The sequence below is a fragment of the Arachis duranensis genome, chromosome 2, assembly GCF_000817695.3.
Source record: "Arachis duranensis cultivar V14167 chromosome 2, aradu.V14167.gnm2.J7QH, whole genome shotgun sequence".
NCBI classification, from domain to species: Eukaryota; Viridiplantae; Streptophyta; class Magnoliopsida; order Fabales; family Fabaceae; genus Arachis; species Arachis duranensis.
Window position 1 is genome coordinate 86,493,255 of NC_029773.3, and position 62,774 is coordinate 86,556,028.

General features: G+C 33.1%; 3 protein-coding genes and 1 long non-coding RNA gene across 5 annotated transcripts; 1 reads left to right on the top strand and 3 right to left on the bottom strand.

Moving 5' to 3' along the window:
• Nucleotides 1-15,342: 15,342 nt before the first annotated feature.
• LOC107475530 (cytochrome P450 76T24-like) lies at nt 15,343-17,972 on the top strand. Its single transcript, XM_016095182.3, has 2 exons — nt 15,343-16,280; nt 17,138-17,972. Exons 1-2 carry the CDS (start codon nt 15,360-15,362, stop codon nt 17,756-17,758), a joined length of 1,542 nt encoding a protein of 513 aa, XP_015950668.1. The 5' UTR covers nt 15,343-15,359; the 3' UTR covers nt 17,759-17,972.
• A 19,600-nt stretch (nt 17,973-37,572) lies between these two features.
• LOC107475656 (uncharacterized) lies at nt 37,573-38,088 on the bottom strand. The gene has a single exon (XM_016095315.1). It carries the CDS (start codon nt 38,086-38,088, stop codon nt 37,573-37,575), a length of 516 nt encoding a protein of 171 aa, XP_015950801.1.
• Nucleotides 38,089-42,389: 4,301 nt separating this feature from the next.
• LOC107475531 (putative disease resistance RPP13-like protein 1) lies at nt 42,390-46,034 on the bottom strand. 2 transcript variants are annotated; one of them, XM_016095184.3, is made up of 2 exons: nt 43,226-46,034; nt 42,390-42,605 (listed from the first exon to the last, which is right to left on the bottom strand). In XM_016095184.3, the coding sequence occupies exon 1, from the start codon at nt 45,790-45,792 to the stop codon at nt 43,264-43,266; it is 2,529 nt and encodes an 842-aa protein (XP_015950670.1). In that variant the 5' UTR covers nt 45,793-46,034; the 3' UTR covers nt 42,390-42,605; nt 43,226-43,263. The 2 variants fall into 2 exon arrangements, with proteins under 2 accessions (XP_015950670.1, XP_015950669.1); XM_016095183.3 differs by having other exon boundaries at nt 42,390-42,611.
• A 10,226-nt stretch (nt 46,035-56,260) lies between these two features.
• On the bottom strand, nt 56,261-60,625 carry LOC127744832 (uncharacterized). Its single transcript, XR_008005981.1, has 2 exons — nt 59,837-60,625; nt 56,261-56,866 (listed from the first exon to the last, which is right to left on the bottom strand). It is a non-coding gene; the product is annotated as an uncharacterized LOC127744832 (long non-coding RNA).
• Nucleotides 60,626-62,774: the final 2,149 nt, after the last annotated feature.

Here is a 62,774-nt window from a genome sequence, read left to right on the forward strand (position 1 = left end):
GTCATTAGAATTCTTGATAAATAGAGTTGTGTCGGTGGTACCTCTTTGAAAACTATTTTTCAAAAGAAAAGAGCTAAGTCTCTCATACCAAGCTCTAGGAGCTTGTCTTAAACCATAGAGAGCTTTAGATAATTTAAAAACATGATTAGAATGCTCTTTATTTTCAAAATCAGGAGGCTGCTCCACATATACTTCTCTATCTATCACACTATTCAAAAATGCACATTTCACATCCATTTGGTATAATTTAAAACCACAAAATGCAGCATAGGCTAAGAGAAGTCTTATGGCTTCCATTCGGGCAACAGGGGCAAAGGATTCATCAAAGTCTATTCCTTCTTCTTGGTCATATCCTTGTGCCACTAGCCTTGCCTTGTTTCTTGCAATGCTACCATCTTCTCCTAACTTGTTCCGGAATATCCACTTGGTGCCGATCACTTTCTTTCCACTTGGCCTTGGAACCAACGTCCACACTTGGTTCTTTTCAAACTCAAGAAGCTCATCCTCCATAGCCTTAATCCAAGAGGGGTCACTAAGGGCTTCCTTGACGTTTTGAGGCTCTATTTGTGAAAGAAGGGCAATGTTTGAACCTTCATTTGCCTTTCTAGTGGAAGACCTAGTTTGCACTCCATGAGAGACGTCCCCAATGACAAATTCCTCAGGATAATTCTTCAAGAATCTCCATTCACGAGGTCTGGTAGACTTGGAGGCAGATTAAGTTACCAAGGGATTCTGGGCGCTGCTGGCTGTAGGAGTTCCTTCAGATTCATGAGACAAAATGGAATCGTCTCTTGAATTTTTAGCATTTGCAGTTTTTGGTTCAGCTTGTCCCGAATTTTCTTTTCCATCATTCTGAGCAGTTCCATCCTCCTTTTGAGCTTGATTTCCTGCATCACCATCTTCTAAAATGCTTTGCACCAAATTAATGTCACAGAATGTAACATGTATGGACTCTTCAATAATTCTAGCATCTTGATGATAAACCCTATAAGCTTTACTAGTTGTGGAATATCCTACAAACAAACACTCATAAGCCTTTGGATAAAATTTTCCCAAATTTTCTTTGTTATTTAAAACAAAACATTTACATCCAAAAATGTGCAAGTAATCTAAGTTTGGTGGGTAGCCTTTCCAAAGTTCATAAGGGGTTTTCTTCAAAAATTTCCTTATGATTGTTCTATTTAAAATGTGGCAAGCTGTGTTAACCGCTTCAGCCCAAAGGAATTTAGGAACATTACTCTCACAAAGCATGGCTCTTGTCATCTCTTGTATGCTTTTATTTCTTCTTTCCACAACACCATTTTGTTGTAGTGTTCTTGGACAAGAGAAGTTGTGAGATATTCCAAATTCCTCACAAAAGGATTCAAACAAATTATTTTCAAATTCAGTTCCATGATCGCTTCTTATAGAAGAGATTTTCAAATCCTTTTTATTTTGAATTTTCTTGCAAAAAGGTTCAAAGGCCGAAAAGGCTTCATTTTTGTGAGCAAGAAATAAAACCCAACCAAACCTAGTATAGTCATCCACAATTACTAAACCATAATGTTTACCACCTAGGCTTTGAGTTCTTGTTGGACCAAATAAATCAATGTATAGCAACTTAAGTGGTCTTTTAGTAGAGATGTCTTCCTTTGGTTTAAAAGAACTTTTTGTTTGTTTTCCCATTTGGCAAGCATCACAAGTGATGTCTTTGTCAAACTTAACCAAAGGAAGACCTCTTACTAACTCTTTCTTTACAAGTTTGTTTATTTGAAACATACTTGCATGGCCCAATCTCTTGTGCCATAACCACTTTTCAGAATCTTTAGAGTGGAGACAAGCTACATTTTGATCTTTTAGTTCATCAAGAGTAAGTCCATACATATTATTGAAACGCTTGGCAACAAACATCACTTCATTTGTTTTTTCATTAACAACGCAGCATTCAAGTCTTTTGAAAATAACTAAATATCCTAAATCACACAGCTGACTTATACTTAAAAGAGTGTGCTTTAAACCACAAACCAAAAGTACGTCATCAATGAAAGTAGATTGCTTATTACCTACTTTTCCAACAGCAATGATTTTACCTTTACCATCATCTCCAAAGGTCACAAAACCTCCATCATACTTATTTAGTTTGATGAAGTAGGTTGACCTTCCAGTCATGTGCCTTGAACATCCACTGTCCATGTACCACATGTCCCTTTTGTTCTTAGATGCTAGGCAAATCTGCATGATGAGTTTCAAGTAGCCTTAGGTATCCAAATTAATTTGGATCCTTTGAAGTTAATCCATCTTGGCTGCCCAAGTGCATTGAAATCACAAACAACATTGTAGACTTTGTTTCCTACAATTCTCTTTTCAATGAAGCATTGTGCATATGAGTGACCAAATTTTTTGCAATTTACACAATGATTTTCTGGTGTGTGTTGTTGAAACTGATATGAGTTATATTGCTTGAAATGATTAAAGTTTTGAAATTTTCTGGTTTTTAGAGGAGATGTATTTCTTTTGGCAAACTGATTTTTATTAGAGTTATTCCTCTTTGTGAAAGCATTTTCATCAGAATTTCTTTGAACATTTTTACCTTTCGAAAATGAGGTTTTGTTGTAAAAAATTGGTTTCTTGAAAGCAGCCTCATTTTTCGAAATGTAACCCAAACCTGGCCGGTTTGAGCTTGGACCAGTTCTTGGTGAGGGCTCAGCTTCATTTGTGTATTCTTCATCAGATTTTTCACATGTTGAATCATATCCGATACCTGATTTGTTTGGTATGGATTGGTATTTGATAAAGAGGCCACAAATTTTATAGAGGAAGTGTTAGAAATTATATCTTCCTTGGCTATGTAGCCTAAACCAGATTTTTCAAACAATGGCCTTTGACTTGCAAGTAATTTATCCAAGTTGCTAGACCCTTGAGCAAATTTTGCTAAGTCACCATTCAGCCTTTTGATCATTTCATTTAGTCTTTCATTTTCAGCAATTAACTCATGAGAAGGATCCACAATGTGCTTTCTTTTTAATTTTTCAAGTTCAGATTTTAGAAATCTGTTTTCTTCAATAATATCCAAAGCACATTCAGTTTCCTTCACTTTTTCTTTTAAAAATTCATTTTCAACTCTTAACACATCTCTTTCGGATCTACACTCATTATATTTGTCAAGCAGTTTTGATGTATTTAAAGTGAGATCATCAATAATAGCATGCAAGTCTTCAATGGTTAAATCATAATAGTTTACCTCATCAAGATTGTTGTTTCCAACCATGAAACAATCCTTGTCATCTCCTTCAGATTCTTCTTCTTCATTTGAGTCATTCTCAAGATCCTCCCAAGCTGCCATGAGTACTCTCTTTCTTTCCTTCTTTCCTTTGTCCTCTTTTTTGAGCTTTGGACAGTTTGACTTGAAGTGCCCAGCCTCCTTGCAATGATGACACGTCACCTTGCTCAAGTCTATCTTTTGCTCCTTTGAACTTGAACCCTTGTATTTGCCCTTGCTTTTTATCATTCTTCTAAATCTCCTAGCAAAAAACAAAAGCTCGTCATCTGAAATACCATCACTAGACTCACTCTCTTTCGGTTCTATTTGTGACTTGAGGGCTATTCCCTTTTTCTTTGAGTCAGTGTTTGTGTGTGTGGTTTCATAGGCAAGGAGTTTTCCTCTCAGCTCATCATAGGTTTGGTTATGGGGCTTATGTTGTTACTCTCGGTTAGGACAGTGGCAGTGTTTTCCCACTCTTTTGTGAGGCTTCTAAGGAGTTTTCTCACCAAGGTTTGTTCTGCATAGTTTGTACCTATAGCATCAAGGTTGTTGATTATGATTGAGAATCTCTCAAACTCTTCATCAATGCTTTCTCCATCCTTCATGCTAAACATCTCGTACTCTTTTCGCAGCATATCAATCCTCATTTCTTTGACTTGTTTGGTGCCTTCATGTGTAACTTGGAGTTTTTTCCAGATTTCTTTGGCTGTCTTGCATCTAGACACCTTCCGGTATTCTTCAAAGCTGATAGCACAGTAAAGAAGGTTGATTGCTTTAGCGTTCAGCTCTATCTTCTTCTTGTCATCTTCATTCCATTCGGCTTCTTCTTTCGGAGTCACCACTCCATCAACACTTGTTTTTGTTGGGATCTTGGGACCACTCACAACGATCTTCCATAGGTTGTAGTCAATGGATTGGATGAAGATCCTTATCCTTTCTTTCCAGTAGGAATAGTTCTTTCCGTTAAAGAAAGGTGGCCGGTTGTTTGACTAGCCTTCAGTGAGGGTGTAGGCAACTGTGGTTGTGCCTAGGTTGTTCGCCATTAGATCTTTGCTCCAAGCGGTTAAGCTTGATTCTTGAGACCTTAGCTCTTGATACCAATTGAAGGTTGTGGTAGGCTTAGAGAAGGGGGTTGAATCTATGCCTTCCTTTGATTTGCTGTTATTACCCTTTTGAAATACCTTTGCTATTTTGTTTCTGTTCGATCTGAGCAGCGAAAATTTATGAGACAATTTATTTTTGTCTCATGAAAATCAGAAAACAGAACACAGCAGAGAAAAGAAAAGCTAACACCAGCAAGTATCCTGGTTCAGTTGCCTTGTGCTATGCAACCTACATCCAGTCTCCTCCACAACTATGGAAGAATTTCACTATAGTTAACAATATTACATACACCAATAACACAGGATTGACCCAATCCTTTCACACTCAAGTTCTAACCTAACTTGACATTGGCTATGATAATACCTAACTATACCTCTTAGTGCTAACCCAACTAAGAAAGGGATACCTTACAGGTACAAGATACAAGACATAAACATACCTAAAGAAATCAGAAAATAACTCTAGGCTTTTCTCTCATGTGTATCTCTAAGCCTTTTTCTACTCATGGCTTTTTCTTAAGCTTTCTCACAATGCCTTTTCTCACAAGAAATTACAGAGAGATAAACTTAGAAAAGTACATTACAATCAGTAAAACATGAAGGAGATTGACTTCATCAGCAGCCTCTTAGCTATGTGCAAAACCAGATTCGCAAACCTCAGATGCAGTTCTTCAGTATTGGCCGAATGCTTTTTTGAAAGAAAGCATTATCCAAGTAGATGAACTTCTTAACAGAACACTGTTCTCACTCTCTGGTTTTCTCTCCTTACTTCTGAATAAACAGCAAGCTACTTCTTATCTCCTTGCATGTTGCTTGGTTCTTCTTCCAAGGTCAACACCTTGAGCCTTGAGCTTCACCAACCCACAGATTCACTTTTTCACCTTAATCCTTAGAAAAGAAACTTTCATTATGACTTCCTAACCTTGACCGAAACCCATAAAACAGCAACCATAATAGTTTTCCAATGGTCAACTTGATCTGAACTATAGAGATGCAACTTGGTCCCCAAGAATCTCTTGTGACCGTGGATTTGTAGCAGTGAAGAACAGAGATCAACTTTTCCCTTGAATACCATTTTCGGATAGAGCAGAGAGTTAGAAAGAAATGATGAAGATCTGATGCATGCAAGATGAGATGGATTACCTTTCTTAAGCTTGATTTAGCTTGGAATTTCTGTTTTAGCTTCTGTGCTTCAAGCTTTAACTCTCTCTCTCTTGCTTCTTTGGTTACTAGCTTATGAAGGAAGCTTTTTCTCTCTTTCTCTTTCTTACTTTTCTGAAGTCTTGATGTGACTTGATTAGAGAGGAGAGGAACATTGCTTTGGTTGGAGCAAGATGGTGGGAAATTGAAAAACAATTTCGAGCTTGGATCGGGTTCTTCTTTACTTCAGCCCGTGGTGCCTTGCTATGCTTCTTTGATGAATTTTGTTTGAGATGAATGACTTGGGCTTGTCTTTACTTACTATTCAGCCCATTAGCCTTGTTTTACTTTTCATTCAAATTGAGCTGCTTAAATTGAATTATGGCCTGCAGCATAACATAAATAATTAGCAATGTATACTTTTTAATTAAATAACTCTAATTATTTATTTTGCCAAAAATAATGTTTGTCATCACTAATAAATTTAGTTAATTTCTTAACTCAACAGTTATAATTTCTTGTTTCTAGTGAACGAGCTTTTGGGATGCAGAATCACGGGATATGATTCCAGGTGGATGTTACAATACTCCCCTTGTGTTTGGAGTTTTGAAACTCCTTTAGATTATCAATATTGTAATGTGTGTTGGCACAATTTTCTAATAAATATTCTATTAATGGAAATTTTATTATATATTGATAACATCATCAAACAATTAATGCCAATAAATTATATTTTTTTAAAAAATTAATATTTAAAAAATTAACACTAACATAAAATTATATTTTAAATAAAAACCATAAAATAATCATAAAATATATCTTTACCTATTAAGCAACGTTTTTTTTTAATTAGTGTTTTATTAGTGTTAAATTTTTTATTGAAATAAAATAAAAAATTATTGTTTTTCATAACAATTTTTTTATTTTTATCTTTAAGATTTATTTTGTTTTAGAATTTCATAAACTTATTACAGTACAATCAAAATCATACTGATATATTTTTATTTTTTAAGATTTATTTTTATGTTTTAATTAATTAATAATTTTAAATTTTATTTATTTTAATTATTTATTTAATATTATAATTTAAATAGAATAGTGTTAAATTATCGTCAGATTTGTAACTAGAGTTGTTGCTTCTGATCTTTAACTCATGAAGTTAGGGTGTAAATATGTTTTTGTAATTAAACATGAACCGATCATATCAGTTTGCATTGATTTGAATATCAAATTAGAATTAGATTTCTTTAAAAAGACGGAAAAAAATTTGCAAAGAAAAAAATAAGAATAAAAAATGTGAATGATGGTTAAAGTTTGATCAAGGTTAGGTAAAAATTATATAAATTTATATTTTTATTTTTAATATATAGGATAATTAGTTTAGGTCGAATCCCAAACTCTAAAAAAAATATTTTGTGAAATTTAAAGTTTTTTATTTTTTCAATAAGGTTAATAATAATTCCTAGATTTCTTTTTAAAAAGATATTTTTGTCTCAATTTTGTATTTTGTCCTCTTTAAAAAATATTAGAGAGTTAAGTCTATTTAATTAAATTATACATATAAATTATTTAAATTATATTAATTTTTTTAATTTCAATAATAAGTTTAAGAATATTTTTTGAGTGTAATGGAATGAACTAAATATAAATAATTAAAATTAAAATACAAAATGTTTAAGATAATTAATTTTTAAAATTAGAAAGAAGAACAATAATTAAATTCATTCTCTTATACGAAGTATTTATTTTACGTTATATAATATACATATAAATTTAAATTTTTAAAATTAAAGTTAAATTCATAAATATTTTTAAGTAATTAATGGCATAGAATTTTTTTCCCTTTTAACATGCTTACACAAAATAAATATTATTTTGGTCTTTTTTTAATATATTTAAATAATATTAATACTAAAAGAATATTTTGTCTTTTTAATTAAATAAATTTTAAATTAAAATTAAATCATTTTAATTTTAAAGGATATTTTTTTAGTCTTTTAAAATTAATACTAAAAATATGTTTTGATTTTTAAATTTTTTATTTTTTTTTCAATTATAATATTATAATAATTTTTTTAAATGTTATAATAATTTAATATGAGTAATATTAATAAAAAAGTATAATAGTCACCAAAAAAATAATAAAAAAGTATAATAAATCCAACCTGATGATAAGTCCAAACGGATCTAATATAAAATTTAATGCTAGCCCAAACAAATTTTAAATAAAAAAATAAAAAATAATTATAAATGTTAACGTTCTTTCTAACTTTTTAAAAGGAGTTTTAGTACTCCAAAGCTTCAAGGAATTTTTAAAAGGAGTTTTAATGCACCGTTAAACTGTCCACTGTTAATACGGTTATCTTGGATTGACTCTTAATAGGAATCATCCAACTAATCAATCCATCTAACCTTATCCCAGACAGAACTCAATGGAGATGGATTGATTGGTTGGATGATTCCTATTAAGAGTCAATCTAAGCTAATCGTCTTAATAGTGGGCAATTTAACGGTGCACCTATATGCTTTTAGAGTAAACGTGATAAATGGACCGTTTATCTTCTCTACTATTTAAAATGGATAGTTTATCTTTCCTATTATTTGAAATATTATTCCATTGGTAAGAGTTTGTTCAAATTAAAAGTATTAATATTTTTTATTATTTTTAAAAATTATATTTAATTATTTACACTACAAAAAAAAGAGCTATTTTAATATTTAATTTTTTAACACCATAATTAAATGTCAAAAATAATATATATTTTTAATAAATATCACAAATGTCAAATTCTCTATGTTTTTTTATGAATAATTTGACCGTAGAAACTTACTTCTCAATTTTGACGCTCATTTGTTTTCAATTTACTCCATTATTTTTTTCTCTGGGCTCAATTTTGACATCACACTACTCTCATTCTTTATCTTCAAAATCTCAATTTATTCTTCTTAAAATTTTTGTTGAGAATATTTTATGGTCAATAAGTATCAAAATAAATAGTATTTTTGACTGTTAATAAGTATCACAGAAAATATATTCTCAAATTTTTTTAACAAATTATTTTTGACCGCCAATATTTATCAAAATAAGATTTAAATTTTTTTTCACAATTACTTATATGTTAAAAATATTATTTTTGACAAAATTTTTATTAATATATTTTCATAGTTAGAATAGTGTCAAAATTTATTTTTTTGACAAATTTTAATTCTTTTCTTACACATATAACCCTAAAAAATAATCTATATTATTGTAGTGTTATAAATACATATATTTTATTTATATTATAAATGAGATAATATCTATCTCGTTTATACGATAAACGAGATATACGAAAATTGAAAAATTACATATATCTCGTTTTTTGTTTACACGGTAAACAAGATAAGACATGGATATTTATTACGATAAACATTTTTTAAATTATTTATTTCAAAAATATTATATTTAATTTATTTATTAAAATAAAAAATCCCTATAAGAATACTTAAACCTCTTTCTAGCAATGTGTCACCAATTAAATTACCGTTGAATCCTTAAAATATACGCATTATTTTTTAAAATAATAAAAAAAATTAATTTGGTTGGTGTTTGCATGCTTACATCTACGTTAGCTGCTATGCAATTCACCCACTATCTCTTCACTCTTCAACTGCCACAATTATTTTAATTTAATTATATATTTCACACTCCCATTTCATTTTGTCCTTTTAGGAAGTTATCATATTTTATATTGCCTGTGCGACACACGGGGATTAAAAAAACACATTAAATCATTGATAACAATTAACAGATAAAATTATTAGATTCCACAAGCTTGTCATGTATGTTAACCCTATTATATGTGATCATAAACTTTTGGCAATGAACGATAAAGAGTAGCACTCAATTTGTCCCCCAAATAATGTCAGATTGGATACTTTAGAACCTCCAACAAATTTTTATTTTTTAAAAAAATTTGAAAATTATTTTTCTCAAATAAATTAATTTTTTTATTGTGTTTAATTAAATTTGTAACCACTCACAGAAAAAGAGCTTAAAGTAGCTAAGTCAAACCCTTTTAAGGTCCACATGAGGTTAAAGGCATTCCTACTTTATTTTATGATAAAATAAGTTGAGTCCTTGCAAAGTAATTTACGATTTGCTCCATGCAAGAATTTTCTTATAGTTTTGGTCCAAAAATTACAGAAGTAAAATTCATTCTACTATCATTCAACATTCAGATAGATCAAGCGTAATACCCATTCATAATCCTCTTCCAGACTTCCACAAGCACCGCTCTCACTTACGAAAATTTTTAGACCAAAACCATTTAAAAAATTACAGAGATCAAAACCATAAAATTTGATAATTTTATAGGGAGTATTATGAAATCACTTTTTACAAAAGTTTAAGCTAATAAAAAGAAGGTGAATGCTATGGTGCCTAAAATGTGGTGCCTATTTACTAAAAAGAGTTAAAAATCAATATTTAATTTAAAAGATATAAAAATAAATAATTTTTAAAAATTCAAAACTTACTACAAAAAGAAAGTTAGGCAAAATTTAGGTACCAAATCATAGGCACCATAGAATTGGCCTTCTCATTTTCTCAAAGGCTATCACATAGCTGGGCAATGGGCAGCTAATAATGTGATTGAAAAATATTAAAAATTTAATTTAAAAAAAATAAAATTAATTTTTAAAAAAAATATTAATAACTCTAAACAAACAAACAAAAAAGGTGAATAATAAAAAATAAGTAATAAAAAAAATAAATATCACTTATTTATTAAAAAATAAAAATTTTTACATAACATTTTTATATTATAATTACCTTTTAACTACCCAGCATATATTTGGTTTTATGTTTTGCATGCAATTTGCTTATGCAAATTATTCTCCCTGAATGAATTTCTTCCTAGTCTACTTTAGTTGGTGGCATGTCTTTTCTCTATTGACCAGGCAGGGACCTACGCTCGGTAATGGGGGACACTTGCCCCATTCTCAATTTATTTTTTGAAATATATATAAAATATCTTATTTTAAAATTTAAATAATTTCACTATAAATAAATTAAACCTAATTATTAAAAATTTTAAATTTACTTTATTTTTTTATTATATTGACTATTAGTTAACCTAATTAAATTTAATCTTCTTTTATTTTTAAATTTTAGCCGTCACTCATTTATTCTTTTAAATTCTTTTCTTAGTTTCATATTTTAACATTATTTTTTTATTTCTTGTCTAGTAGTTATCTTCTCTTCATCAAAAGGTAAATTTTAAATTCTCTATTTTGTTTTATATAGCTCTCTATGACTCTGTATCTTTCAATTTCATTATTTCTCTTTTTTATATTTTCAATTACAAATTTTATTTTATTCTCAATTTAGTGATCTTATTATTTATTTGTTTATCTTTCGTTCTATTCTATTATATATAATTATGTTGCATATAAATTTTTAAAGTGAATTGATCAATTTACTAATTTAGAATATATATTTTTATATTTTTAGAAATAATAATAAAAAAATATTTCAAAAAAAAAATTACCCTTACAATCTAAAGTCACTCTATTAAATTTGAAACGAAGAAATTTAGTAGTTAATGTATTATTTTTACCCTTAGCTTCAACATCAATTTTTTGGGTTCATCACTATTATTGAGGCTGCTATTTTAAGATTATATTTAACTTATGAAATGGTGAGTTCTAGTAGATAGAATTTAGCTAACGTATTTTAAAAATACATGATAAATTTATTATTATTAATAAACATATTTAAATTTTTTAAAATAAATATATTAATATTTTAAATTTTTATTTTTTAATAATTTTTAATTTAAAATATTAATATATATTTTTAAAACACATGATAACTAAACTCTTATTATTAATATTAAAATCTATTATTAGTTAATGCTTAATAGAAAAGAAGTGTTGGATGACACAATAAATACATTGAAAATTTAAATTTCTAATTTTTTTTCTATAAAAGTTTGTAATTGTTATACTCTAGAGAAACCAACAATGAATAAATTGAACAAAATTTTACATTCAAATAAATTAAGGTGTTGCAAAATATATTAAACAAAATACAATTGTTGCAGATCTGCTCTTCAGTCTTCTCCCCCATCATAAAATGGGACAACATACTTGAACGCACTATTATATTTTACTCGGTGGTAGGTCTCTTTTCTTAATTATTGATACTATTTTAAGATGGATTTTAGCTATCTCGTATCTTTAATATATATGTTAAGATTATAAATTTTAAAAATATTTATTAAAAATATAAAAAAATTAATTTTAATATATTTATTTTATATTTATTAAATAATATTTAAAATATTTCACTTCAATATTAATGTTAACAATTATCTTAAAAATACATATTAATTAAACCCTAATTATTATTAATATTGAAATTCTATTATTGGTTGATGCTTAATCGAAAAAATATATGTTGGGTGACCAAATTAATTTTGTAATTAAATCTAATTAAATATTTTTAGATATTTTTTTGTTTATCTTATATTTAGGTATTCAACTTTTAAGTAACATTTTCTTTTTCTCTGATCTTATTCTTTTCTTTTTTTTCTCTCTTTTTTAATTCTCTTTCATTCTTCTACATTTTTTTAGTTTATTTATTTGATTATTTTTTACGTATTTTTTAAAATCTTATATATTGAAATAGAAGAAGAAAAAAAAGGAAAAAAAACGCATAAACTATAGAAATTCTTTGCCTAAAACCAAAAATTTTACCACGGTAAACATATAAGTTTTTAAGGTAAATTTAACTTTTAGGAGAAAAATAAAAGAAAAAAATATAAAAATTTATTGAAGAAGAACACAAATTTTACGACGACAAACGCGTAATAAATAATTGTTTGAAGGTAAACACACAATCTTTTGAAAAGAAAGCAAAGAAAAAAATATATAGAAATTTATTGATAATATACGTAAATTGTGATATTTAACTAAATTTCATGTTTTATACTTTTGTACCATTCAATTTTAACCAAAATGCTGAAAAAACTTGTTATAGTTTTCACACATGTGAAAAATGATCCTTTAAAACAAGAAGATTAGTATAGTGAAAAAGTAAAAGTTACTATTTATTTATTATTATTTGTAGAAATTGAAAATATAATAACTTTTCAGAAATATCATTATAAAACTTCTGCAATTATATAGAAGATTAAAGTATAAAATTACTGGTACGGTCTAAAAAACTAAAAGAATCACACTACTCTTACCTTGCATATAACTCTCAACTAGGGCTATATATATATATATTAGCTCCATAGAGATAGATTAGACACATACACATACGAGAACCGATGACGATAATCATGGAGTGTCTAGCACTATAGCTACTTCTTATAGTTTCTTTTGAGTTCATAAGCATTATTGTTCATCACATTCTCAAATCCAAATTAGCCATGAGAACACTTAAATCAACCAAATTCCCACTAGGACCTAATATTGAACTAAATCCAATACGTATTTTTTTAAATTCTATATATTTCGTTTGTAAATAAAATAAAATTAAATAAAATAATGTCTTATCTCGTTTATAATATAAACGAAATATAAATAATCTTAATTCATTTAAAATATATAAAAAAAATAAAAATTGATAATATACTATAAATTACTTATATTTATAAATAAAATATTTAAATTATTTATTTTAAAAAAAAATTTCTTATTCTACTTATTTAAGAACTCTCTAGAAAAACTAACAATAAATAAATTAAACAAAATTTCATATTCAAATAATACATTATGGTGTTGGAAAATATCTTTAACAAAATATAATTGCACCGTCACATAAGACACATTCTCTTCTCCATCCATCATAAAATCCGACAACATAATTGAACACAACTATTTTAGTTGGTTTTAGGTATTTTCTCAATTATTAATTGATGCTATTTTAAGATTATATTTGACTTATTGAATTAAAATAGTGGAGTGTTCAAATTAAAGTTACTAGTACTATTATTATTAATATTAAAATCCTATAATTAGTAAATGTTAATCCGAAAGAAATAAATGTTAGGTGACCAAATCAAATTTGTAACTAAATCTAAATAAATATTTTTAAAAACATGTTTTTTATTTATCTTATATTTAGGTGCTCAATTTTCACCATTTTTTTCTCTTATTTTTTTTCCTTTTCCTTCATTTTTTTTTCTTTTTCTACTTCTCTTTTATTTTTCTACATCTTCTTTTTCTTCCTATATATCTTTTTATTTATTTATTTGATTATTTTTTGTATATTTTTAAAATTCGTATGCATAAGAAGAAGAGAGAAAGAAGGAAAATGAAAAATGCATAAAAACCCATAGAAATTCTTTGCACAAAATCAAAAAATTTATGGTGATAAACATAGAAGTTTTTGTGCCCACTTCTAAAAGTGGAAAGACAGAAAGCGTGAAGATGATGCACGATCAATAAAACACAAAAAAAAATAAGATAATCGTTTGCCAATTGTTAGGAGAGGTTGATGGGAATATTGGGAAGAGAATTGATAGTGGGAGATAACGTGACTGTTTCAATTCTCTTCCCACTATCCGTCAACCTCTCCTAAAAATGGTCAAACGGTTATCTCATCTTTTTTTTATTTATCGTGCATCAACTTTACACTTTCCATCTTTCCATTTCAATCTATTCTACCAATTCTTTTATGTAAAAATTACATGCTAAAAATTTGGATTATTGATATTATTAATATTTTTTATTATTTTTAATTTTTTTATTATTGCTAATATATTTTTTTAAATACATGTATTTCGTTTAGCAAAATTATTTCGTTTATAATGCAAACGAGATAAGAGAGAGGTATTTATTTCGATAAATATTTTTTAAATTATTTATTTCGATAATTATTATATTTTATTTAATTTATAAAAATAAAAAACCCTAATAAACACATAAATAATTGTTTGAAGGTAATATATAATTTTTCTATTGGCAATATACATAAATTGTGATAATAATCACATAAATATTTTAAAGGTAAACACAATTTTTTGAATAAAATATGGAAAAAACACAGAAACTTAATTATTGAGAAAAACAGAATTTTTTTTAAAATAAGCATAACTTTTTGAAGAGAGAAAAGGAAGAAAACACAAAAATTTATTGACAATAAATATAGAAACTTTTGAAGGTATAGAGAAAAATACAAAAATTTTATAACAATTTTTATGGTAAACACACGATGTTTTTAAGAGAAACAAAAGACGAAAACACAAGTTTATTAAGGATAAATGTAGAAATTTTATGATAATAAATACTATTTTTTTTTAAGTAAACACAATATTTTGAAATAGAAACAAAGAAACAACATACAAAAAATTATTAAAAAAAATAAAAATTTTATAATGATAAATAATTTTTGTACTGATAAAGACAAAAATACAAAATAATTTGTGTCTTAGTCAAATAATTTTTTTATATTTATATTTTGTATTACAAATACTTTTTGTGTTATTTAACTAAATTTCATGGTTTATTCTTTAATACCGTTCAATTTAACTAAAATGCTGAAAATATGTTATAATTTTCACATATTTAAGTAATCCGGATTTCAAATCATATATATGTGAAAAAATATCCTTTAAAACAAGAAGATTAATATAGTGAAAAAATAAAGGTTATTATTTTTTTTATTATTTATTATTATTTATAGAAGCTGAAAAAATAATAATTTCTCAAAAATATCATTATAAAACGTCTACAATTATATAGATGATTAAAGTGTCAAATTAATAGTACGGTTTAAAAAAATTAAAACAATCACACTACCCTTACCTTGCATATAACTCTCAATTAGGGCTATATATATAAGTTCCATAGAGATTAGCCACATACACATATGAGAATCAATGATGATCATGGAGTATCTAGCACTACTTATAGTTTCTTTTGTGTCCATAAGCATTATTATCCATCACATTTTCATCAAATCCAAATTAGGCGTCAGAACACCTAAATCAACCAAATTCCCACCAGGACCTAAACCTTTACCAATCATAGGAAACATCTTAGAACTTGGTACCCAACCTCACCAAGCACTTGCTAAGCTTTCTCAAACATACGGACCAATAATGACTCTTAAGCTTGGTACCATAACCACCATAGTTATCTCATCTCCTATGTTAGCCAAACAAATTCTCCAAAAATATGACCAAATTTTTTCTTATAGAACAATTCCGGATACCGTTAAAGCACTTGATCACCATTTGTATTCAGTGGGATGGTTGCCACCTTCGACTCAATGGAGGATCCTTAGACGAGTTTGTGCTACGAAAGTGTTCTCTCCACTAAAACTTGATTCCACTGAAGTTCTTCGACAAAAGAAACTGCGAGAATTAATGGATTTTGTGAAAGATAAAAGTGAAAAAGGCGAAATTTTGAATTTCAGTGAGACTTGTTTTAAAATGGTACTTAATTTTATATCTAACGCTTTCTTTTCTATGGATTTAGCTCATTACGACTCTTCTAAGTCTCAAGAATTCAAGGATATAATTTGGGGCATTGGGGAAGAATCAGGAAGGCCTAATGTGGTGGATTTCTTCCCATTCCTTAGATTCCTTGATCCACAAGGTGCACGTGCAAGGATGACCAAGTATACTGAAAAGTTGATATCTTTCGTTGACGGTCTTATAGAAGAAAGATTGAATTTAAAGGCTCTAGAAATGGAAACTACCAATAAAAGAGGCAAAGATGTGTTAGATTCTGTTTTAGAAGTTATGTTGGAAGACAATTCTCAAGTGACTCGTCTCCATGTTGTGCATCTCTTTCTGGTGAGTATCTTGTCCAATCCATCAAATAATCCAATGTTTAGCTTTTGAAATTATTTTTTTTGGGGCTAAAAAGTTGAATACTTAATTACATTCTTTTTGTTAGTATGTTTATATAAAGTTTAATTTTGATATTGTAAAAAATTTTACACAATTATCTAATCAATTTTATACTTTTAAATCACTTTTGAAGTAGTGGATTATTTGAAAATGAAGAAGTATAGGGAGCCAATAAAGTATTTATACAATGTGTACAATAGGGGATAGATATGTTCGATTCAGTAAGATATCAGATGTTTATTATTCCTGGTGTCCGGATGATTATTCTGGATAGTATGAATGTATTGTGTTTGAGAAATTAGTAGTATTTTATCTTGGATGTTCATTTTTTAACTCATATTGAACCAAATAAATAACCTATTATACACATTGTACAAATATTTGATTGACCCCTAACAGGATTCTTTGAAAATTAATTACTTTTGTTAACGTGGTAATGCAATGATTGGTTATGATGAGTACATAATATTAGGATAAATTATTTTGATTTCTTTTAACATTAGATAATATTACATATGACATCTTTCTTTTATAAAAATGTACACAAGTTTTTCTTAAGGTTCATCGAGTTATATATATAATAACCAGTACTATTGTGCATATGTTTTGTAACATTTGACACAGAACTTCTTTAGAAAAATAATATTGAAGGATAATAATTGACATGACAAATTAAAGAATGTCTTGAGTAAAATGCTTCACATAATATTATTACACTCTAATAATTAGCAATTTGTTGCGCAAACACTAACATATTGAATACTATTTCATCTTTTGTATTTTTTTTTCAATTTTGTCAGATTTTATTTATGGCTGGAGTAGACTCAACATCAATCACCATAGAATGGGCAATGACAGAGTTATTACGTAATCCAGAAAAATTGGAAAAACTTAGAAAAGAGCTTCAATGTGTTCTTGGCAAAGGTGAACAAAATCATGAACAAATTGAAGAATCACATATCTCAAAGCTTCCTTTTCTAAGAGCAGTGGTTAAAGAAACTTTGCGCTTGCATCCACCTGCCCCATTATTAGCACCACACAAGGCACATGAAGATGTTGAGATAACTGGATTCATGATTCCTAAGAATGCACAAATTTTGGTTAATGTATGGGCCATGGGAAAAGATTCAAGTATTTGGGAACATCCAAATGAATTCATGCCTGAAAGATTCTTAGATAGTAAAATTGATATTCATGGACATGATTTTGAATTAATTCCATTTGGTGCTGGAAGAAGGATATGCCCTGGATTGCCATTGGGTTATAGAAGTGTGCACATTGCGTTGGCTACTCTTCTAAATGGCTATGATTGGAAGCTAGCAAATGGACAAAAATCAAAAGATTTGGATATGTCTGAGAAATTTGGACTTACTTTGCATAAGGCTCAACCTCTCCAAGCCATTCCCATTAAATCACAATAATGAAGATGATGCTTGTTACAAAAGAGCAATCTTACTCTTCTTAACAAAAATATTTAAAAGACAATAAAAATCAGTTTAAAATCTTCTTATTTTATGCATTTTATAATTATTGTTGAAATAAATTAGTAAATTTAGATGTAATAAGGATATAACTATGTATATAAAATTATAAATCTAAATTAAATAAGATAACTTGAGATTATTGTCTTGCTAATATTATTATTCTTTTTTAATTATCTTTTTTTATTTTGTAGACTTTATGAAGCATTAAATAACAACTACAGTACATCGAATAATTCAAGTTAATTATTGTTTATATATAATTATACATATGAAAAAAAAATGAGAATTTTTTAAATTAAAAAAATTAATTAATGTTAGTTAATTAAAAATTAGTTATCTATACTTTTTTTTTTCTTTTGAAAAATCATGCTTCATTTAGTATTGATAATAATTATTTTTCAATGACAACAGAAATTCAAATTGAATTATTGAAATGAATATATTGAATTCTATCATAGAGAGAAATTGGTATCACATCAAAACTAGTATCCATAAGGGTCAACAATTTTACATTTGACCCATCCCCATCCATCATTTTGGCTTCCTTTATGAAGTCCTGCCTTCCAATATCAAATTGTTGTTTTAAGCCAAGAACCACTCTTTACAAATCATTTCCCATGAACATCCAAGATCCTGCACAGACTTGCCACTCTTGTCTCTTATAAATTGTTCGAGCGGCTGATAACTCTGTCTATACATTTAGATAAGCATTCTGGAAGTATTTGCATCATCTTTCTTAGGAAACTGCTTTCGGTGCAATATCCTTATGGCTTCCAATAAACAAATCTCGAACATGAATGAACGCGTTATTAGTTGAACATAAAGCATAAATGTGATGACCCAAAATGAGTCATAACGGGCGCTTAGGAAAATAATTCTATAGCAAGCCTAACATACTCAAATATAAATCAAATAAGTAAGTTACAAATATTTTACAAGTTCTAAAATAAATAGTTATAAATTTTAAAAAAATTAAAATAATTAAGAACGGTTGTATCCTGCCTGTAACATATGAAGCATATACTTCTAGAAATTTGATAAAAAATAAATACTCATTGCAAACAGTTACTCTTGAATAGAAATTCTCACATAGTCAAATATTTATTCCTAAAAAATATTTTTTTAAAAAAAGGGGTGAGTTTTGCAAATCAGTGACTAGACAATACATCTATAATTGACATGAGACTATACAAACATTATCATCAAAGTAATTTTAATTAGAAAATAATAGTTGATAATAATAAGTGAATCAGTAAAGGAGTTCTCATACAGAAATCAAATCAAAAGTTCACACTTAGACAGCTCCACCTCTATGGGTAGTCCTTTCCTCTAGTGTGTCCGTACGGAATAACAGATCCAACGTGTGACCTACACGTTAGGCTAGCAACACCCCTACTAGCTGAGGTCTGAGCCAGATGCATCTAAGTTAACGTCATAACCGCCGTTAACTACAGTTTTCTAATACGAGCCTCCCAAACCAATTCAAAACATATAATTTCAAATACAACAAATCTTTGATCTTTCAAATATATAAGGTATCGAATCAAATCAAATCAGAAAATAATTTCTCATCCAAATCATATTCAATCATATTTTCTCAATCTTAAGGCATTTCAAACATATTTCACAATTCCAAAATAAGTGAGTACCAACCAAATTTCAATGCTTCGAAAATACATATTCGAGTAAAATCAAATGCTTTAAAATAATATAAAACTTCTTCAAATATACATATAGTCTCATAAAAATATAGTCTCATGTGCATATTAAAATGAGCTTAACAAGGATAAATATTTAGTTCTAATAAAGTAATTATTAAAACAATTTAAAATCCTTTGATAATATTCTTTGTGAGTATAACTAAGTTCAAAACACCGTATATCAAAATAATTATAGACATAAAGCTAAACAATTATAAATGTAAAGCCTACTCACAATATAGTCCCAAGGGACCGAAGATACCAAACTTGGAGTGCCAAATTCAAGATGAGGAGGATTGAAGTAGAATAAAACGAATGAGCGCAGAATTTGGACCGGAATAGCGACAAGATGGAGCGGGCGATAGTCCTAAAAATCTAAAACAGGCGAAACTAAAATCGAATTAAAACAAGGACAAGACAGATTAAATGGTGGCATAATAGGACATGAAAGCTATAGCAGAATCAAGAAAAAAGGTTGGACTGGGATAATGACAGAAACGGTTCAGCTCCGACGGCAACGACGGCTTGGTTCAGGTACATCCAAATGGTGACAGCAATAGCGCAGCAGCAGACGGTCCCTCCTTGGTGTTTCTCTCTCTTCAAAGCTCCAAAGCTGCAACTATGACAACGATAGCAAGGCTGGCTTCAACAGCAGCGGCTAGGCGTTTCTTGGCGGCAGAGGCGTGGCGGCCATGGCAGCAGTAGCAGCCGAGTTCCAACGGCGGCAGAACCTCCCTGCGACCCTTTCTCTCTCAACAGCAACGACCCTTCTCGCAGCGGCTCTGGGTAGAACGACGTGTCTTTCCTCTGTTTGTAAACCTCCATGGACGGCGACGATGAAGACCTCGACGGTGACGACGGCAACGTGGGCTCCACGGGACGGTGATGCCTCCTTCTCTTTGCGCGGCACTCTCTCTCCCTCGGTTCTGGCCTTCCTCGCGACGACACGATGGCGGCGACGGTGGCAGTGATGCCCACCGGCGCCACCTCCCTTCCTTCCTCTTCTTTTGCCTCTCTGGTTCTCCCCCCTTCTCTTTTCCCTTTTTGTTCTTTTGTTCTGCTGTTGGATAAAGGGTAAGGGCAGCTAGGGTTTCGGTGAGTGTGTGTGAGGGAGTGTGTTGTGGCAAAATTAGGGTTAGGATTTTGGTTTGAAAAAAAAAAGAGAAGGATATTTTAGGGATTTTACATTCTACCCTCCGTACAAAAATTTTCGTCCTCAAAAATTGATATAATTTGCAAAACTTTACTTGGTTTTAGCACTTTACCAAACATAAGAAAGAAGTATAACGAGGTGCAAAAGTTACAAGATATGTTTCTGTTAAAACAATGCGATTGGCATTCACCTACTCTCGCTCCCTTAACAACTTAGATATACATAGCACTTTTCACTTAGTTTGTCAGTCTCCTCAAAATACACTTTTACTTCATAATCTCTTGATTCTGTTTACATCTCCTTGGTAGTAACCAAACCCATGTCAAGCCTTAGAATTAAAACTTTCTGAACTCCAACATCGATAAGCTGTGTCCTAATGAACAAACGCATCGTTTGCTATTTGGGAATCACACGTGACACCGAAACAAACACGAGTTTACTCAAAAAGATTCGAAACCTAGAAAGAGAAGAGCAAACATCACAGATGGTGTTCGCACAAATGTAGAAGGATGCATTAAGATTGCAATTTAACAATGATATACAGAATTAATGAATTGTACCGGAAGGAGTCAATTGAATCTTAACGAGAAAATCTGAATCAAGAAATTTTGATAGAAATAATAAAAGAAAAGATAGTGCATTAGATCAAAACAAGTTTAAGTTGAATCAAAGAAGCACAAAGTTCACCAAAAGAAGGTAACCAAAGTCAATGGCAGTTTTTTTCCAGAAAGATTTAAGTGGATGATTAGGGACACGATAAGGCAAGAAAAGAATCAAATCAAAATCTTTTCCAAAGAAGATCTGGAACAAGAATTCAAGGAGAATACTAGAAGATATGATGTATCATGGTAAAGCAAGTTCAGATTACATCAAGGAGTTTCATAATTCACGTAAAGGAATGCAACGTCAACACCTATGTTGTCGAGAATCTATGGGATAGCCAAAAGCACGATAAGATCGAGATATGCATAAGATGTAGGACGTGAAACAAAATAATCAAATTTCATTTCAACAAAAACTAAAACAAGGAACTCCTGATATGAAATATAGCAGAATGAACGATACATCAAATCACGGGGCATGATTATAGTGCATACTTCAACACAAACCATCCCAAGAAGAACACCTAACGTTCCCAAACCTAACGATTACCAATACATAAATAAAAGAAATGAAAGAGTTTAGAAGAACTATTTCTCGCAGGTTATCATTTTTAGCTCTCCGTATGCATCATGCTAAACAATCATTCCACAAGATGTGACAACACTAAATAGAATATAGATTTTTTTTCAACAAAACTAGAAAGTGAACAAAACAAAACAAAGTCCAGCAGAACAATATCATCATAGCATAAGAGACTTTAGGGCATAAGTAAATGTTGAAATCACCAAAAAAGCTTCACCATATTCCTTATTCCATGACCATTCCTCATCAACATCATCATCAAGACTCTAAAAATGCCAAAAATAATGAGAGTATTGCAAATAATTGAGAGAGTAAATTAGGAAAAGGACATAGATGTTACATCCAAAATTAAAAGCTAGCATATATAAAAAATAGTATCACTTGAAATTTCTAGTTCTAAACATCAACAACCATAACAAGATGAAATTTCAAACACAATCAATCAAAGTATACTGATAAAGAAAAGATTCGAAACAAACAAATGCAACATATGATAAAATCCGAAATAAATGAACCAATTAAAAATAGAAAACTCATGAAAAGAAAAAAAATGATAAATTTTACATCTTGAAGATCAAACTGTGATCAATCCATGTCCATTATTTCCTAGATTAACAAGCTATGATGGAACAACTCAAGATCAAACTCAATGACTCAAAAAGAACCCATAGTACAAAAATTTATTCATAAATTTATTTAGAATTTAGACATCCCGAATTTTCATACATTGCAAACAAGAAATTTTTCGATCTCCATCGCCCACAATTTCAGTGCAAGGTGTCAAATGCAGATGGGCTGGCAATTTAAAATGTTTCCGACATAATTCTATAATCATAAAAGAAAACATATGTAACATATAGAAGTTTATGACTCAATACAGTATTTGTTGTACAAGCACATGGTTCTCAAGTGAGCATTACCATACTAATCATATGAATTTAAAAGGAAAAATTCTTCCTTGATATCTTAAAAGTGAAATATCTAAAGAAAATAGCATAAACTAATCGAGAGCCATCACTATATCATAAAGCCAATGACATATAAGTTGAGCAATTAGAACTTAGTTCTTTCACTCTTTGTTCATGGAAGAATAATAACGAAAATAACTGAATAAATAATCGCATAAATATGAAAGTCAAGTTTAAACCATAAACATTTTATGAATAAGATAAGATATGAAAACCTCCTAACTCACTATTAATTTATTTTAGCAAATTTTCAGTCAAGATTCATCAAGTTACAACCACATCAATCATCAATTCAGCAATAATTACATATTATTAAACAACTTTATAGTAGCAACCAATAACCTTATGCATCCCTCAAAAGCAATTAACCTAAATTACTTGTTTGTTATGTTAGTGACTATAATAATCATTAATCATGCAACATATATCAGCAAGCAACTATCTAAATTAGTGGCTAACACTCACATGCAAGGTACAATTTAACACATATTCAAGATAATTGTAATATCCTCACTACCAGAATGTCACACTTCCGGTTGTGCCATTCTGATAGCAAGAAGTATTACAACTACTTTATATACTAAATATTAAAATAGGAGCCTGTGACTCGACACCGTATCGCTGATTTCTTTGAAAACTGGAAATAAATACTTTATCTTAAGAAAAATATAAGCAAGCATAGATTCATATACAAGACTTCTTACATAATATCTCATAATATAATATACATATAAAACATACAACTCATATCCCTCTAACAAACTTGTAATAACAAAGACGAGGGAAGAAAATAATCTAATTAATACTACAACATATAAACCAAATGCAGTATAACTTTTCATAATGCTTCATCCGGTTCCTGAAAAGGTAAAACTGTAGGGGGTGAGAACCTAACCACACGGTCTCACCACGGAGTTTCAAAGTTGTCATAAGAAGATATTTAATAAGAAAACTATTTTCAAGCTCAGTGATTATCATTACCTTATGAATCTATTAAAAACCAACAGGTAATCGTTCAAAACCTTTTCAATGAAACAATGTTTAATCTTTCAGAAATCCGAAACATTTCCTTTCTTATAAGAAAATCTCAATCAGAAACCAACCACGCAATCAAACAACACAATTATTAATTCAACACCAAAGTTCATTCTCAAATGTAGCACACCAAGACAAACACAGGCAAGACAGACAAGGAAAGCACATGTTTAGGTAGCAGTTACAGCAAATAATTCAAGTAGCAGTTAAGAACAGTTTAGCAATTAGGCAAACCAAAACAAGTTCAAACCCAAACAAAACATAAAAAATGCATATGATGCATGCCTGTCCTATGGCTGATAAGGCTTATCTGTCGGTTATCCAGCCAACCCGTCAAGTTTGAAAATACTTAGGCTGTCCCCTGACGTGCATCCTCAAGAGTCTATGCATAGCTTTTTCTCAAATAATCAATATTGCTCAATGGGGGTTACATTTTCGGGAATTTATATAGTGCCCGGTCACACTTACGTCATAGGGTCAACAGAGTATCGAGTTTTCAACTTGGTACACGTGGTGGCAAGCCATGGTGCTTTATCCAGAGAACCTCGTATCTCAGATAGTTCAAATTCATAAGCCATATGAATAATTCAAAGATCATATCTCAACATTCTTAATCGATATCTCAACATTCTCAACATCATAATCATTCATCAATCCAAATCTCATTTCCAAATTCATTCAAAAACCATATTTCAAAGAAAATCCTCCTCATCCTTCTTTTCATTCCGTTCATCAACAATTCCAATTCAAAACATAATTCTTTCTTGATAAATAAATTAATCTTAAATCATATAATGTTTAAAACTAAATCTTTTAAAATAATTACTTCAAACAAAACTTCTAATTTTATAAAATTTTGGCAGCATCTCCTCTAAAACTCGGACTCTACCACCATTTTCGGGTCCCAACCAAACCAAACCAAATGCCTGTCAATCATTCAAAACACTTCCAATAACCAGTATCACAACAATAATACTCAACCCAAAGAAATTACAAAATCCAGAATTCAATCAACCGATCCTATAAGTCGTAATTTAAACCAACTTCATTCAACAGCGTCAATCAATAATTAAGGATTCTAGGTCTTCTAAAATAGTTTCAAACCGAACCATTCCTCAAACCCTGTTCGAACCATTTCCAAAATAGTAACTCATTCTCAATAAACAAACCGTTTTCAAAAAATCGAGTCCTTTCCAAGTTTGTTTTAAAACCAGATTCCGAAATCAAATCGGTTTAATATCAAATCAAATTTCAATATTAAATCTTTTCTAAAATCAAATCGTTTCCAAAATTAAACTAAATGCCAATAGTAAATCTCTTCCAATAATTCAAGGAAAACCACTTTAACAACATCAATCAACTAATCAGAATATTCAACTTTCTCAATCGATCAATCTATCAACCGAACTAATAATCTCATTCATCCAAAACATCTCAATTCAATTCATAAGACTTATGAAATCACAAGAAATGTACTTTACGCATTAATATCGATTTATAACAACTCTGGAGAGTAAAACAAGTTTAAGAAAAGCGCCCCTACCTCGGAAAGTCGAATCCGTAGGAATTAACCATGATAAATCCGTTTATTTTAAATTCGCAACAATAGTGATAATTCCAATGAAATCAAGGACACTGCATCCATTGGGATGGCAACGTTAATTTTGCGGTGATGATGATGGTTGTAGCAAGACAAAAATTTTGAATCTAATATGATCAAGGGCAGAAACAGCCCTAGGAATCCAAGACAAAGCAAAAACTAAAATTGAATTAAAACAAGAATATGACAACTATAGCAATGACAAAACAGAACGTGCAAATGGATCAAGCCCAAGGGAAAGATCATATCGGTACCAGGATAATAAAATTAGAACCAGCAACAGCCCCGGCGTTGGCTTCCAACAACGGCAACGCCTTCACCAGTGACTTCAATTGAGACAAACCCCAACAAAAAATATAGCCAAGAACATCAGAGGCAAATACAGGGTATTTTACAGAGCAATAAGGGTTCAGAGATGGTGGTTCTCATGGCTAGGGCTTAACTGACTCACTATTAATGATGGCAGCGATCGGCGGTAGCAGAGGAATGGTCTCTCCTCTGTGCATCACTCTCTCTCACACGTCTCGTCCTCCTCTGCCACAACATCAACAAAACCTCCTCTCCCCTACTACGTTCTTCCCATCTATGGTGGCGGCTTCCCTCAAAGGCGGCAGCGGCAGTGCTCAACATTGACGGCAACGACTCCAGCGTGCGACAAGACACGAACAACGATCTTGCAGCGAGCGCGACGGGCTCCTGCTCCCTTCCTCATTGTAGCCCTTTCTTCCTCTCTGAACCGTATCGATGGTAGCATAGCAGCCCGACGGTGGTGGCGGCGTGGCGGCGCGATGATTTGATGGTGGCGATGGCAACTGGCGCAGGAAGCGGCACTGCGCGACGACCCTCTTTCCTCTCCTCTTCCTCTATTCCTAGCCTCTGCTTTCTCGGATCTTACTCTCTCTTCCATGCTTCCCCTGTTTCCATTTCCCTTCTCTTTTTCTTTCTTCGGTTGTTTCTTTTCTGAGTTAGGTTAAACGTTAGATTTGTTTTGTTTGTGTATTGAGGAAGAAACCAAGAGGAATGACGGTAGGATTAGGGGAACAAGGGTGAGTGGCGGTGAGTGTGAGTATGAGTGTGGGTAGGGGTTAGGATGAAATTAGGATTAGAGTTAAATTTGGGGATATTTGGGTTAATCAAATTTTGATAATTTTAATAAAATTGGACATAGAATATTAATTTGAAATCTTACTTAATTTCTTAAAACTATATATAAAAAATTACTTTATTATCAATTGCTAATTAGATTTTGATCAAGTATTATAATTTAAAATTAGATATAATATAATTTATTTTCTTTGTTTATAAAATTAAAGTATTAAATTTTAAAATCTCTATTATTTAACTAAATTTTATAAAATTCGTATTCTTTTGCAACTGTTAAGCTGTATAACTTAAATATAGAAAATTATTCAATAATTATAAAATTAGGTAAAATTTTTAATTTAATTATCAAAACTTGATTTAATTACTTTTAATAAAATAATTTCTAAAAATAAAGTCTTTAATAAATAAATAAATTGAAACTAACTCATAATGATATTTTTTAAAAATTATGGGTCTTACAATAATCATCCTATGCTTTATAATCATTAGTTGAATATAACAAGAAAAAAATTTGTATATAAAATTTGTTCTGCTTTGAGGATTTAGATATTTAGTCTTTTCCGTTGAAAATCAGTAGAAATTCTTTTCAATAGGTAAGATCTATATCCCAATCCCACAAAGCACTACAAACTAAGAAAACTAATCTCTCTAAACCTCTGACAATAAAAACTAGTTGAGAGCAAAAAAATTTTCAAAAAAAAAAACCAAGGTAAAAAAAATTCTCAAATTTTATATCTTAGCCAAGAGCAAAATTCATCATCTAATCACCAACAAAGAGCAAGCATTCATAATCTAAATATCACCTAAACAATCAGAAAAATAGTTTTGTAACAGAAAAATCATATTTGACAACATAGTACCATAATAGAACTAGATCAGCAAATTTGAAAAGCTCAACCGAACTTTTAGATTGAAATACATTTTCAATCCAGCCAATTAATCACTCAAATAATTCACTACACTTCACTACACTTAAGCAGAGAAAATCATCAATCTAACAAACAACAATAACACTTTATTCATATGTTTATCGCATAATTCTTCTCCTTGAGCAACTGAATAACAATTTTCAAAATTATTGATTCGAAAGAAAGACAGAATCACAAACAAATCAAACCTCATCACTTCAAAGATTATTAATATAAGAAGAACAAACTCTAATATCCAGAACAAAGCATCTCGATCAACAACTAAGCAAATTTATGCAATCCGTAAATTCAAATAAAGTTCCATAAAGGAATTAGATAATGATGCACATCAAACACCAATCGAATCTCCTAAATAATACATAAAACTTTGTCATTAGGAATCGTAAGGAACACGAAGACGAAGAAGATTAAAGCAGCATTTACAAAAGTGAGAAAGATTAGAATTGGCTACGAGAGAAATTGCGAACCGGAGCCGAAACTGAAGCCATTGAAAAAAAAAGTTAAAGAAATCTACCAAAAGATAACCAAAGATTGGATATAAGAAAATGATAGGAGTAGCAAAAGTGGCAGAGGACGCATGATCACAATAATCAGAAGACAACAATGACACAAAGGACAACGATGACATTCCTATAGGCCTCTAATAGTACCACAATTTGTACAAATAGGCGCGCTTCTATTTATAAAATTGTGATCCTACCATACGACACTTGCTCCATATTACACGTATTAAACCTAAGCTCTGATACCATTTTGTCATGACCCAAAATGATTCATAACCGGCGCTCATGAAAATAATCGTATAGCAAGCCTAACATAATCAAATATAAATTAATAAGCAAGTTACAAATATTTTACAAGTTCTAAAATAAATAGTTATATATTTTTAACAAAAAAAATTAAAATAACTAAGAATGGTTGGATCCTGCCTGTGACATATGGAGCATATACTTCTAGAAATTCGACAAAGAATAGATACTCATTACAGACCGTTACTCTTGAATAGAAAGTCTCACATAGTCAAATATTTTTTCCTGAAAAATATTTTTAAAAAAAGGGGTGAGTTTTGAAACTCAGTGACTAGACAATACATCTATAATTGATATGAGACTATACAAACATTATCATCAAAGTAGTTTTAATTAGAAAATAATAGTTGATAATAATAAGTGAATCAATAAGGGAGTTCTCATACAGAAATCAAATCAAAAGTTTACACTTGGGCAGCTCCACCTCTATGGGTAACCCTTTTCTCTAGTGTGTCTATACGGAATAACAGATCCAACGTGTGGCCTACACGTTAGGCTAGCAGCGCCCCTGCTAGCTAAGGTCTGAGCCAAATGCATCTAGGTTAACGTCATAACCGCCGTTAACTACGGTTTTCTAATACGAGCATCCCAAACCAATTCAAAACATATAATTTCAAATACAACAAATCTTTGATCTTTCAAATATATAAGGTATCGAATCAAATCAAATCAGAAAATACTTTCTCATCCAAATCATATTCAATCATATTTTCTCAATTTTAAGGCACTTCAAACATATTTCACAATTCCAAAATAAGTGAGTACCAACCAAATTTCAATCCTTCAAAAATACATATTCGAGTAAAATCAAATACTTTAAAATAATATAAAACTTCTTCAAACATACATATAGTCTCATAAAAATATATAGTCTAACGTGCATATTAAAATGAGCTTAACAAGGATAAATATTTAGTTCTAATAAATCAATTAGTAAATCAATTTAAAATCCTTTGATAATAATCTTTGTGAGTATAACTAAGTTCAAAATACCGTATATCAAAATAATTATAGACGTAAGGCCAAACAATTATAAATGTAAAGCCTACTCACAATATAGTCCCAAGGGACTGAAGATACCAAACTCGGAGTGCCAAATTCAAGATGAGGAGGATTAAAGTAGAATAAAACGAATGAGCGCAAAATTTGGACTGGAGTAACGACAAGATGGAGCTGGCGATAGTCCTGTGAATCTAAAACAGGCAAAACTAAAATCGAACTAAAACAATGACAAGACAGGTTAAATGGTAGCATAATAGGACATGAAAGCTGGAGAAGAATCAAGGAAAAAGATTGGACTAGGATAATGATAGGAACGGTTCAGCTCCGGTGGCAACGACGGCTTGGTTCAGGTACATCCGAATGGCGACTGGAACAGCGCAGCAACGGATGGTCCCTCCTTGGCGTTTCTGTCTCTTCGAAGCTCCAAATCTGCAACTATGACAACAACAGCGAGGCTGGCTTCGACGGCGGCGGCTATGCGTTTCTTGGCGGCAGAGGCGTGGCGGCCATGGCAACAGCAGTAGCGGAGCTCCAACGGCGGCAGAACCTCCTTGGGACCCCTTCTCTCTCCACGCGCGTTCTATTTCTCTCTCGGCGACAGATCTGGCGGCGCAAAACGTAGGCATGAACGGCGGCGATGGTGGCTGGTCTTGACGGCGACGACCTTTCCTGCAGCGGCTCTGGGTAGAACGACGCGTCTTCCAAACCTTTATGGACGGCGACGATGAAGACCTCGACGGTGACGTGGGCTCCACGGGATGATGACGCCTCCTTCTCGTCGCGCGGCTCTTTCTCTCCCTCGGTTCTGGCTTTACTCGCAACGACACGACGGCGGTGACAGTGGCAGTGACGCCCACCGATGCCACCTTCCTTCCTTCCTCTTCTGTAAGTGCGGCTAGGGTTTTGGTGAGTGTGTGTGAGGGAGTGTGTTGTGTCAAAATTAGGGTTAGGATTTTAGTTTGAAAAAAAAAAAAGAAAAAGGTATTTTAGGAATTTTACAATGTAATCATTGTAAAAATTTAAATTATTATCATAGTATACCACTAAATACCTGAGATACTGACAGATTTTTCCAACTTTATCATTGTAAAAAAATTAAATTATTATCATAGTATTAAGGTAGTTTTGGAAGTAGGCGTGATTGTTGCATGTTTCCAACGGACATATTCCTTTTGAATCATCACTCTTACCGAAACACTAATGTTGTTTGTGTTTTCTTCTTTATGTATTACAAATATATGGGAAAATCATCACAGTAACAAGAAGTGAATTTATAATTATAATTCATTTTCAGGTAAAATTTAGTAGGCATGAAACAATAAGAGTGCTGCATACACATAGCATGTGTATCCTTTAAAAAAGATTGTCTAATTACTTCATTTATTGATCAAGCTACGACATCTTGAGATTCTTTGGACAACCAGTCTGAGTTACTTACCAAAAGGGATTGCATGTTTAACCTCGCTCAGAACCTTAAGCCGTTTCTTTGGGAATTCTCTTGTTGGAAGCAAAGCATGCAACATTGGAGACTTAGAAAAGCTGAACAATATCCAAGGGAATATTACCATAGATGGGTTGGGAGCTGAAACTGATGCTTCTGATGCTGAAAGAGCAGGTCTAGAGAATAAGAAACGTTTGCGTGGCTTAGAGCTCTGGTTTACTGCTCCGGGAGCCGGTACCAACGATGAAAGGGTACTTGGAGCTTTGAAAGCACCTCCTGAATTGGAAGATCTCGGGATATTTTACTACAGAGGAAATTTGTTCCCCACTTGGATGATAGCACTTCAGATGCTTACACATCTAACGCTTGCTGATTGTGACAAATGCAGTGTTCTTCCCAGGCTTGGAGAACTTTCATCCCTTGGATCACTTAAAATAATCAATATGCCCGGTATAAAGAAGGTGGTGGATTCTGAATTTCTGAGAATAGGATCAACTGTTGCATTTCCAATGCTTAGAACACTTTCCTTCCAGAAGCTGGATAATTGGGAAGAGTGGGTTGGACTAGGTGATGATGGCGTCCAAGCAAATTTTATGCCTTTTCTTTCATCTCTGTCAATCGTAAACTGCAGAAAGCTAGAGGCAATTCCTGGCTACATAAAGCTGAAGAAAAATGAGAAGTCTGAGTTTCACATTAACATTAAAAAATGTCCTTCTCTCGAGCAAACACAGTATGAGTAATGAAATAGAAGAACATTTTCCACTACACAAAGGAATCATGTGAAGGTAAGCCTTTCCCCACACTGTCCTTTGGTAAATGTTGCTAGAGTTGTTCATATTCCAAAATTCTTCATCTGTGTTATAGTATCTACCAGTTTAGAAATGTGGTACATTTATAACTCAAAATAGTAGTATCACGTACTCAATGTTTTGGGATACATCACCATATTCTTAAAAATGATCGACGAATAAAGTATGAAGAGAGTATTATATTTTAAATTTCTGAATTCTGCATAGCATGCAATAATCATCGGTTCGTATTTCAATTTCACCTGCAATATAAAGTTGTCAATGTCAGCAGCTAATAAAGTACACACATCAACCAAATATTTTGATGAGTTCAAAGTTAGTCGTGTTAATGAATTTTTTGGATGGTTTTAGTCCATATCTTCTTTGCAATTTCTTTTATTTCTATCTCTTGATCTTGTTAAATTGCACTATCTCCTACGTAAAAGGTATTAGAACCTAGGACCTTCTGAATAGTTAACAGGGTGCTGCACCTTGTATTTCCAATTTATGCCATTTAAGCTTAGGATTTTGCCTTCCCCATCTTTTATATATATTGAAGTATTCAAGTTAAATGGAAATGAGTGGTTTTTAGTAGCACAATTTGTTAAGTTTATTGGGAATGGGATGCTCAGCATCTATTTTGGAGGGGTAAAACTAATTTTGCTAATCTTAATTTGTTTGATTATTGGTCCCCAAAATCAGTTCTTACTTATATAATTTATTTTTAAGAAAAGTGAAAATTTGTTACTTTCCATCAAAATTTATTTATTCTCTGGTAGTTTAAGAATTCATCTTTCTTATTATTGATTCATTTTGCTTCATGTCCCAGAGGTCTAGTTAAGCGTGGAATGCAGCAGAGGGAGAAGTGTTTATGCAAGTGCGTGAAATGCAAGTGCTTATTCATGTTTTCTGCTTTTTCTAATAAAAGGCCTTAAGATGTGGAAGATTATTAAATATCTACCATCTCAAAGGTCCAGTTTCCAAATAAAATTGTTGCCTTGTATGCTACTTTATTCGATTTGGCAAACATTTTATGTAATATCACTATTAAACTATGGGGAGTGTCTCCGTGTGTGTGCGCTTGCATGACTATTTGGTTTGAATTTTTATTTTGCTTTTGATGGAATTGTTTGAAGTTGATAATTGGGTTGAATCTAGTTAACTAAGAAAAAGAGTTTTTATATTTTGTTTTTGTAGAAGTTAATTATGCAGGAGATTTTTCGATTTTGTCTCTAAAACCAGATAAAAGCAAAGAAGGAAAGAAGAGAATGAGATCAGTATATATTTTGGTTCGGTTTTTAAATGCAATGAAACTTACGTTCAATTTCCACCACAATCATAGTGGAATTTTCACTATAATCAATCATATTACAAATACCAATACTAATGAATTACAACCTAATTCATCTAATATCTTCCGCTAAATTTTCTACTCCAAAGCCTAGCTACCCAAGTGCTATCCTAACTTGGAAGGAGAATCTAATCAGATTCAGAAACACCAAGTGCTATCCCAACTTGGTAAGGAAAATCTGTAGATTCAATCTACCACTAAGTGCTATCCCAACTTGGCAAGGGAAACTAAACCTTAGTCAACAACTCAAAAACACTCCGTGGTTTTTTCATGCATCTCTCGTGCCTTTTTTCTCTTAACTTTTTCAACTCACATATTTAGCCTTTTCTCATTTACAGAAGATGACACTAGATAGCCATAACACTAAAAGTATAAATAAAACACAAATTAAAGAAAAAGAATTCAGCTCAAGCATGTTGAGATGATGCTCTTGTATCACTCTCTTTTTCTTACTTTTAAATGTTGAAGTGAGGCCTCTTTTATAGAATCAACTTGCTCTTCCAATTTGTTCTTTATTACCTCTTCCAATTTCTTGTACCATCAACCCATTGAAGTTGTCTCTATTGGCATGCAATCTTTTTTCCATTTTGCTCCACTAACGCTACTTGTTGGAGGGTCTGATCCACTAACCTCTGTTGTCCTTGGAGCTGCTGTCTTCCTCTATTGGCCAGCTTAACACTAATAGTTTATGTATATGAGAACACTAATGGATTATCATAGATGATATATACGAGTTATTAGTAACGCAAACCGTGGGTTTTTCGAATGTTAGAAGTTGCTCCTCAAGGATTCTCGGTTATGTGTCTTGAACTCTGCTGGTGTCATATGACTTGTTCTTTCATAGTTTACCTTAAAACTCTTGTTTGAGATTTCTTTTGTGAAAAGTAGTTTGATCATTTTTTGGCCCTATTCTTTTGTTCATATGCAATCTCGTTTGATATTAACTGCGTATGTCTGCTTAAGTTCTTTGGATGTGTGCCTTGTGTTGTTTAAACTTCTCTTCTTGACTCATGTATTCTTTGATGTAATCTTGAATTTGTTTGATGCATCAAAGTGATCGTTGAAATCTTTGTGAACCTTGTTCTTATTGCTTGTTCTTTTTCTAAGGTCTTGTATCCTTATGAGGGAACTCGAGATTTGTTTTAGCGTCACGTGTGAACTTTAGATATAGCAAGCGATACGTTAGTTCTCTAGGACATGTGTTGTGGACGCAGAAGGTGAAGCTTGTAAGTTTACGATGTCACAGAAAGTTGTGGAAGTTTGATTCATGCAAAAAAGGTTCTGTTGAAGTTTGGAAGATTGGAACTCTGAAGTTTGTATGAGATCAGTGTGCGGACGTTAAGTACGTCGTTTTAACCCCAACCTGTTTTGTAATTTTTCGGCGCCTTACTTTACGATCGCATGTTTAAACCATGTTATCTTTTGCATCAAGCCTAACTTGTAGCTTCTGTTTAGAATCACATTTCTTTTTCCTCATATTTATGCCATATAAATATCCTAATGTTAGAAACTNAATTACTTAAAAAAAAGTATTACTAAAATATTAAAAAAATATGACTTTAATTTTAATAATACTTACATAATTAACATAACCATCCTTCTATAATCATACTAAATCACTAAAATTCACCATTTTTTTAGACTTCATTTCATTTTGTCCTTTTCACGGTGGTCAACGGTCTTTTTTTAAACTTCATTTTATTTCGTGATTTCGCGAAGGTCATTTTTATATGTATATTTTGGAAGTGGTCTTTTTTTTTTAAGATTTTATCTCATTTTGTCTCGTGCAATTTGTCCAAAAAGATGACATATATTTTATTTTTTGGCGCATTTCCCGCTCTCTCTTCAATTTCTTGTACTACACAATTGATTCGATTTGTCTGTTGGATTTTTTTTTTGTTAACTAAGATAGGATTGCATTCATTGGGAAAATGAGTACAAAAAAGTCCTTACAGGACACGCACAAAGAATAGAAAGGGTCATCCAAAAATCAGATAATAAAACAAACATTAAAAGAGAAAAGAAAACTTTAGTGCTACTACATTAGCTTGGTTTTGAAACGATATTCTTCTTTTCAGTTCCACTCCTTCTTTCCATACTTCTTGGGGTGCCATTTTTCTTTCTTCAAAATTCCATTTGTTTCTTGCTACCCATCTTTTTCATAGCAGGGTTGCTACTAAACTACTCCTCATCCGAGTATTAGATCTTCTGTTCGGCCCCCCTTATAACCTCGATCCACCATGTGTAAAAAGCCTCATCATCTTCCTCCCCAATTCCTCCATGCATGTCAGCAAGCTGCCAAATAACATTCAAGTATGGGCAAGAGACAAAGCAGTTCATAATTGACTTTGGAGCTTGGTTGCAGCGAGGACATATTTTAGAGATTGTGGCTATTCTTCTGTACAGTTTCAATCGGACAGGGAACCCTCCATGAACCTTCACCTTTTCTGGCATCTCCAAGTCCCATACAGAATTTTATAGAGCTTTGTTCTTAAATCTATCAGCAAGAAATTCAATTGGAGGATGGTATAACTAGAAAGCAATTCCATAACCTGAATTGACTGAGGAAGCTCCCTTTCTTTCCTTGCTCCATATCAATTTATCACCGTCTTCATATATCTTGACTCTATAAATTGACTGTGCAATTTTTGTTGGGAAACAATTATTAATTAATTGGGAGTTCCATTCCCTGAGTCTGTCATCAATTGAGAAACCCAAATGAGGTTTGTCTGAATTTGAATGTGTGGTTTGGCTATTAAGTGCCCTTCGTTGTTAACCCAATTTGCTTCCCAAATGTTTATTGAACTCTGTCTCCCTACTTTTCAAATTGCTCCTTGTTCAATGATTTTTCTCCTTTCCAGTAGACTTCTCCACGCCTATGAAGGATTATTTCCAACACCAGCTTTCAAGAAATCACAGTGTCTGAAATACTTGCTTTTAAAGACTCTTGTAACCAGTGAATAAGGTTTTGTAAGAAATCACCACCCTTGCTTTCCCAACATCGCAAGATTGAAAGCTTTGAGATCTTTAAAACTCATACCTCCTTGACATTTTGGTCTACACAATGTATCCCAACTGATCCACTGTAATTTTCATTCATCATGTTTTTGACCCCACCAAAACTGCGTTAATTGTCTTTGAATGTCTCTATGAGTTTTTCAGGCAGTTTAAAACATCCAAAGGTGTAGACTGGGATGGCAGCACCAACAGCCTTCATCAGCACCTCCCAACCGCTTATTGATAGTAACGATCTCTTCCATTGTTGTAGTTTTTTTTGCCACTTTCTCTTTTACATAACTAAATGTGGATGTTTTGGATCTTTGTATAGTTGTAGGCAAACCCAGATACTTGTCTTGTGCTCCCACATTTAAAACTTGTATCAAATTCGCCAGTCTTATCCTCTCTTGTTGCGGTGTGTTACGGCTAAAGAAAACTACCAAATTGGCCAGGTTAATTTCTTAACCACTTAATCCTCCATATAAATGCAAAATATTTAGTACGTTTTGACAAGAAGTAGAATTTTCCTTTGTGAATATGATTGAATCATTAGCAAAAAGTAAGTGGCTTATAATATGGCAATTACTGTTGATTTTTAAACCAACCAACTCATGATTTTGTTCTCCTTTGTAGAGCAGATGGCTTAGCCCCTTTGCGCAAAGTACAAAAAGATAATGAGAAAGAGGATCCCCTTGGCGAAGATCTTTTGTAGGTTTAAACAAACCTTTAGGTTGTCCATCCACACTAACAAAATAGGAAACAGTCATCAACACTCTTTAAGTCAATTAATCCACCGGTTATAAAAACCCAGTTGTTCCATCACCTTTCACAAAAAACTCCATTCCACTTTGTCATAAGCTTTACTCATGTCTAATTTAAGTGCCATATTCCAATCCCCATTTCTTTTATTCTTCAAAAAATGCATATATTCATGGGCAATTAGTACATTATCTGTAATAAGTCTGCCTTTAATGAAGGCACTTTGATTGTCACTAATCACTTTATTCATAAGAAATTGCATACGATTCACCAATATCTTCGAAATAATTTTGTAAAAGACCAAACTTAGGCTAATTGGTCGTACCTAGGTCATTGTCGTAGCATTTGGGATTTTTGGAATTAGACATATATGAGTATGATTAAAGGATTTGAGCATTCTTCCACCTGAGAAAAAAACTTTGCACTGCTCAAACTGTCTCTTCTCTAACAACACACCAGAAAAATTGAAAAAATTTTGCTGTAAATTCGTCTTCCTCTGGAGCTGAAAATGGATTTAATGAGAATACTGCTTTTTTTATTTCAATTTCAATTACTGGTCTTGTAAGCAACCAGTTATTCTGCCCTGTTACTTTTCTTCTCATAGTGGAAATAGCTGTTGTAGGATCATGTACACCTTGCGAATTGAAAAGAAACTCAAAATAATGTTGAGCTATCTGTCTAATACCTTCTGGGTATGAATGCATTTCTCCATCTTCACCCTCCAGCTGCTGAATTCTATTATATCGGTTTCTGATATGTGCTTTTGAGTGAAAAAAATTTTGTATTTTGATCTCCATAATTGAGCCATTAAACCCTTGCCTTTTCCCGCCAGAACCTTTCTTCTTTTAAGTATGCTTCTGCCAATTCCTCTTCTAAAACCAGAATCTGATGCTTGTCCGCCTGATTGCCTTTACCTTTCTCTTCATCAATTCACTGTTTTAGATCATTAATTTGTTGCAGCGAGTTGCTGCCCTTGCTCCATTGCCACTCAACCAAGTGATGACGACATCTCTTGAGTTTGGTGAATAACTGAAACATTGGAGACCCTTGCACCGCGTCTTTCCATCCTTCTCTAACTATCCGTCCAACTTCTTCTTCATCACACCATCTCTCCTGAAATCTAAATCGTCTTTTGATCTTCCTCTGCTCCTCCTCTGTGATCAACAAAATAGGCCTATGATCTGAACCTTGATCATTTAGGTGTACCACGGCAGATCTAGGGTAGGCCTCGCACCAATTTGATGTAGTCAAACACCAATCAAGCCGCTCTCGGACAAGGTTGCCTCCATATGGCCTATTACTCCACGTGAATCTACACCCTTCAAACCCCAAATCCACCATACCACCCATGTTGAGAAAATTATTGAAACCTTCAATCGATGAGGTTGATTTTGATCTGCCCCCTTCCCTTTCATGATATGCCGTTATAGCATTAAAGTCTCTCATTATCATAATCACCTTCCAACAGTGCTACTAGATTTAACAGTTCCTCATATTGCTGATTTCGTTGATTTTCCTCATTATGAAGGTGAACTCCCACTATATGCCACTTCAAATTTCTTATTGAATCCTCCCACCTCCAATGAATGAAGTATTCTCCATTATTCATCACTGTAATATCAGCAATACTTTTCCAAGCCAATGCCAAACCTCCTGCTATCCCTTGTTATTCCACAGAATATACCTTTTCAAAGCCAAACTTCTTACAATGCATAGTTACCATTGAGGAATTGTTTTTAATTTCACACAAAAATAAAACCTCAGGGGAATGAGATCTTTGGATCTCTTGTATGTTTTGAACTGTTAGGGGGTTTCCAAAACCCCGACAGTTCCACATCACTGTCTTCATTGTCCGTGGAGTGCCATTTTTGGGTTGGCACCCACCCCCGTATTCAGCATTCCTTCTTCATCATTGCACAGCTTCTTCATTGTTACTCTTTTTCCTTCCTCGTCTTGCTTTATTTTTTCTCCACTCAATCTGCTGCTACCTCCCTCTCCCATTTTCCTCGCCATATGTTTAATTTTAATAGTTTTGCGTTTCTGGTTTTCACACTGGATGGTTTGCCAATGTGAAAACCATGTTTGATAGCCTTTTCTATCTCTGGCCATTTATCCACTTGTTGTCCCTCTTTCTCCTCATAAAGCACGACTTCTTTACTGGTTATATCCTTTTGAACACTAACTCTAACACCTTAAACCCGCCTATCCCCATCCTCCGAGTTGCCTTTATCTTCTTCATTTTTCATCGCCCCTATTCGACCAGTTGATATACAATCATCTAACTCCTTTTCTCGACTTCTCTCTTGCACAGACAGATTAGCAAATTCTTTGAGCAAACTCACTGGAGTTGGTTTGTGTGATTTCTCCCTCAGGCTTGTTTCAACTTTAGGCATATTGGGGTTACAGTTTTCCTTTTGCTCCAAGATTTTCCATCAGATCTACTCTGCCTTTAGCCAATTTCCCCACCTTTCCTTCATAACATTTCTTGTCACCGAGTCCTCCAAAAAACGTCCACAGTAGTTACAGAAGCATCCAATCTTTTTATATTTGATAGAGAGTTCAATGATCTTTTTGTTAGGACCAGCAATTCTCAATGATCTCCATAGAGGCTTTGTGACATCCAATCTAATCTTCACTTTCAAAATACGATTCTCTTTGCTTTTCATCGAGAAAAAGTTCACGTCAATCACTTCCCCCATATTACCTCCTATTTTCCTCCCAAGCTCCTTAGTTTTATAGTGTTCAGGAATCCCCCATAATTGCATCCATATCGGAACCAGATACAATTCATTATGTTCAGCATCAAAATCTTCAGACCACCTTTGTAGATTGATTAAGTAGTTTTTAAACAACTCAGTTTCTTTCTCAAAAAAGAATTGGAAATACATTTCTTCCCAAATCTAACACCTTAAAGCCATAAGGTTGAGACCAAATTGATCTCAATGCTCCTTCCATTGTACCTTGGCTGAACGATCTGTCAGCAAGGATTCTGCCAACTAGACATTTTGCACAGGTATGCAAACTCTCTGCCACCACCGTTTCATCAAAGAAAATAATTCTCTCCTCATCTTCTCTCCTAACCTCCTCTTCCCTCACATTCCTTTCTTCGCCTGGAGTATCTATTACTCCTTAATGGAGTACAATGCGACTTGAATTTTATTAGCCAATGTGAGATTAACCGTGATAAGAGAATTTTGCCAAGCAAAAACTCTAGCAGAACGTTTTTGAAAAAACCCTAATAAAACGTTTTTCTTTTTTTTTAAAAAAAAAAAACCCAAAAGGGCACATAACTATGTTGAGAACCTTTCACCGATCAAGTATTTACATATAGTGATTTGTCTGTTGGTTTGCTGTTTCATACTTGCAGCCTTCATACTTCTATTGTTTTTATTGGTCAATGTTCCGTTCGTACTGCAATCAAGATTTTAAATTCGAAGTTCGTTGTTAATATAGAATGTACACATGTTCTTATCTTCTCAGAAACGACCTTCATATTCATAAGTCAACGATATATTATAAATCTTTTTCACAACAGCTGTGTCATGGTCATGAAGCTTTATTGTTTACTAGGGGATCAATGCATACATCAGTTTTTATTTTCCGCACAGTACATGCTGTTTTGATTGACCTAGCATTTCTTTTTGAACTCCGAAATGAGGAATCTTGACAATATGTACAATAGATTTTGAATTTGGTCCAATACAAGGAAAAAAAATCCAAACAGTTATTTTAAAAAATTAACCATTTCAACTCTAATTTACCAAAAGAATTTACCCAAACACCCTCTTTCTCCAACCGTATGCTACCCCATCCTCATCAATCATACCACCACTCCGGCATTAGAAGCTCCCGGCCATCAAACAACCATCCACGTAATTATTAAAATAATCATCCGACTACCTAGTGAAATGACCATCCAATATTTGTTAATCATATATATTTAAACTGAATCAAACAAAATAACCATCCAATTAAGAATTAAAATAATCATCTACATATTTAGTGAATTGAACATCCAGCATCTAAATTCGTCATATATATACCTTGAACACGTAAGGGGAGAGAAATCCAAGCAAGAAAGCCAAGTTGGCCGCGCAAGACAGGGCATTTTTAAAGTGGGCTACGTTTGCATGTACAAAAACTGGAGCATCATGGACTAAACTAATTGATTGCACAATTGTTGTTGTGCTATCCTACGTTGATTTTGGACCTATACCTATGTAGGGTGGTCGTTGAAGGCGACGGCGACCATGGCAGTCTTGGGCTGTGCGACATACGCAACACGCGTGAAGGGGTGTCTTCGTCAGACGTTCTCGGACGGTTGGGCAGCGTTGGATTGGGTTCTGGGTAGCGGATGGTGGTGATCTTCGCGGCGTCAAGAGAGAGTGAAAAAGACTACCAGAGAGGAAGAAGCACGTTCTTCTCACGTGTAAAATGGAGGAGTGTGTAACTTCCGCATAACCAAATCCTTATGTTTTTAAAATTTAAAATTTAAAATTATTAAGAATTAATTAAATTAATTATTAACTAATTATAATTTTAATTTTATCCCTATTATACATATTGTACACTAAATTTATTGTCACCAAGTACTTTCTCTTTCTTTTTTAATATACTGGTTTTTAAATTATATTCAAAGAAAACAGTGTGGTGCATTTTGTTGATAATAATAATAACAAATATAGAATTTATTAAGCTAATTCACGTTTTGCTATCTTTATAAATAATTTTGATTTAATTTTTAAATTGATCTTAAAATTAAACGTGAGTATTTATTTATTAAAGTTTTAATTTATTTAATTTAGCATCTTAATTTAGTATTCATAATTCACGTTAACTCTGATTCCATCGCAAAATCATTAATGGTATATTAAGATTGATCATGGCTGCCAAACTGAATTTTGCAAAACTCCAAGAACATAATAAAAAATCTAAGACCATAAAATAAAAAACTGAAATATAGTATCCTGAATATCTTTAAAAAAATAATATACACAAAACTTACCACTATTATTCTACTAAGCGAAGTCATTTAAACTCTACCCACCATTTTAAATAAGGAGAATTTTTTGTTGCTTATAAAATTTTGTCTAATTTATTTAAAAATAAAAATAAAATAAAGGGAAATTCACCTTTTTAACTTTGAATTTTAGAAGTAAATATTAAGCATCATAAAAGAGATTTTTTAAACATAAAAAAATTCACAATCCGAGAACTATACATAATGACAAACCAATAATCACTATTCATCAAGAAAAGGAAACACATGTATATACAACTATTTTAAAAATAAACTATCGAATCGCCCACCTATGTAATATGTATTAAAATATAAAATAATATTAAAAAAAATAAATAACATATATATATATATATAATCGTAGAGCGGTGGTGTTTTTAGCATTGTGATTTAAGTGGTATTTTTCAACATGTACATACTTGATAATTTTTTTTGATGTGAATAACACAAATTTTAAATTTTTTTTAAATAAATATAAATCTGACGGTCAGATTTGTGGTTTATAATTTTTTTTAACAAAACTGACCCATTGATTTATTTATTCCTTAAAAAAAATCTTCGGTCTACACAAATCTACACAAATCTAAGGCTCAAATTTCTCTATTATCTTAGATTGGATCCTAAGTTTTGTTTTAACAAAACAAAACTGAGCCTCCAATTTGTGAATTTTAACTAAAAAAAAAATTAATCTCCATATCCGTAAAAAACACACAAATTTTTTATAATTGAGCATAACACATTTTAAACTTTCATAACTAAAAAAAATTAGCCGTTCTGAGGAGCCATAACTTATTATTACACCATAAAATCTAAACTCAAATGTTTGCCAGAGACATGCAATCTTCAACTTCTTAAGTACCCTTTGGATATAGAGCAGAAATATTTAACACACACAGCTCAGCAATATTTGGCAGAGACTGCCCAGTGGAACATTAAAATGGACCTTCATCTACAGGTGAGAGGGAAACAAAAAAATTATTCAGCAATAAAGATGATCTCTTAAACTAGTAGGAGAGAATATTATACAAAATTAATAACTCATATACGAGTAATACGACACAAACTATAGATATGAAAGCACGTATTAACTATTAAGAACCAGTTTTCTAACAAACTGAAAACTAAAGAAAATTAACCATATCACTAAAAATAACTAGTTTTGACGTTGAGTAGTTGACCGCGTATTAATGATTATCCAAAAGAACAAATGTAATTGGATAACACAGCATCAAAATTTAAACTCCTAAAAACATACCAAAATAACAACTTCAATAATATTACAACATTAGTGCTGATTCTATCTACGGTTGACTGAAACACAGAGAACAGAAGATTGCTTCAAGAACATTATAAACTGAATGCTGAAATTTATGGCATATCATTAACTAGTGCACATTAAACTGCCGCCCATATCCTTAAGTTGTAAAATAATCATAACCGAAGCTATGAAATCACAGTTGCATGGTATGCAGAGTCCAGATATTTGACAAAGAAATATAGCTAGCTAACAAAAAATATTAACTCTAACAATGTTTACTATAGGACAGTTGAAGAATAGCTTACATTAATCTGCTTTGTTTCTTGAGATCCATATTCTTCATCTATTCTTGCTTCTCTGTGTTTCCTGGTAACAAAGGACATCCTCTAATAACAGGTTTCAGATTTTCCTTCTTCTTTATGTAGTCAGGAAGTGCTCTTAACTCTTTACAGTTTAGAACTGACAAAGAAGACAATAGAGGCATAACCTTCTCATCATCTCCACCATTACCATTGATTCCATTCCACTCTTCCCAGTAACCCAACTTTACGAAGTGAAGCTTTTGCAATCTGGGAAATGCAATCATAGACGAGGAACCTTCATTGCCAGCATCCTCATGATTTAGTCCTATTCCCAGAAATTCAAAACCTACCATCTTCACATTGGGCATATTCTTGATCTCGAGTGATTCAAGGCATGGCAGTTTCCCAAGAGGGGGCAAAACATTGCATTCACTACAGTTAATAAGCACTAGATGTTTTAGTTCATTCAATTCAATCATCCAGTTGGGGAATGATCTTCCTCCGTAGTAAAATACTCCAAGGAATTGCAGTTGAGGAGGTGCTTCTAAATTATCCAATAGGATTTGATCCTTGTCCTTGGATCCTGCGTTAGAAAACCACAATTCCAAGCCAAGCAAATCTTTCTTGTTCTTTAGACCTGCTCTTGTAGCTTCAGAAATTTCACTTTCACCACTCAATCCATCTATGGTAATACACCCTTGGATATTGTTTAGATTTTCCAAATCTCCAAGGCTGCATTCTTTGCTGCTAGCACTGCCACTGGTCCCGAAGAATCGATTTAAGGTTCTCAGCAAGGTTAAGCTTGCAATCCCTTTTGGTAGGTAGCTAAGGCTTGTTGTCCAGAGAATCTCAAGATGTCTCAACTTGATTAATTTTCCTATACTTTTTGGTAGTTTTCGAAGACTATCACATCCATTGAGATTCAAAGTTTGCAAATTAAGCAAATTACATATTGATTGAGGCAGCTTCTTCAACTCATGATTGAAAGATAAATTAAGGTACCTTAGATGAAGCAATGCAGCTGCCTTCAGTGGAAGTTCTTTTATTGAACAAGATCTCATATCTAACGCTCTGAGCCTCTTCATACGGAAAAGTAGGCTGGAAAGATTGGATGGATCTATGTAGGAAGAATCAGACAAAATGATAAGAGTACGTAGTTTCTCTGCATTGGCAATTGACTCCGGTAAAGTTTGATCTACAAGACTCAGGGTACAATGACGTCGAAGACGGGGATCTGTTTCAACACGTTTTTCTTTGGGAACTTCCATCTCTACTCCACCCTCAAGAAACATTATGTGGCATTCACTCTCTGCAAGAGTTTGGACAAAGTCACTGACTCCACCGTCCAATTTGCACTTGAAGCTGCCATCGTCATCCTGTTTAAACTCACTGAATACAGAATGATGTCGCAATTGTTGAACATATTCCCTGCCTTCTTTTTCCATTTTGTCGTCTTCATCAGATGAAATATAACCCTGCGCCATCCAGAGTTTGATAAGTTTGTCCACATCTATGGAGTGATTCTTAGGGATGATGGAACAATACAACAAGCATTGTCTCAGAGCAGGAGGCATTACAGAATAGATCGGCATCCATTCCACTGTATAGGCACCAACAGAATTCCCAATAAGTTCCATCTCCTCATTCTCGTTTCCAATGTCTTGGCCACCTTGTACAAAATGTTTGAAAAGTGACAAAGAATCTTCATCTGAGAGAGGATTCAAAGACACGATGTTGGTTGGTGCGGATTCTGCTGCTTCTGCCACTTTCTTCGACCGTGTGGTTATCAATATTCTACTTCCTTTGGCACAGTGACTGAACAATCTCTTTAGGTGCAACCATTCATTTCGATCCACACTCCAGACGTCGTCCAGAACAAAAAGGCATCTCAATTGGGTAGTGATTCGACGAATTTCAAGTTCTAATACTTCCATTTCATCGATGAGCACTTCATTACCAAAAAAACATATAATATCCGCAGCAATTCGTTTCACATTGAATTGTTGATTGACAGATATCCATACCGCGACACGATAATGAGTTCTCACTTTGTTGAACACAAATTTAGCCAACGTAGTTTTTCCTATTCCTCCCACTCCAACAATGGATATGCATTGAATACCATCTCCTTCATCATCTTCCACGTTGATTAATTTAGAAATTAAAGTTCTAGTAGTTTCGTTATCAAAAGTTGGGGATGGAATAGTACGTACTAGACTCGTGGTCGGTACGAGTAACTCTGAGCTTCGACGAAGCCTCAACTGGCCAAATTGTTGAATTAAAGCATCAAATTCATGAATGATGTTTTTCATCTTGCGGCGTGTAAGACGGAGGCCTAGAAACCGAACTTTCTTTGCTCGCTGAATTTGTAGTTCTTCGGATACATCCAACATGTCGTAGCATAGATCTTTGATTCCTTGAAACCACTTCTTCACAGCTGGATTATCTAAGTGTCGTGTCTCTGCATCCTCTATGAAATCCAGGATCGACCACGTTCTCCTATCCACCACCACCATGTTCTCCAAAAGCTTTGCCCCCGCCATGATCACTGTATCCCCGTTGTTCGCCATAGCACAACACAGACCCGAAACTCCTAGCTAAGTCTCTGAGTCTTTTGGATCAGATGGCACACGAAAGCGTCGAGATGATGGAATCTTTGACCTTGCAGGATGTGCATGTTTCCGGTGGCATGTTCTACTGGAAGAGTGAGAGAAGGAGAGGATGATAGAGGAGGGCGTGGCGGCGGTAAAGGTATCGGTGATGGAGGAAGAGGACAGTGGTACAAGAAGAGTTAAGAGTAAAGAGACGGGCTAGAATTAGAACATAATTGATAATGATCATTTAATAACATATTAGGAATAAAAATATTATAAATATATTTTTTTTATTAAAGATACGAAAATTCGAATTTGTACCCGCTCAAGTGAGTATGAGAAGACGATACTATTTAAGTTATAATTTATTAAAAAATTATTTTTAACTGTGACTTTCATAATTATATATTTAAACTTGAATTTTTACCTTTTAATAAATACACAGACACACAGTAGACATAATGTTAATGTTACTGCCTTAAGCGGATAGGTAACCGACACCTTGGTAATTTTGTGCAGCTAACATTTAAAAAAGGAGCGGCATATTCTATTGGAAAAGTCTATGGTATATATGGTCATATGGACCACACCTATAGACATTATGTATTGAAAATCTTTGATTGACATGTAGCGTGTTATTATTGGCATGGCAACAGTTGCAGGATTGCACTTGCAGCAATAAAAGTGCGGGTCCCTCAGTTGAAGAGAATAATTAAACAAAAATATATTAATGACATTAAATCTTTATTATTTTATAATAGAGATCTATTGCACATATAAATTTTTTTGGTATATAAATTTATACAAGTTGATCCAAATCCAACAAAAACGACATCCATTTTAAATTACGTGTAAACATGCGCTTTCCTAACTCTTAAATAATGCAAACGATTCTTTTCCCTCAATCAAAACCGCAACGCTCAAAATTTAAATTAGAATCAAAATCTCTCAAAAATCTCTGAAAATCGTCGCGAAAAGTGAAATAAGAAGATGAAGAAAAAGCAATAGAAGATGAGGAGCAGGAAGAGGAAGAGTTTTGAATTATACAGAACTTATCAGCACACATACACCGAAAATTTTTAAACAATACACTCAAATATCTTCGTGTTACACCCAAATATCTTTGTGTTATACTCAAATTTACTGCAAATACGGAAAAATATTTCCTCTAATGCTGTATTTTTTCCTTCTTTTTCCTTATTTCTTTCTTTCTTTTAGTTGAATGAATATAAGTTCATCATCTTCCAAGTAATTTTGTAGCATTATGTATTTTTTCTTCTTCTTTATTTGATATTTTTGTTTTTATTATTGTTAAGAGAGTAAAACAAGAAGAAACTTGAGAGTTGAGAAGGTAAAATAAGAAAATAGTGATGATGATAAAAAAAAAGAAGAAGAAGCAGCAGAAGATAAGGGGAAGAAAGAAGAAGAGTTTTGAATTATGCAGAACTTATCAGCATAAATACATAGAAAATTCTTAAACGATACACTCAAATATCTTCGTATTACACCTAAATTTGCTACAAGTACAGAAAAATGTTTCCTTTAATACTGCATTTTTTTCTTCTTTTTTTTCCTTATTTCTTTCTTTCTTTTAGTTGAATGAATGTAAGTTCATCCTCTTTCAAATAATTTTGTACCATTATACGTTTCTTCTTCTTCTTTGTTTGATTTTTTTGTTTTTATTCTTGTTAAGAGAGTAAACAAGAAGAAACTTGAGAAGATAAAATAAGAAAAAAATATGAATAAGAAAAAAAATGATGATGATGAAAAGAAGAAGAAAAAGCAGTAGAAGATGAGGAGCACGGAAAATAAGAGTTTTGAATTATGTAGAACTTATCAGCACACATACATCGAAATTTTTAAACAATACACTCAAATATCTTCGTGTTACACCGAAATTTGCTACAAATACAGAAAAATATTTTCTTTAATACAGAACTTTTACATTACATTCAATTCAAACAATCAATGATGAACAATAATTTTCACAAACAAAAATAACATTATTCACCTACAGAATCATAAACTACTAACGAAAACATTAAGTAGAATCAAATCACACCTCAGCCACTTGATTGGATTCAAAATAATAATCAATTTCGTTCTGCTTCAATTGACAATCTAAACTTGAATTATTCATTATCTTTAACAACGAGATAACTGTTCAAAACTGATTTTAGAGCTTGATATCAAAAACGTAGAGAACGAACAAAGAGAAATACAGAGATGGAAGAGAACGTAGATCGAAAACATTGAGAAAATTTGAAAGTAGAAACGAAATCCTTTCGAAAAAGGCAGTTATATATTCGTGCGTTGATTGAAAAGTTAGTTAGATTAAGAAATGCATGAAGCAAATTCCTTAACAAATCATAAGTGATTGAATTCTAATTCCTTGGTAATTCAATCTCTCTTAACTTGATCAATTGCCAATGCCTTGATCTAATTGCTCATGAGAAAAGATGAAGCATATTCTTTGATTTAGAACGACACAATTTCATGAATCTAGATTTTGGTTGATTAAATGTCACATATCAAATCCAAATCTAAAATTCATAAGAATTGGGAAAAAAAGATCTTCAAGCTAAGCTCCTATGATCCCTTTTCCAAGTTTTCACAGGATTCAAGTTAGATTCAAGTTCTTTTCCAAGTTATTTGAATATTTGAAATGAAGAACGAAGGTTCTTTCTAAAGAAGCAATTGAAATATGAATTGAAGATGAAGAGTAAATCACATTTGATCCATTGAAAACAATAAAAGTCATTTCCCGAATGAAAGCGAAGTTAACTACTCATAGATTACAGAAAAAGAATGAAAAAGACAAATGGAAGAAGTGAAAAGAAGTCCCCATTACAAGTGTTTCCTAGGAGTTTATATACTACTAAAAAACTCAAATTCAAACTCAAATGTAAATCAAATTATATCAAAATTACATTTCTAGCTCACTAATCACACTCTTGTTTGCAATTGGAATGATGTTGAGTGGCGTGCCATGCAAATACCACTTTGGTGGCACGCCCATGGTGAAGAAGAATTGAATGTCCTCTGTACTGATGGCCCAGTGTGCTACTTCCATAGCCACGCCCAATTAGAGAAGATTATGGCACCAAGGCGTGTGGTTGTAGTCATGTTGTTACACAAGCCATAGTGCACGCTATAATGAAGCAGGTTGCCTTCTGGGAAGTTGGCCTAGCGTGCCACTTCCCATGCCACATTGAGGTAGATTGAGGCTCGAAGGCTTGTGGTTCTGGCTACGCCAGCCATACGCCAGTGACACACCAAGATTGAGGAGGATTGTGGACTTGAGGGCGTGTGGTTCTGGGCATGCTAGCCACACGCCAGTTGCATGCTAATGATGAAGAGGATTGTGGCTTGAGGGCGTATGGTTATAGGCATGCCAACCACACACAAATTACATGCCAATGATGAAGAAAATTTGTTCTCTAGGAAGTTGGCCCAGTGCGCTACTTCCCAAGCACGCTCATGACACGCCAAGGTTGGTGGATAAAAAGGTTCGAAGGTGTGTGGTTTTGGACACGCCAACCACACTTTCTTTGCGTGCCACGCCACGCACACTTGCTCCCCACTTGTTTTACACGCCACACACACTTGCTCCCCACTTGTGTCACGACCCAAAATGAGTCATGACCGGAGCTTAGAAAAATCCTGTAGCAAGCCTAATATACTCAAATATAAGTTGAATAAGCAAGTTACAAATATTTTACTAGTTTTAAAATAAATAGTTATATATTTTTGACAAAAAATTTTAAAATAACTAAGAATGGTTGGATCCTGCCTATGACATATGGAGTATATACTTCTAGGAATTTGACAAAGAATAGGTACTCACTGCAAACCGTTACTCTTGAATAGAAAGTCTGACATAGTCAAATATTTGTTCCTGAAAAATAATTTAGAAAAATGGGGTGAGTTTTACAACTCAGTGACTAGGCAATACATCTATAATCGACATGAGACTATACAAACATTATCATCAAAGTAATTTTTAATTAGAAAATGATATTTGATAATAATAATAAGTGAATCAATAAGGGAGTTCTCATATAGAACTCAAATCAAAAGTCCACACTTGGGCGGCTCCACCTCTATGGGTAGCCCTTTCCTCTAGTGTGTCCATACGAAATAACAGATCCAACGTGTGGCCTACACATTAGGCTAGCAATGCCCCTGCTAGCTGAGGTCTGAGTCAGATACATCTAGGTTAATGTCATAACCGCCGTTAATTACGGTTTTCTAATATGAGCCTCCCAAACCAATTCAAAACATATAATTTCAAATACAAAAAATCTTTGATCTTTCAAATATATAAGGTAATGAATCAAATCAAATCAGATAATACTTTCTCATCCAAATCATATTCAATCATATTTTCTCAATCTTAAGGCGTTTCAAACATATTTCACAATTTCAAAATAAGTGAGTACAATAAAATCAAATGCCTTAAAATAATATAAAACTTCTTCAAACATACATATAGTCTCATAAAAATGTATAGTCTCATGTGCATATTAAAAGGAGCTTAACAAAGATAAGTATTTAGTTCTAATAAATCAATTAGTAAAACCAATTTAAAATCTTTTGATACTAATCTATGTAAGTATAACTAAGTTCAAAGCACCATGTATCAAAATAATTATAGACGTAAAGCCAAACAATTATAAATGTAAAGCCTACTCACAATGTGGTCCCAAGGGATCGAAAATACCAAATCCGGAGTGCCAAATTCAAGGTGAGAAGGATTGAAGTAGAATAAAATGAATGAGCGCAAAATTTGGATCGGAGTAGCGACAAGATGGAGCTGGCGATAGTGCTGGGAATCTAAAACAGGCAAAACTAAAATCGAACTAAAACAAGGACAAGACAGATTAAATGGTAACATAATAGGGCATGAAAGCTAGAGCAGAATCAAGAAAAAAGGCTGGACTGGGATAATGACAGGAATGGTTCAGCTCCAGCAGCACCAACAACTCCGGCGGCAAGGACAATGGCTTGGTTCAGGTACATCCGAACAGTGACAGGAACAACGCAGCAGCAGACGGTCCCTCCTCCTTGGCGTTTCTCTCTCTCCGGGAACTCCTCTCTCTTCGAAGCTCCAAATCTGCAACTACGACAATGACGGCGAGGCTGGCTTCGACGGCAGCGGCTAGGCATTTCTTGGTGGCAGAGGCACGACAGCCATGGCAGTAGCAGCAGCGGAGTTCCAACGGCGGCATAACCTCCCTGCGATCCCTTCTCTCTCCACGTGCGTTCTGTTTCTCTCCCGGCAATGGCGACAGATCTGGCGGCGTGAAACGGAGGCACGAATGGCGGCGATGGTGGCTGGGCTTGCCGGCGACGACCCTTCCCGCGACGGCTTTGGGTAGAACGGTGCGTCTTCCCTCTATTCACAAACCTCCATGGATGGCGACGATGAAGACCTCGACGGTGATGACGTTGACGCAGGCTCCACGGGACGGTGACGCCTCCTTCTCCTCACGCGGCTCTCTCTCCCTCGGTTCTGGCCTTCCTCGCGACGACACGACGGCGGCGACGGTGGCAGTGATGCCCACCGGTGCCACCTCCCTTCCTTCCTCTTCTCTTCCCTCTCCATTTCTCCCCTATTCCTCTTTTCCCTTTCTGTTCTTTTGTTCTGCTGTTGGGTAAGGGGTAAGGACGGCTAGGGTTTTGGTGAGTGTATGTGAGGGAATGTGTTGTGTCATAATTAGGGTTAGGGTTTTGGTTTGGAAGAAAGAGAAATAAAGGTATTTTAGGGACTTTACAACTTGCTTCACATGCTATGCCACACTTTCCTTGCTTGTTCTCTTTGTGCTGAATTAGTATCTCACTTCCCGGCAAAACATAAGGCCAAAGTACTCAAAGTAGTGTTCCTAATAGATTTATAAATTCTTCAATATCAAGCAATATAAATAAAGAATTATTCATTTCTCACAAGAATTAACTAAGAAAAATAACTAAGGAAATTAAGCTAATGATGCTATGCATCAGGTATAATCATCTACAGTTAGTTGAGGTTCAGAAACTATGATGGGAGGTGGGAGCAGTGTTGCGAGCAGTTCGATTCAGTCCCCTTTTAATGGATATTGGTCAAGGACAGCTAACCATGGGAGGACATCGTAGGTGCCAGAATGGTGTGGTTGTAGCTGTCGTATAGTTTTGGTGATGGTCTGGGACGGATTCGAATCCAAACAAATTATTTTTTAGTTGTCCCAACTATAATGTGAGTTAATCTGTTAGTGTTGTGTTAGAGTGTTAGTTCTTTTCTATTTCTGCAGCATTTATAATTTTTTTGTTTGTTTCAGACCAATGAAAAGAGGTGGTGTGAGTTATTTGTGTGGATAGATACTAGACAAGATAAAGCAGTTGAAAAACCATAGCTTGTTAGTCAAACTGATGAACTGACGCTGAACTTTGCCTAGAGAATAGAAAAGTTGGAAGATGATGTTAAGAGTCAAAAAATGATTCTTCATTTATTAGTGTTGGTTCTGCTTGTAATTATAGTGTTCTTTATAGTAATGTTATGTGAAATTTGAATGTACTACGTGATTATATATGTAATAAATGATATTTGTGAATGAAAAAATATAAAGTTATTACAATATTCTGTACAAGAGTATATGAAATGTATGCAAAGTGTATGTCCTGTAATAGTGTCAGATTCATGAATTTTCAGGATTCAAGCAATTAGTGTAAAGTTGAAAACAATAAATAACCGTAAGGAGTCATATTTATATAATTATGAAGGTTCAAATTACCAAACATAATGTAAAAAGAGAGCAATGCTCTATTGTTTTCACACATTTATATGGCTATACCAAAATAACAATTTTTTAGATTGCACATCTTAAATCAAACAGTGCCTAATTTTTTTTTCACAAAAAAAATCCTATATACATTGATCCAACGTCTTTAATTCTTATTTCTTAGAACCTTGAATCTTGGAATAGGGACAAATTTCATGAAGTTGGCAAGCCTAATTGTTATTCCTGAACTAGCACTCTGCATTGAATTCAATGGGACAGAGGTTGGTAGTGAAAAAGATCTTCTTCTTGGAGGTAACTTTCGAGACCTTGATGGTATAGTAACCTACAAGACAATAAAGGTCTTTATAAGTGAATGAGCACTTACAATAATATCATCAACCCAAATATTTACTCATCTGCTATAAATCATCTGGCTTAGAGCTAGTAGACTGTGATAGATCAATCTCCACATGTTGGACCTTAGGAGATGATGCAGCAATAGGTGGAGCATTATCAACATTATCAGCATTATTAATAGGTGAAACATTATCAGCATTATTAATAGGTGGAGCATTATTAGTCAGCATTATCAGGTGGAGCATTATCAGGGGCACCTTCATTGCCTTGCTTGGTCTTAGCAGCAGTAGCTGCAACAACTAGGGATGTTCATGGGCCAGGCTGGGCCATGCTTAATTAAACCTGGACCTGACCCTAAAAGGCCACCGGGTCTATTTTGACCCGATCCAAAAGTGACCTGAAACAAATCAGGTTAAACCGGATAGATCTTATGTAAAATTAGTATATACAAATTTGTAAATTTTACATGTTAAACTAACAAAAATTTATTTTCAAAAATTAAATTTAACAAATGTTATATCATATTTATATCAAAATAAATTATTTTAAAATAAAAATAGTAGTGTATGACATAAAAAATATTGATTGAAGTATAAAAGTATAATATGACAAAACTAATTTTACTCTAAAATATATATTTTTATTGTAAAAGAATAAATTCCGGTCGAGCCGGTGACCCGAACCCTACTCGAAAATAACATAGGGTAGCAATTGCAAGCCCAAACTCGGCAAAATATGCCTCGAATCTGGGTCGGATTTCGGTTCGGGCCGGATCTTGAACACCTCTAGCAGTATTAGCCACCCTTTTATGCTTGCAACCTCACCTTGTGTGTCCTTTATCATCACAAAAGCTACATGTGAATGACCTAAGTTGCTTTTCTTATGTATGTTGTCTCCACATATGGCATCAACGCTAGGGGCAGCTTTGGATTTTTTAGATCCTCCACCTTTTTCATCTGCATCTATTATTCTTCTCTTCATTTGGAACTTTCCTAGTTTTCTCTTAATTTTAGGTGCATGAAGTCTGTTATATTCATCAGCTTTCTTCCACAACCGTTGGATGAGAATTGGGTTGATATGATGATTGTAGGTTTCCTTGTATGCCTCCATTGTTAGCCATTTATGGCAAAAATTTCTCCGGTGGCTTGTTGACCCTTGACAAAGCAGCGTGGGCATTTACCAAATTACATATTTAGTGGCATTTTTGTAGGTTGAAACTATGAAAACAAAAATTTTAACATTTCTTAATGCTGACAACAAAAATGAGACAAAAATATTTTAATGTTTTCGCTGCTTCAAATTGTGAAAATGGAAAGCATGTTCACCAACCTTGCCAGTGAAAAATGATACAACATTTTTTTGCAAACATCGATTGCAAAAATGAAGTGACATGTTCGACTTCCTGGACTGCGAAAATGTGTCAGTTTAGTTATTCGATTTTTGCATGCAGTACTTGCGTAAATGAAAACAGAATGTTGCCTGCAAGTATGATAAGCCATTTGCAACAAATGTCACCACCTCTCATTCTCACATTTCTCACAAAATGACTATTAAACGTAAGTAATTGTTGTTATTGTTGTTATTGTCTGTCTGTATGTAACAATTAGATATAACGATGAAATGCAATTATCCGATTATAATGCATACTTGGAGGTTGCAATCATTGATTTAGCTTAAAAGTTTTATTCTAGTGAATATGGGTTAATCATGATTCATGAATGAGGCACATAAGAAAAGTTAGGTATTGGTTTCTATTTTTGACTAAATGATGACGAGCATATTCGTGCTATGATTGATTGTCATGGAAAGATTGTAGCACAAAAAGCCAACAAGTAATGGAGCATTATATTGAGTTTGTAGACATTGACAGTACTTCTTTATCTTCTTGTTCATGTGAATTGGATTCTGGGACGAGATCAAGGCACAATCGAAGAACCGATATCAGTGGTTCGAGGGTTGCATCTTATGTACCAGAAAGTGTTTGGTTTTCGAAAGAGTCAAAAGACGAATATGAAATAGGTTTAAACTAGTTCTAATAGTGATAGTGACAAGGAAATAGTGTTCGTTCTAAAAAACCAACTTTTCTACGTCCATAATCATAGTTTTTCCTGCTGCCACCGCCTCCTCTTTCTAGTCGTTCGCAAGTTTTAAGTCATTATTCTTTATTGGACCTTGATACCAAGAAGGTTGATCCGATTTCTTTTGGTCCCTTTGGCCCTTATGACTACAATACAAAGAGAGTATGAAGTTGCAAGTTGGGTATAGATTTTACAATGAGGAGTTCGTGTACCTAACCATCAAGCCTTGCCGTCGTTTCTTCTCCCTTCCTATCTGAAACAACATGGCACTGCTCCTTAACTTCTTTGGTTCATTTTTACCTCGGTCTCCTTCATCGAAGATGGCATCCCATCTTCAAGATCAGACAACTTTGGTAGCAAGATTCTTCAAATAAGTTTAATAAAGCTTCTTAGTGAGATGAGATTCTGACAATTACATGAATGTGATTCTTCTGAATTTAGTAAATAGATTTTCAACTCATTTTTTATTCATTATTTACTTTAATTTCAAAGCCCAGCTGCTTGATGAAGAGAATTGTCGTCGGTCTAGAATTTCTTCAAATAAATGAATCCTCGTTGCAAGTACAGTTCTAAACCAACAAACAATCCTCCCAATAAAAATTATTGGTTTTGTCACAAGTACAAACCCCAATGAAAATTAACCGAAGTATTTAGACTCCGAGTCGTCTCACAAGAAATTGCAATGAAGTGTTCAATTATTGGCTATGAAGGAACAAGGGGGTTTGGTTTATAAAAAGGGAAGGAAATAAATGACAAGAAAAGTGAATGAAAAGAATTAATAAAGAAATGGAAAAAGAACTTTTGACTAAGACATGGGAAATTGAGATCATCATCCTTGTCAACAAACTAATTGTTGATAATTATGAGGTACCAACCCATTAAGTCTATTTATAAAAGCCTTAAGTACGTAATATCTACTCCTAAACTTGAAGCACGTCAAATAGGTTTGATCACATCAACCCATAAGTCCCAACCTATCTATTAATTAGATTAGTAGTGGGTTAGTGTCAATGGGTATCAAATTGATCACCTAGGATTCTCAAATCACCAATTCAATGAAACCCAATGACTCAAGGTCACTCAATTCCCTTAGCCTAGACCAAGAGTCAAGAAAACTACTCAAAAGCTAGTGAAAATATTTTATCAAATATTTAGAATGCAATAAAAGTAAACATCATCAAATGTAAGAATTAACAAGATCCATGACTATCACAAGCAAGAAATCAACAATAAACAGAACAATTAACCATAAGAGCATAAAAGAAACCTCAATTGCATTAAAGGAAACCAAATCCAAATCCAAATCCAACAAGAGTTCATAAACATAAAAGAGGCATAAAAGTAAAATTAACATCACAACTAAGAGAATGAAGGTGTAGGAACAAGAAATTGTAGAGGAAATAAGATGAAATCAAGAAATTGAATCTAGATCTAAGAGAAATTACCCTAATCCTAACCTAATTCTAGAGAGAAGAGGGAGCTTCTCTCTCTAGAAACTAACTAAAGGCTCATCATGACTAACTAAGTGCTTCCCCTTTGCTCAATCTTCAATTCTGCATCAAATACCCTCAGAAACAAGTTGGATTTGGGCCTGGGCAGCTCAGAAATCGCCCCAGTGATTTCACTTTAAGTGGGTCACGTGCCGAATGTCACGCGTGCGCGTCGATGGCAAAAACCCCTACTCACGCGTACGCGTGGGTGACGCGTACGCGTAGCTTGAAGAATCTCTAATGCACGCGTACACGTGCATGACGCGTGCGCGTGGCCCTCAATTCTCCAAAAGCTCATTTCTTCATGAATTCTCCCTTTTGCATGCTTCTCTCTCCATTTCTTCCATCCAATACTTGACTAATGAACCTGAAATCACTCAACAAATACATCAAGGCATCGAATGGAATTAAAGTGAATTAAAATCACAAATTTAAGGGCCTAAAAAGCATGTTTTTACACTTAAGCACAATTTAAGGAAGAATTACAAAATCATGCTATTTCATTAAATAAATGTGAAAAAAAGGTGATAAAATTCTCCAAAATAAGCTCAAGACAAACTACAAAATTGAGGTTTATCACTGCTTTATTTTTTTAGACAGGCACTATGCTTTTAATATTCATATTTTTTTTGTTTTAGACTTCAGCCCAATATCTAATATCTGAAATAAAAAAAATCTAAAATTTATAAAAGAATAGTTAACTTGATTAATAAGTTTTAAATTCAAATGATTCATATAAAATATAATAAATGAAGAATTAAAATTTGATGAATTAGCAAAGAGTGTTTAAGTGTTTTAGGATGACCCTTGTACTTACCTATTTTTAGTTTGATTTAGCATGTAGTTTTTAGAAAGCCACCGTTTTAAAAGCCAGGTTTGATAAGCTTTACCAAACCAAATGAGTCTTTTCAGCAGTGCTGCACCATAAAGACCGTCACAGATGAGCTTGGAGAGGTTCATGTTCTCACTTAAAGTGTAATTTAATTAAGAAGAGTAACATGGAGATCTTCCCAGCACACGTGCGACATGTGTGGAACGAATGGGAGCTCCGGACACTGGTTTTGATAAGCCTGACATGGCAAGTTATCCTCATCATATGTGGCTCTTGGAGGAAGCATGCCAGTGGCGGCTTCATCAGCTTCGTCGTTTGGGTAACATATCTTTCAGCAGATTGGTTAGCCACAGTCTCGCTGGGCACGCTTGCCAACGACCAGGGAGACGCAGGCAAACAAGATAGGAATCACGCGTTGCAGGCCCTTTGGGCTCCTTTCCTCCTCTTGCATCTCGGCGGCCCTGACACAATCACTGCTTATGCCTTAGAAGACAACACCTTATGGCTAAGGCATTTGCTCGGTCTACTTGTCCAAGTTTCCGTCGCCTTTTACATCTACTTAAGATCTTGGAGCAGCAGCGCTTTGACTTTTATAGCCATACCGGTGTTTGTTTCCGGGATCATAAAGTATGCAGAGCGCACTTGGGTTCTGAGGTCAGCTAGCCCGGACCAACTTGAAGATTCTCTGCTTTCCGCTCCGGCCATTCAAGCCCCCAAACTGAACATTTCTTATGGCGATCTTGAGATTGAGTATGTTGACAAAGGATACTACTTGCTTCCTGTTCTCAAGCGTCTATACGCGAATCTAAGCCTTACATACTCAGAGGGTCAACGAGCTTTCAGATCGGTGATGGGAAAGGAAGAAAAGGACGGCCAACAACACAGTAATTATGCTTTTAAATTGGTTGAAGTTCAATTGGGATTTTTGTATGACTTGCTTTATACAAAAGCGACTTCAATTTATTCTCTGCCTGGACTCATTCTTCGACTCATTAGTGTTCTCTCCATAGTGTCTGCACTAGCTTCATGCGTTGTCCTCGTTGACTCTCACAACTACTCAAGGGTTGACATCTATATAACATATTGTCTATTTATCGGTGCCATTTCACTTGAGCTTTATGCACTTGTGTCGCTTGTTTTCTCTGACTGGACATTGCGTTGGCTAATCAAGAAACAGAGTTCACTGCAGAATTTCATAAGCTGGGTTTTGTATCATTTTCAGAAAAGGTGGTCAGGGAAGTTAGCTCAACACAACTTGTTGAACTTTTGCATGAAGAAGAGGGTGATAAGTTGCATTGGAAGTGATTTTCTTTTCAGAAGCTATTTTGTGCTGGAATTGTACCGGCAAAGGGCATGGGAAGACGCAGATGCTGATCTTAAACAGTTGATCTTTCAAAATCTCGTAGAAAAGCAAAAGGAATACGACAGAGAGGGATTTGATTACAACTTTCTCAAGGAATTGCTTTCTTATAAAGGTTACAATGCTTTGCTTAAGAACAAATGCAAAGAGATTGGCTGGAGCGTTGAGGTTGAATTTGACCACAGTGTACTTATTTGGCATATTGCAACTAACATATGCTATCATTCTATGCCAGACAAGTACAAGGACCACAAGCGCGAAGCCGAAGCCAGTAAAAAGATATCCAATTATATGTTGTATCTTCTACTCATGCGTCCAGTGATGCTGCCTAAATGGATTGATAGGATTACACATGTTCGAAATACCTTCCGGGAAGCCATAAGGATATTGCAGCGGAAGCATCCATCCGTGAAAGATGCTGCAACCGCTTCAAGAGTGCTGATTCAGATGCACACACAGAGTCACCAGCCGCTTGAACAACTTAGTAAGGAAAAGAGGGGCAAGTCTTTGTTACACGAAGGATGTCGACTTGCTTCACAGATAGAAGATCTTGGATGTTCCTGGGAGATGATTTGTGAGGTGTGGATAGAGATGCTTGCTTATGCTGCAAGTCAATGTGACTGGACGGCGCACGCTCAGCAACTTCGAAGAGGAGGAGAGTTTCTCACTCATGTTTGTCTTCTCATGGCGGACCTTGGTTTAAATGAACAATTTGATATTGGGCGGAAGGGAGTCACCGTTGAAAGCCAAAATGATGGATGGGGATGCGTAAGAAGTAAATTTCTCGGTTCTTACTTCTAAGTGATGTAACAAACTCTGATGTTCTGTTTTCTAGTTAACCTGTTCTTATATTCTGTCTTTGAGCAACCAATGTTTAGTTAGTTATGCATTTTGCATTAAAAGAAAATAGTTCATCTAGATCATGATTTTTTTTATCCCATATTCTGAACATCGTCCAATGGCATCTCATAATAATACAGGTTCTTTCACATCACTGCAAAATTAAGCAAATTAATTTTCCTACACTTTTTAGCAGTTTCTGAATGGTATCACATCCATTAAGATTAAAAGTTTGCCAATTAAGCAAATTAGTTATTGCAGAAGGCAACTTCTTTAGCTCATAATTGAAAGACAGGTTAAGGTACCTTAGATGTAGCAATTCAGCTTCTTTCAATGGAAGCCCTTTTATTGCGCAAGAGCTCAAATCCAACGCCCTGATCCTCTTCATACGACATAGAAGGCTGGTAAGATTTGTTGGAGCTGAGTCGGAAGACTCGGACAAAATCATTAGAGGGTGTAGTTTCTCTGCATTGGCAATTGAATCTTGAAAAGAGGTCTGATCTTCAAGACACAGGCTACGTTGACGATAAGGAGGAGGCTTTGCCACAACACGATTTTCTACAAATTGATGGTGAAAAAGGAACATGTGGAGGACGAGGAGGATGAGGAGAAACAGAGTAATTATGCTTTTAAATTGGTTGAGGTTCAGTTGGGTTTTCTGTATGACTTGCTTTACACAAAAGCAACTACAATTTACACTCTACCGGGTCTCATTTTCCGATTCATTAGTGTTCTATCCACAGTGTCTGCTCTAGCTTCATGTGTTGTCTTCCTTAATGTTCATGAGCATGAGTACTCAGGGGTTGACATTTCTATAACATATTGTTTATTTATTGGGGCTATTTTACTTGAGCTTTATGCACTTGTGTCCCTTCTTTTCTCTAATTGGACTTTGAATTGGCTAGTCAACAAGCAAAGTTCACTGCAGAATTTCATATGCCGGGCTTTGTCTCGTTGTCAGAAAAGGTGGTCAGGAGAGTTAGCTCAACACAACTTGTTGAATTTTTGCATGAAGAAGAGGGTAACAAGATGTCTCGGAAATGATTTTCTTTTCAGAAGCTATTTTCTGATGGAATTATACTGGGAAAGGACATGGGAAGATGTAGATACTGATCTCAAACAGTTTATCTTTATACAGCTCAAAAGAAATCAAAGGGAGTACTGTATACATAAATTTGTACAATAAACTTCTTTTGAATTTCAATTATAAAATAAACAGACCAAAAATGATGTGAAAATCTTACACCGCCAAAAATACAGGTTTTTGATAAATACTTCACATTTAACATATCAAATATGAGAATGATGTTACTTTTTACTAAGAATCCTAAAAATGTTAGGATATTCTCCAGAATCAAATGCAAACACAGAAATTTAAGGTAATGTTCAATGTACAACTAACCATAGGAAGATAGATAAACAGATTTGAATATGTTACTTTTTTTTTTCCTCTATCTTTACAATTGTGATAAGATAAAGAGAATAAATAAGAAAGTGTTCACAATTAAGTGGTCCGGTCGGGCCGTTTAAAATGTTTTACTCATCTTTAACAACCCATTTGCCGGCAAGTTTGCTGGACAGAAAATTGCAGTAATGTTTTTAAATGAAAGTAGCATTTCTTTTTCTTCTTCAACAACCCACTTAAAAAGTAAGGAAGATATAAAATTTTGTTAGGAATCAAAAGTATTCGATATAAAATTTTTAAAAACCAATTTATATTTTTATTCTAAATAAAAATTCAAAACTTACTAATTTATTGGTTAATTTTCTAAAAAACGTTACGCTTAATTGTTTATATTTATTTTGGGAAAATGTATTTTTTTATTTTGTCCTTTGCACGAAGGTTATTATTTTTTATATATATTTTCGAACACGTTTTTTTTAGACTTCATTTCATTATGTGAATTAAAGAAGGTTATTTTTTTTGTATATATACTTTAAAATAGGGTCTTTTTTCTTTTTAAGATTTCATTTCATTTTGTTCTTTCCAAGAAGGTCATCATTTTTTATATATATTTTTGAACTTGGTCTATTTTTAGACTTTCATTTCATTTTGTGAAAGGTGGTCATCCTTTTTTATATAGAAACATGGTCTTTTTTTTAGATTTCATTTCATTTTGTCCTTTTCAAGAAGGTCATCATTTTATATATATATATTTTGGAGCACGGTCTTTTTTTAAGATTTCATTTCATTTTGTCCTTTTTATGAAAGTCATTATTTTAGAACATAGTCTTTTTTTAGACTTCATTTCATTTTGTCATTTTCCCGAGGATCATCATTTTTTATATATATATTTTGGAACACGGTCCTTTTTTAAGATTTCTTCCCACCTTGCCTCCCTGATTTCTTGGGTCACATATAAGATATTCCATTAAAAAAATTGAAACAAAAGTATTCCAATAAACATATACCATTAAGATTATTGACCGATAAATATAAATTAAAGGTCTATATTAAGAGAGAAATTTTAAAATAGATTTACAAATGGGAAGATCATGTATAAAGCACAAGTTACAAGTTAAATGTCAAAACAATTTTAGAAGAATATAATATAAATTAAAGAACATCAAAATTAGACACCTATATATTATAAAAAGAATTATATAAACAACATTTTAAATAACTAATATCTGCATTAAAAATATTAATTGGTTGTTGTTACAAGAATGATTCTATACTATACGTGACTAAGGACTAGAATAGGTTCAATATTGTTTAGGTAATTTGATTTTATTATTAGTATTTGATTAAATTATAATTATAGAATTTTAAATTATTGCCTCAATTTATATATTACGATTATTTTTTGTTGATGTGCTATTTTTAAATAATTTAATAAAATAAAGTAGTGTCAGATATTATTAAGTTTATTTTTATCCTTTATTTTTTTATTTGTATTTTCATTATATTTGACAAAAAATGAACCTACACATCTATTAAATCGTTGACCTAAAGACAATTTATTTGCCAATAAAAACAGATTTTATTTATAATTGGAATAAAATTTATTTGCCAATAATCGGTGGATAAAATAGAAATTACATCCGTGTCATATAATTATAATTGATTAATTGGTATAAAATGAAATTATACCCGTGCCATGAGTAATAATCTAAATAATTATATCTTAACAAAATATAATTTGAAATAATTTATAAACAATTATCTTAACAAAAATAATTATTTAATAATTGATTTAAAAATCAATGCAAAAAATAATTATTAATAATAGTATTATTAAC

Coding starts and splice junctions, on each gene's coding strand:
- LOC107475656 (XM_016095315.1), bottom strand. CDS start 38,088: ATGAGAGACTTTAATGCTATAACGGCATATCATGAAAGGGAAGGGGGC.
- LOC107475531 (XM_016095184.3), bottom strand. CDS start 45,792: ATGGCGAACAACGGGGATACAGTGATCATGGCGGGGGCAAAGCTTTTG.
- LOC107475530 (XM_016095182.3), top strand. CDS start 15,360: ATGATGATCATGGAGTATCTAGCACTACTTATAGTTTCTTTTGTGTCC. Junction 16,281..17,137: donor ATGTTGTGCATCTCTTTCTG/GTGAGTATCTTG, acceptor CAATTTTGTCAG/ATTTTATTTATGGCTGGAGT.